Raw genomic sequence first — 66,009 nt, forward strand, 5'->3', positions numbered from 1 at the left:
CCCACCTCCTCACAGTTACCGGCTGAACCGCTGCCTTCCAGAGTACTGGCGAGCGAGCCGCAGACGGGATCCCCGCGGGCGCGTACGGGCAGTTCCTTGTTGCCAAATTCTATTTGTGGACATTATCGTCAGCACCGGCTCGTACCGCCGTCATTTCCTCCCCCAAGGCCCTAAAAGAAGTTCACTGGCAATGCAGCCGGTCACCCCTGGCACCTCACATGGTGCCTCATAGGAGAAAGCAGAACTCCGGGGCTCCCGCCCCCGCGCCCCAGACTGCCACTGGCCGGCAGCCCCACCCCGCCGCCCCAGCCTCCGTGTAAGTCACTGGAGGAAGGAACCACTTCCAGGTATTTTTTAAACCTGTAAAAGTATAACTCTTCAAGCATGGATTCTCTTGGCACATAATTCACACAGGCCCAGCCACACCAAAAATAAAAATCAAGTGATATCATCCTTAATAAAACGCTTCCTTCCACCAGCCAGGCTGGCAAACAAGAGACCACTGGAACACGGAGCTTTTTCTGCCACCTGGCCAGGTTGTTAGCCCAGCCACACCTGGGTGGCCCCCAGGCGCTTCCGCCCCCTCACTCCCTTGCCAAGTGGCGACCTGCTAGCCCATTCACCGCCTATTGGCCCACGCTGGGGACCCTTCTAGAATGTAGGAGTCCACTTGCTCAACGGCGACGAGTTATCAGGTTCTGAGAAAGGGCATCAGGTTTCACTTTCAATGGCAGAGAGAAGCAGCCACTGCGCCTTCTCCCCCCCCATCTGGCTCTCTGCAAGGGGCAGTCCGTGAGTGGCGACCCCCGGCGGCTACAGGTCAACCTCCCCCCGCCCGTCCTTCCTGGCCTTGGTTGCCTTGCGTGCCCCTCGCGCCCCTGACTAGCCGTTGGATCGGCGACTGTGCCCTCACAGACCCGCGAACAGCACTGCCCTCGAACAGCTTAGGCCCCTGAGATGGGCGGCTGAGACAGAGAACCCGTCCTGTCAGTGTTTCCAGGTTTCTTAGGAAACTGGACTGGGTGGTCTGGACGAACAGGTAGTTGTGGTCCAAGTTTTTTCCATGTAAACTCAATAAGAAACAGGGTCCCAGCCTATCCCAGGAACGGCGAAAGCCTTTAACGAGCTATGTGGGGGCTTCATCAGGGATGCCGCCCTGCTGGTCCGGGCTCCCTGTGGACCGCTGGACCCGGTTCGTGGAACACAGAGTGTGTGGGGGGCGCCAGCCCCCCCGTCCACCTTTCCCGTCTCTCTCCCAACGCAGGCCCTCAGTCGACAGACACCCTGAGCCGCTCGGCCCCCGGGTCCGTCCCTGGAGTTGGGGGCAGGCCAGGGCTCTGTCTCCCCAGCACAGGTGAGATACCAGGTCCGAGTCACCTGAGCGGGTGAGGCAAGGGTTGGTGCACACAACGGAACGAGGCGAGCTGCGGGCCCAAACGCCAGACAGGGGACTGATCGGGAGCAAGGGCGTGGTGTGGATGGTGCCAGGAGGCTTGGGCCCGTCGCCCACGGCGCAGGTGGCCTTGGCAGTGGTGTGTCAGAAGCTCAGTAGAAGAAACAGTCTGTTTTGCTCATCCACTCGGTGTTCCTCACCCAACCACTGCTCTCACCCGGTCCACGCGTCTACCCCCCCACCCCCACCATCCATCCGCGCTCCCCACCAGCCACCCATCCATCTGGCTCGTCGTAATACCCACGGACCGCATTGCGCCCCTAGGCGGTGTCCCACTCAGATAGCGTACACCCCGGCCGCCTGAGCTGCAGAGTGGCCCGAGCTGGGGGACACAGAGTATAAGGCTGCAGGCTAACCTTCCCTCTGTCACATGAGATCTTGCTCCATAGAGAGAGGAAACGTGGATGATGGAGAGTTGGGAGCAGCCCCACACCACAGGGACAGCCCCGTCTCTTGCCAGCGGGCCTCCACGCACACGGGTGAGGGGTCTGAGCAGAAGTGGAACCGGCCCATGAGCCGGCCGAGGGTGGGGAAAGATGCCGGCCCCAGCACGCTTCATCTCCCCCTGTGGCCCAGGCGGGGATTCTCAGCCCTACCACCCGTTACGTGGGGGGGTGCACAATCCTCCCCCACCCCATGGAGCGGTGAGGGGTTTCAGGGGGAGATGCAGAGCACCATGGAGAGAGATCCCAGAGCTCAGCATGGCTCCCTGTCCTTGGACACTCTCCACGGAGCTTCAGTTTTCCGTCACCTTCCACAGGGCCCCGTGAGAGGACGCTGCCGGACCACCCCGGGGTACAACAGAGCCCTCCTAACACACGGGCCGGTGTGTGCCATCTTCCTCCCCTACTAACTTCCACCCTTACCCAAGACCCCTGCAGCCCTGGGTCCCAGAGAGCAGGGCTGGCACCCACAGGGACGCAGGCATGAGCCTCTAACCCTGAAGGTGCGCGCTGGCCAGGCGGGTGTGCTCGGGCCGTGGGACGACACGGCCTGGGGTGGCGAGCTCTTCCATCCGATCCCCGAAGCGGTCCGCGCTGCAAATGATGGTACCAGGCACAGGGTTCCTTACCGGCGGCAATGGTAAAGATCTAGAAATAACGGAATTCTGGCCCATTTCGTGGTTTTCGGGGTGAGACAGGTCGTATTTTCCTTAGTGGGCCATTTCTATTTTTTCTGAGATAAAGCTCATTGATCTGCCATACCCAGACCTCACGATCTGTCATCTTGCCTAACCTTCTGTGCCAGCGAATTTCACAGCCAGGACCACAAGCCAAACACACAAGAAACCAACCCCAGATGGACACCTGGCAGATCCCAATCCGTCGTCTCTGACCCCAACACCCACATCTGCACCCTGCTGTCCACAGGCTTCGTATGGCCGACCCCCGATCCTTCCCCCTAGCCGCAGTAACGCGGGCAGCTCCTGGGCCCTCCTGGTTTGCAGAGGACTTTGTGATGTGAGAAAGTGCTTTCCTCCTCCTCCGTCACAACCCATGCTGGCGGCTCAGAAACTGGCCTTCCCTCCATGGCCCTCCTGCTGAAGTCTAGGCAACTCAGAGAGGCACTTCGGGCCGCAGGAGTAAGACTGGTCGCCTTCCCTTCCCCGACCGGCTTCTCCGGAAAACCCTCTCCCATGGGCAGACCGGGAGTCCATTGCTGACCTGCCTGCTGATCCGATCAGGAGGGTGGGCTTTGCGGAGCCGCCCCGGGGCCCGAGATGAGTGTGTCTTCCCCCCGAGAACACGGCCTAACAAGACGTACCTCTCTGCCGTCCGCCGCTCCACCCTATTCCACTGGGGAACCCCACCGCACGCACCTGGCAACTGGCGCTGGTGTCATTGGGCCCAGGGAGGATGGTCCCGACCCCGAGGCTCAAGACCCAGGGCGGTGCCCCCCTGGGAGAAGGACGCCCCAGCAGTCCGCGGAGGATTCCCCGACCTTCACCTCAACCATTGGAAGAAAAAACCTCTCGGGCCACACATAACACGCAACATGGGGTAAGGGAGCTCTCCAGGCTCCGCCCAGCCACCAGGTATGCACCCCCCCGACCCCCGACCCGTTAGGCCGCCACAAGCGTTTTCCTCTCCAGGATCCAAACTGCAACAGCAAGTCTCTGTGGGGGAGCCTGGCGCGCATACGCGCACAGTGCTGGATAACCTCCCTTCCCCGGGTCCTCACTCCAGCCGGGTGACGGGGAAATGCACAAGAAAACGGAAAGAGGGCTCATGAGCTCAGAGTCAAGCAGCCCGCTCAACTGCAAACGAATGCTCCAACCTCACTTATGTGCCTCTTTAGCAGATCCAAGCTCCTGCCTGCCATCACGAGCCGGAGCGCGCTCCCCATCTCCTGTTCCCCCTCCCCCCCGAGTCATTCCTCCCGGGGAACATCTGTACTGTTCGAATATTTCATTGTGAAGCCAGCCGCTGCACACTCAGGGGCTCCTCCCCATGAAGAATAATCGCCTGCTTTTCGGGGCCGAGGAAAGCACTCTGCAGGTCACTGAATGGAATTTCCCACCCACGCGTGCGGCGGGCTGTCGCAGATGAGGGAGCTAAGGTCACTGGGGTCACGCCGGCGTGCAGCGTCCGCACGGCAGATGGAACACGGGACAACACGCGGAAGGACCATCCGGAGGGGACCTGGGGAGACGACGACGTGAGTGCTGGAGAAAGTGACGACCGGGACAAGGGGTTTATCTTAGAGAGACAGGTCAGGACAAACGAACGCACCTGCTTCCACGACAGAGTCAAAGGAAGGGTCAACCCCAACAATCTCAAGGCGGTGAGTCAGCAGAGGAGTGGACAGCCCCGCGGGAAAACCGACTCCCTTTGCAGAGTACAGGCACACCGTGACAGCAACCACGTAAATAATTATAGGCGAATTGCAAAAATAAGATTACTTTTAAAATGAACTGTTCAGCGACGCCTGGGGGCTCAGTGGGTTAAGCCTCTGCCTTCGGCTCAGGGTCCTAGGATTGAGCCCCCGCAATCGGGCTCCCTGCGAGCCTGCTTTCTCCCTCCCTCTCTCTCTGCCCCTCCTGCTCGTGCTCCTCTCTCGCTCGCTTGCTCTCTCTCTCAAATAACTATGTAATCTTTAAAAACCAAAAATGAAAAAGATGAGAACTCTTTACGACAGGTGTTAATAGAACAAAATGACGCTGTGTGCCTGCTGACGCGGCCAACCACACCTGGGACACTCCCGACCTGACCTCCCCATGGGGATTATGGAACACACCCAGACCAAGGTACCTGTACTACTCTTCGAGAATGCTGACATCTGGAACACAAAGCAAGGCTGAGCCACGGCTCAGTGACAGGATCCTATGGACACAGGACACGTCGTGGGTCAAGTGTGACATGTGACCAGGCACCTTCTGCTAAAAATTCCAGGACAAATCCCTACAAACCCAGGGAAGCTGGAGCGGGTCCTCAGGCTGGATGAGAGTCTGGTGTCCACATTCATCTCCACGCAGTGACATCCGGACTGACAGGTGAGAGCAGATGTTCGTGCCCAGGAAATCCACAGAAGCCATCATAGAGCCCGAGGGACAGTGTGGTCCGCAGATGGCCACCAAACATGGTCAGGGAATCAAACACCACAGGTTGACAGAAGGAAGGATCCGAGACAGGCCGGCAGACAAACCAGGGTCAAAATGCTCTCCTTGGGGACAAATCTGGTCTGGAAAAGGCCACAGGGGGTCACGGGTGCTTGGTACTCTTCTGTGTGACCTTCCTATGAATCTAAATTGGGTCAAACAGAAAAAGTGAGCAGGAAACCAGAGCGATTCTCTCAAGACCTAGAGCAACAAGAAAACAACAGGCACGCGGGTCTGTACCGAGTCGATGACGTCGCCACAGAGGGGAAAAGTCACAGTCCCGTCCCCGTACAAGCCTCGTGGGATCGGTCCCCCCGCCAAGCGCAGAGGAACCAGCGAACACAGCGGGGCCACCATGTGTGGGGACCCAGGCATGAAAAAAGCGAGGCCCTCGCCCGTGTCGCCCGTGGGAACCAGGACCGGCAGCAGGAGAGGCTCCCGAGAATGGTCTGATGAGGTCGAGTGAAGCCCTCGGGGTTTGGGAGCAGAAAACACACACCGGCGCCACAGCTTGGCCCCCACGGGGGAGGTGACGCAAGGGGCCTGCGGCGTACGGGCGGACAGAGAGACCCAGCGTCGTCCACCCACACGGCGGACGGAGAGGAAGGAAGTGCTCACACCTGCTATGACCCTGACGAGACCCGGAAGGCGCTGTGCTCCCTGAAGTCGGGCCCCCACAAACACACAGACACCCTGAGGCTCCATTCACACGAGCCCCCAGGAGTCAGAGGGACCGCTGGGACGGTGTGCGCCACGGGCGCGGGGGGGGCGGGGGGACCTGCGGTTTCACAGGGGCAAGATTTTCAGTTTCAAGAGACGGCCAACAAGGTGATGACGGTGGCACAACACGGGGAAAGGGTCAGGGTCAACGCCCTTGAAGGGCGCACGTCCCAGTGGTCAAGAGACGGCAAATCCTTCGATCATCTGTCCACTTTTTCACTTGGTTACAAATTCGAGTTCTCAGAATGAACTTGGGATGCCTACGTCTGCCCCCCGGAAAGGTCGGAAGCGCCGAGAGCAGTGAGTACCCCCGGAACCCTTGTTCACCTTCTTGAAACTACTTTCGACCAACAGGAGCCGAGGAAATGACTAATTCCAGGACAGGGGAAGGGAATGTTTAAGAGGAGCCTGGGAGCGGGGGGCACCTGGGTGGCTCAGACTCCTGATTTCGGCTCAGGTCAAGATCTCGGGGTCCTGAGAGGGAGCCCCGCATTGGGCTCCACGCTCAGTGGGGAGTCGGCTTGGGAGTCTCTCCGTTGGCCCCTCCCCCACCTCCACATGCACGCATGCTCTCTCTCCAATAAGTAAATCTTAAAAAAAAAAAAAAAAGCCCAGCGTGTCTCGTCACAGCACAAAGCAAGGGATCGCTCAGATCTCATGATGCCCCCAACAAGCCCCAACACTCTCACCGGTCACCCCTGGAGGATGGTCCGAGCAGGGAATCGGCTCCTGATTTTGGAAACTGGACACTAAGGGAGATAACCCAAGCCTGTATCCTGCCCTTGCCTAGGGGCCAACCTTCGGAGCAATCGAATAGTCAGATTTTCAGAAATAGGTCAGCGAGCAAAGAGAGAAAGGTTGGAGGGGTAGAAAGTCACCGTTCTGTAACCGACAGATCGAAAGCCCCGTGACCAAGGACAGAAAACCACAGGGAAGCCGCCACCGAGGGAGTCCTCCCAGAGAGCACCCAGGGGACGCGGCCACGCTGGCTCCATGGGGAGCCCACAGGGTCACCCAGGCCAAGGTACAGGGTGCAGGCGCCCCCTGCAGCAGGCCTGGGTTCCACCACAAAGAACAACTCAGAGAACCGGCACCACTAGAGCCTGAAGAGGGGCACCAGTCACTCAGCGAGGGGCCTCGGGTGCTGCTCCGGGGGTTGCCTAAAAATGAGGAAACTGTTGGGGAACTCTGCGCTTAGGCAGGGGGTCTGACGATCTGAAAGGTAATGGATGTTTTCAGCTGTGGTATCAGACGCGTGGCTTTCATTTTTAAAACACCAGGAGCTGCCGACTGACAAGTACAGATGAAGGACAAGGGGCTGGCCGGCCCTGGCTTCCAAAGCCAGCCTGGTGGGGGCCACCTGCCCGCCGCTGGCCACCTCCTGCCAAAGCTACGAGCAGTGAGACATTCTGCTTCTGTATCTGCTCGAAGCGTCCCGTGGTTTAAAGGAATGTCCGTAAGGGCCGCTTGCCACAACCGCACCACACACGTCTACGACATGGGCTGCCCAAGAGGAAACGAGACGCTCCTCCGGCAAAACGCTGAGGACAGACCACAAGGACGGGCTGAGATGCCAGCCATGCCGGGGGCAGTGGAGGTGGAGGTCCAGAAAGGCATCCCTGTGGGTCCCCGTCATCCTGCCTGGCTGTCCGCCCAACGGGGACTTTGCACAGCAAAGCCCCACCCCACCTCCCCTGCCCCTGCCAGGGAACCCCTGCTCCCTCCCCAGCTGGGGCTCCCTGGTCAGACGCTCTCTCATGGACGGTGCTCGGCTCTGCCTCACCAAGGCCCCGTGGCTGCCTGGTCAGACGCTCTCGCATGGACGGCGCTCGGCTCCGCCTCACCAAGGCCCCGTGAAACCACCCCTATTCGGTCGCTTCATTCACCAAGGCAACTGCACCAAGTCCCACCGATGCCTTGGGCAGCATCTGTCCAGCTCTGCCAGGACCGGCCAGGGCACCCGTGGGACAACCGGCCCCTCCATTCACACAGAGCCCCCCTGTGGGACCTCAGCGTGGGCCAAGGTCACGGGTACCAGGTCACCAGGACCTGATCAGGCTGGCCCACCACTGCTGGGAGGCACCTGCCTGAGCAGGCTCGGCAATGACCTTGGACTCGTGGGGAGACCACGGTGCTCCACGGCACTGTCCTTGGAACCACAGTGCCCAGGCCCGGCTAGCAGAGGGACGACACCACCCCTGCACACGCCCACAGCCAATGACCCTGTACACGCATGCACACACACGTCCACACATGCGCACGCTCCAACACATACACACGTGCTCGCACCCAGGGGAGCGTGGACAGGCTAGAGGCGTTCTCCTGGGGGGCTGGACACTGTGCAGAAATGCAGCGAGGCCCAAGTTACCTGCTTTCCAGGAGAGCAAGGCAGGGCCGGCCCTCAAGGTTCCTCACCACACCCAGACACCCACTGTCCCGGGCAGGCAAGGGGCCCCACGTGGCTGCGGAGCTGGGGGGCCCATGGCTGGAGCCCAGATGCCCCCCAGCGTGTGGACAATGAGGAGGGCGGCGCTGGCAGGGACCCCGAGGGCTGGTGTCTGGGCCCCCGGGAGCAAGGGAAGGCAGGCAGAGGGAGGGGACCTGCCGCGGGCCCTTCCTCCTGGCCCGGCAGGTCTGGGCCGGCTCTGGGCCTGCGCGGCAGGAGGCTGCTTCGCTCTCCCCAGGTCGTCCCAGCATCTCTGCCCTCTCCTGGGCTTCAGTCACGGGAGCTCCGCACGACACAGGAGGGCACGCGCAGGGGTGCCACAGCAACCTGCCCGCGGTTAACCCCTTCCCAGCCAGAGGGTTCTCCCACGCAGACCCTTGTCCTGGCCCCACAGCTCCTGTCCGTGATGCAGGACAGAGGGTGAGCAGGGAGCAAAGGCCGAAGTCAAATGAGTTCATCTCTGTGAGCAGCGCCAGTTGCTCCCACAGTGGTTTCTACCATTTCCACCCAAGAAGCCAAAACCCCAGCGCAGGGCACACAAGGGGAGGCTGTGCCAGCGGCCCACACGCCAACATGGATGGCCACACGACGACGAACCCCTCGGACTTGCCCTGCCTCCTCGAGGCGGAACTAAACAGCACGCAGCACAACGGCTCTGCTCCGTCCTGTGTGCGGGACACGCAGCTCACCAGAGCCGCTCAGCAGGGAGCGCCCCTGCCTCCCTCCCGCACAGTAAAGACCCTGTCACTGCGCGGACGGCGTGCTGGTCTCGGGGGAACGGCAGACGGAGCCTCCCCTGGGGATGTCACACAGGAGCCACATATCCCCAGCTCGAGCGAGCCCGGTGACTGCTGACACAGGGCTTCCCCAGCCCCGACGCCCTTCTGCACGTCTGTGGGATGCCTCCCCCGTGACCCAAGCCAGGGGTACTCACGTAAGAAGTGTTTTTCCAGTAAGGCGATTTCCAGGTGGCCTTTGATCTCATTTAATCGATCAAACTCTGTCCGGTTAAAGTCCTGGACTCCTGAAGCCATGATGAGGGTCCCCGGACCAGCCTAGGAGAGAAACAGCGAGAGCTCAGAGGAGCCACCTCCAAGCGCCCCGCTTCTCGGAGAGGAGCCCCGAGGACTCTCCCCCGCAAGGCCCCTGGGGAGCAAGGAAGGAACGGTTCTACCAGGAAGCCCGCATCAGTCCACCTCGGACAACTTGGAGAGTCCGGGAGGCCGGGGAGGTCAGCTTTTAGAAATGGTTTAAAAAATTAAAGCTGGCGGCGCGACATCAGGCCTCCTGAGAGCCACATGAGTCTCAGGCTGCGGAGGGCAGGCCAATATCCAAACCTGTGCTAGCCTCCCGGGGGAGGGTGAGCCCCGCCGCAGGCCCCGTGCCTCGCCACTGTGAGCCAGAGGGACAGGACGCCAGGCAGGTGGGGAGGGCACGTCTGCAGGCTGGGCTGCATGAACCCCAAGGAGCAGTGGCTCCCCAAGGTGAGCAAACACGGACAGGGCCGGGCCTGCTGCACAGAGGGCAAATCACAACCACCTCGGGTTTCTGAGGCCGCTCGCCCAGGGGCTGGCACAGGCCGCCACCTGCGTCTGACGGGAGGAGAAGGGGTGCGGCGCAGGCACATACCGCCAGGCCTGCCCCCGCGCACACAATGGACACTTCCACGCTCACCCCACGGCTGCACCCACATGCTGAGCTGGTGAGAAGCAGCACCATGTGCCTTCACACGCGACAAGGGGGATCTGACTCCCAGTCTGGGTTTCCATGACCCCCTCCTGGCCAGATGAGGGTCGAAGGGGACACACAGCCTGGACAGGGTGTGGCACAGAACCCTCCACATACAAGTGTCTCCTGCTCTGAGGCCACATCTCAGGAAGGAGGTGCTGACGTTGGGAAGCCAGTGGGTTCTGGGAAGACCCTCTGGCCTGTGGCTGCCCAGAGTCTTGACCTATTGGACTTTGAGCTTCCCTGGCCGCTGGGGCAAATTCCTCTGTTTCCCTGCAGCCCCCGGGGCCAGGCAGCAGGGGGCACAGGGACTAAGGTGGTGAGGCGGAAGGCAGACTAATCCCACCGCCTGCCCCAGGGGCACTGCCTGCGACATCGACTCGCCCCTGCACATGAAGACATCCCTCCCCTGCCCACCCCTGCCTGACGGCCAAGGAGGAGGCCGCAGAGCGGAGGGCAGAGGCTGGCCGGGAAAGGCGGCTCTGCACGGACATGGAGGCAGAACGCTTGACTCCATTACGTCCACCAATGCCTCCCCAAAAGCGAGCAGATGCTGTGCGGTTCACGGGGCCACGTGTGAACGCACGAATCCAAGTCCTCGGAGGCTGCGATGCTGTCCGTCTCCAGGAAGCTGGAACCACGTCCATCTGCAACTTGCCCTCGAGCGTCTAGAATCCCCGTGGGGACCCCTCGCGTCTAAGAGAGCCGGGTCCTCAGGGTTCCGGGTGGACTTGGTGCCGTCAGCAGCTCCGAGCCGGAGCCCACTGGACGGAGGGAGGGAGGGGGTCGCTTTGGGAGCCGACCAGCCGGGAGGCAGTGCCCACGGGGATAGGAGCCCCAGGGGTGGCACTCCGAGGCTCGAGCCCCTCCGTGAGCCCCCCGGGTCCCTGCTGCTGACCACCTGTCAGACTTCCCAAGAGCAACAACGAGCTGGGGGTCCGGGGCCTGCACCCGGGACCCGGCTGAGCTAATGAGCTAACCCCCAAGGCTGCGGTGTTCCCACCACAAAGCCAGGGACATGGGCGGGCCACTTCTTCCTGCTCCCTTACCCTGGTGGCCTCCCTCTCCCCACCTCTTTGGCTCTCCCTGGACCCTCTCAGGGCAGCACTTCCTGCTACCCTGTCCCTTGGCCTCCTGCATGGATGGGGTCACAGGTCTGCCCCAGCTCTAGGGCTCTGCTCCCTCCCCATCATACCTCTCCTCACTGGTGTGTCACTGACCCACCTGGTCAGCCCTGACCTCTGTCCCCTGTCCTCATCTGCAATGGCCTGTCCCCGCCCCGGTCACACCCCGAAGCTGGACATCACCCCCACTGCTGCACACTCTCCACACACCCCGCCATCTCGGGCCCCCTCAAGCCTGTCCGCCGGCCCAGGCCCCTCCCCCGCCCACGGCCCTGCCCTCCACCGCTGCGTCCACTCTGCCTGGGACCCAGGGGGCAGCCAGGCACGAACCGACGATCACTACGGGACTCTCTCATGGGACCTATTGGTCCAGAGACGGAAAGTAGATGTGGGCACCAGGGGCTGGAGGGCGGGGTGGGGTCAGTGTTTTACGGGGATGGGGTTTGCATCTGAGGTGAGGACAACATTCTGGGGACAGATAGGGCGATGGTCACACGACACCGTGAGAGCACATAACACGCCAAACAGTGGCCAGGACAGGAGCTCTGGGAGTATTTTATCACAATCAAAGATAAGTAAAGTAAAAAAAAACCCAAAGCCTAAGCCCAAAGATAACCAGTCTCCCTCACAGCAACAGCCACAAACCAGAGCCTCGCTCTTCCCCCCGCACAGAGTGGAAAGCCATGGGGATGCCACCCCGGGCTGCATCCGTGTGGCCTGGTAACCGCCACCAGGACAACAGACAGCTTGGGCCCTGCACGCCCCGCACGCCCCGCACACCCAGCAGGGATGCAGCCCACGGGGGAGAGGGTCCCACAGTGAGGAGCGGTCAACACATCACCGGCACATCCCAGTGCAGCGGCCACTGCTCAGACCAACGTCAGGGGCGCAGGCAGAGCCCCGCAGGCCCTGCACACCAAGGCAAGTCCAGGTCTCTCCTGAAAGGGCACCCACAGCAGGGCGGCTGCCACAGACTTCTGGCAGGATGGACAGACGGACGGAGCCTGGCGCCCGGTGAGTCTGCCGCAAGATCCCTGTCGCACCCCATGGTGTGTTCAGACCCCTGTGTGGGGATTCACACACCTAAGAGGCCACGGCCCACTTAGCCCAAGGACCACCATAGAGAACCATGGCTCGCAGCGCCCCAGGCTGCCACCGGCCACACACGGTGCCCCGGGAGATCCAGCAGCAGGGCCACGGTCCCCTCAGGGGCCCCGAGGCTGGAGGACTGGCCTATCTATGCCAGCAGACAGCGGCCAACACTCAGGTGGGCTCCGCTCCCGGCTCTGCAGCACCGGTCCACCTGATCGGGCAGCCCGGCTTCTAGAGGCAGTGCTGGTAAATTATTCATTCCTGCCAGGAGCGAACTCGCAGTCCCTGTTCAAAGGCATTAATAATATAAGAAGCCAGAGAAGGCGAGTGCTCCCAGGCCACACCTGGGAAGGAGAGCTGGCTCAGGGGCTCAGAGAGGAAACCAGTGGGCCACCGACTCCGGCCGTCCACACCGGGCAGGACGGCTCTGGGCTTCTTCACCAGCAAAGGGGAACATCGGGCAGCTGCACCCAGGACAGTGAGCCCCGCGATCACCTCTGGCCAGAGCCCACCTTGCCCCTGCCCCGCCCCCGGCTGAAGAGGCACAAGATCCGGAAGGCAGAGCCCACCCAAGCCCAGGTCCCGCCACAACCACGCCGCCCAGCTGAGCTGCTCAATGGACACTTGCTGCCCCGCTGAAGAGCGCCCACGGACCGGCCCACAGGGGCCAGCTTTCTGCGCGTGACTTCCCCACGAGAAGTCGGCCAACCAGCGAGGAAGCCGGCAAGGAAGGAAAAGAAATCCGGCGGCCGGATGGACCCATGGTAAAGGCTGTGCAATCCTTGATCGGGAAGCCGGGCACCTGCCAATGGCCAGTGAGGTCCAGTGGGGAGCAAGACGAGGGCAGAGGGGAGCCACACCGGTCGGGACGCGGATGCCAAGGGCACACTCAGCTGGACCATGTAAGGGGGGCAGCCCCCCGCCCCCCGCGGCGGCCCCCGGGGCCAAAGCCGGATGGTGGAGGGCGCGCCCGGCCCGCCTGGCGTACTCACAGTGTCCCTCAGCTCCTCGCTGTCCCGGGCCGAGGCCCGAGGCATCTTCAGGGGCACCTCATCTCCGCACTCGGTGTCCGAGGCATTTGGAGACTCTGCTAGATCGAGGAAGTCGTCTCTCCTGTGACCTCTGAACCGGATTTTGTCCAGCCTCCTTAGCATGTTCAGCACCGAGCCCCTCTGCTTTACCTTAACATGACGGTCGGGGTCCCTGCACGAGAAGGAAGGAAGAGGCTCGGTCACTCGGTCACCCCTGCCGGCCACCCGCCCCATGGCACACGCACCTGCCTGAGTGCATGGTTCTCCTCCGTAGGCCTTGGTCCCGCGGCTGAGCCCTGCCCTCGGGGAGGGGCTGCTCGGGGTTTTCAAGGAAAACTCGGGGCCCAGTGGCTCCCACCTGGCACGCACCGCCTGGGCCCCTCCACCACTCCCACTCCGCTGGCCAAGCCCCTGCCCCTGGCCCCAACAATGTCACCTCCCCCATGGGGCCCCACAAGGTAGAAGAAAGCCAGGCCCCTCAGCAGGACCTTCCCGGCCACAAAGACGGCCAGCCTGGTGCACAAGGAGGCCAGAACCGGGCGAAGCCAGGGCAGAAACGCTTCAAAGAGAAGGGGAAGAGGGCTGGCCACTCCTAGAGCAAGCCAGCCATCGGGGATGCGCTCAGCGCTGTAGCTATGCACACCGCCCAGACAGCAGCAAACGCCCAGAATCCACTGGAATGCTCGGCAGGAGGACGTCTCAGTAGATCCCTTCCGAACCCAGCAGAGCCCTGGCTTCATGTGCCCTGACTCGGCCTGGTCCCCACTTCCAGGGACACGACCCAGGCTGCTCCGTCTGCCGCAAGCACCTTCCTGCCCGCCGGTCGGCCCTCGCCGGCTTGCTGAGGTCGTGCGCAGAGAGATCCTCCCACACACGGGCTGGTCAGGAGCCCAGCGCTGGCCCACCTGCTTCCCCAGCACAGCCCCAGGCCACAGGCGCAGAAAGAAGTCTGCCTGCCTGTGCCCTCCGGCCCAGTGCGGGGTCACACGGAGATGGACATGTAGCAGGTTGCCCCATATCTCTGCGCCAAGTGGGCCAGGAGAGGCCAGCCGGCCCCGCAAAGCCCCACGGGCAGAGTGGGAGTGGCTCCCCGGCGTGCGCAGCCAGCCTCCCTCTGAAGCCCACAGCAGAAGCCACAAACTCCAACCCAAGTCCCAGTCACACAGCTCCGGGGCGCAGGGCCGCGCGTCAGGGGTATCCCACCAGACCAGCCCCCCCCCACCTTCTGCGAGAGGCCCTGGGTCCCAGCAGGAGGGTGGGGGCTCGGGACACAGCGGGGCTCAAAGCCTCCTCCTCTGCTCACCCCCTGCTGGGCCTTGGCTTCGGCCTCGGAAGGAATGAGACCAGGGAGGCCAGCGCTCTGGGAGCCCCAGAGGACGCACACCGGGCGGGAGCTGGACGCCGGCCCCAGGGAACACTCGAGCGTCTCCACGAGAGGCGGGCGGGAGTGGGCCGAAGAGGACGGATCCAGCTCGGCCCCAACTATCCCACTGGGGATGCGTCAGGGAACCACAAAGTTGGGGAAGTACGTCCTGTTGGGACCGTGCAGGCACAAACACTCTCGAAGGACTCTCCAATCACGGCCCCGGGTATCTGCCCCCCACCCTGCAAGGGCCCTCCGCCCCCCTCGGCAAGCTTGCCTGCCCCGAGCAGTGGTGCCGACAGTGGGGCTCCTAGGACTCCAGCCGGATGGACCAGAGCTCACTCTGGTCTATGAGAACAGCAGGGGTGCGCTGCACGGGGAGGGAGGGGCTGCAGGGGTCCTGGGCCAGGCGCTTCTCCAAGCTCGCCCGGAGTACTACCAGGGGGCCTGGTGTGGCCCTGATGGCAAAAACGACAGGACACCTGATGCCCAAGGCCCCCAGGACCCAGGAGAGCCCAGAAGCGCATGACGCCAAGGGAGGCCCGGCGTGGCCTCGGGGGGCTGGTGTGGGCCACGGGCAGCCGTGGGCAGCCGTGGGGCACAGCACAGGGCCCCAGGGCAGCAGGCTGCTTGCATGTGGGCAAGGGCGCGGGCTGGCTTCCCGGAAGAACAGCTGCCGCGAGCTCCACAGAGAGGCACGGACGAGTATACTTCAAAAATAACAGAAACCTAAAGAAAAGAGAACTTTGTGCTGACCAGGTCCCCAGAGAGGGGCTAACGGTCTCTTTAAGAGAAACGACAAGAACAATCACAGCACGAAAGAGTCTAAGAGTCAAGTGGACAGAAGCAAACTTCGGACTGTTTTTACTAGACCGGCTGATTTCCTTATCCGAGAAGAGGGACAACGCGCCAGCATGCACGGGGGGGGGAGGGAGTCAGGGCTTGGTCCCAGGACCCCAGGACCAAAGGCAGCCGCTTCCCCGACAGAGCCCCTGGGGACCCCCAGCCTTCCACTGTCAAAGAAGAAAAGAACACAGCCGAACCAGGCATAGGCCCGTGGGCCGTGAGGGATGACCACGGGCGCGCTGCGGCCGCTCCAGGACCCGGGCAGGAGCTCCAGGACCCCGGCGCACAGATGGGCGAGTTTTCCTGAGCAGAAGAATTCGCAGCCAGAGGAGATCTACCCACCACTCGAGCAAAAACCTCCAAGTTCCCTAAAGAGGAAACACCAGCCACGCCGCGAGGCAGAAGGCGGCGGCACCGCGAGTGCGGATACCCTCGGAGCCGGTGAGGCTGCTCCTGAGCGTGAACCCAACCCGTGGGGAGCGTGTCGCCCCCGTGGGGAGATGTGACCCCGCAGCACGGCCCATGATCCAGCCGCCCCGCCCCCCACACAGCAGGCACGGCATCACAGGGGACTCACGCAGGATCTCAGCCCCGAGGGACAAAGGCTGCCGCCCCCCCGCACGGTGACGGCAAATAGTCCAAAGGTAACACAGGACTCTGCACGGGGGGTGGTATGTGAGACTCTCTCCAGATGTCCTATAAAGTGTTCCTACTGCTTTTTAAACTACAAAAATAAAAAACTGGGTATGGGAAGTACAGCCATATAAAACCTACTTCCTCTCGTCTCCAAGAAGGCCCGAGGGATTCCCTGGCAGCTTGCATCAGAGGAACTCGGGGCACAGGGGGCAGGCCAGGCTGCGGCTCGGGAGCAGGGACCCCTGGCTGACTTGTGCCCAGAGCAGAGGGCCCAGAGCTGGCCTCACGCCAACCAAGCTCTGTACCCCCTGCAAGGCTCTGGCTTGGCGGGTTCTCGCTGTCTGGGATTCTCTGCCGTCCCTGGAGCTGGGACGGAGCTGGACTCTCCCAGTTCGGCTCCAGCAAGCCGACAAAACGGCAGCAGTAAGACAGGGGACAAAGCACCCAGTGTCCAGCCCCCCGCACCACCAGAACGCAATGCATGCCTCGGGGAGCCACGGGCGCGTCCTGCCCACCGCCAGCTCACCCCAACCCTGGGCTCTTCCTGCCGGCTCCTCATGTCAGCCCGCACCAGGGCGTCTCGACACACAGTCCCCCCAAGAGAGGGGTTCCCAGAAGCTCAGCCCCATCCCCCTGTTTCCCCAGGCTCCCTGGGCCCCTCGAAGGATGAAGCATCCACACTACTGTCTGCTCAGAACCAGACCCAGGACTCCCCACCCTCCCCACCCACCCCACCGGGGGCCAGGTCCAGGCTGCGAGGGGAGCCACGCCACACCCCTGCGCTGGGCTGGCGTGTGGCACAGCCTAGCCCAGGACTATGTCGTCTCGATTATGTCCGTTCAGTCTCTGTTCCAAGCGAAGCCAGATCCACAAAATCCGGGTGGATGGGAATTTGGGGAGGACACACTGCTCAACCTGGTTCACCCCCCACTGTCCACTAAAGATGGGGGACCAGTGTGGACCACCGTGTCGGACACGGAGGAGGCCGGATCTCAGATACCAAGTGGGACCCAGAGCGAAGCTTTCCACACAGACCCCGTGCGGGGTGGGTGCCCTTTCGACAAATCCTACTTGCACCTGCGTTCTGGATGCTGCTGCCATGTGTCCCCCAGCCCCCCAGCTAGCCCTCCCTGTATCCCACCGGCCCCCCAAGCCCTGACCCTACCTCCTCAGATGCCCTCCCTGGGACCGCACCCCCCCCCACAAGCACCCACAGGCCCAGCCCGGGCAACTCAGGGCAGCTCCCGTAAGCCCCCCACCCCAAGGGGGCCCAGCTGCTCAGCGGGATCCGTGGCCACAGGCCCTGCCTCCGGCGGAGGGAATCCCCTCCCGTACCTCCGCGTGGACGCAGACGCTCTGGGAGAGGCCCCCTGGCCATAGCTACTCCAGAACCCTGATCAGAGCCAGGGCGCTCTGCAAGGACGCTGGAACCCGGGCCGTGGCAGCGAGGAAGCCGGGAACACGCACAGCGGGGGCACCTGGGGCTGCGGCACAGGGTGGTGGGGCTCGGCCGGCTCCGGGCAGCACCCGCCGGGCTCCGCGTCCCCTGCATGCAGGACCGAGTCCAGCAGAGCTGGCCCCAAGACACAAAGCGTGCTGCTCTGGAAACCCACTGAATGGCTTCTGGACACACAAAGACGGCAGTGTCTAGGGAAACTGGACTTGGAAACCACAAAGGACTTCATTTCCCTTCCCAGCCAAGATTCTTAAAAGAGTAGTTCCTGGTCTCTGGCGCTTGCCGTGTCCCAGCCAATCTCCCTCGACCCGCCGCGCACGTCACTCCCCGGCCTGGCCTCGTCTCCCTATTATCTAGGGGCTCTCCTGCTGATCCAAGGATAAACAGTGTCCACTTTCCCACAGGAGCCAGCCCCGTCCTAAGCCTTCTTCCTGGGAGTCACAGATGCTGAGAACCCACGCCTCCCCGCTCCCCAAGCCAGGCCCAGAGCCGGCCCATCCTCCCCGTCCTCTGGGAAGACAGCTCCAGACCCCGCAGAGCGGCCTGGGAGGGCAGCCGCAGATTCGGAGGCTCTGCAGGGGGACCAGGAGGGCTGGGGAGGTGCTGACTTGGGTGTCCTAATCAGCACCCCAAGGGCCTCGCCCCCAGAACCCCAGCACACACACAACTCCCATTCAGTCCTGCAGGACCCTGTGCTAGGAACTCCCCTGGGAGTGGTCTGATGCCAGAGCCACTGACCCTGTCCCCAACCCCATGGCCAGGCTCAAGATGCTGGCTCACAGCGGATGACCCCCAGGTCTCCCCAAACACAAGGCTTGTGTGTGAGCCCCTTTCCTCACCCAGATTCACAGCTGGGTCCTGCCAGGTGGGCACAGGCAGCAGGACCCCAAATACTCCTGGTGTCCACACCCAGATGTCCTCCCCCCGAACTAGCACCTGCAGGCTTCCCCAGGAGCTCTGCTCTGGCTTATCCGCGGGCGGCCTGCTGGACGTCTCAGTTCTATTGGGCTTAGTGCAGAGCCAGAGTCTCCACTCACCCTCCTGCTGGACGGCGTGTGTATCCACACTGCTCAAGCCATAGCCCCTGAAGGAACCCGCCATTACTCCAGGGCCACCTGCAGCACACACGGCCCTCCTCTCCAAGCTAGGTCCCACAACATCTGCCTCTGCACCCTGACCACACCCTCCTGCCCTGCTGGACTTGGGGTGGGGATCCCACGGCACCTCACAGAGCCCTTCTCCATGTGGCAGGAAACCGGACTTCCAGCCCCTGGGGGTCCTCTGGCCACTACCTTTGCTCCTACTGCGGGGCCCAGCACCTCTAGTTCTGGGGGATTCCCCATCCCAGAGCCTTTTTCTCCAAGTACCCCACCTTGAAAACCATCATCCCATTTGGTTTGGGGTCCGGGAACTTCCAGCTTACGTCCCTGTTTAGGATTTGGGCCTCCAGCCCTGCCCTGTAAGAACACAGGCCCTAAGGGCAGAGGCCAGCCGTGACCTGTGCTAGGCTCACAAACCCTCGTCCCACAAACGAAGCAATGATGCACAAAGGAGGGGCCGTGCTGACCAGTCTCTGAGCACCAGGAAACACGGGACCCTACGCCGGCTCTGGGCCCCCCGGCCACAGCCACGAAGAGCTGTCCTTCCACAGAGCCCTCAGAGCAAAGGGCTCTCCACGGACTTCATCCAGGAGACCCGCTGGGGTTTGCAGCCCTTAAATCCATAAACACTTGCAGAAAACTTAACGCCAAGTTTCCAATAACCTGGATGTTTCTCTGGAGGCGGGGTAGAGGCCTGAATTTCTTCCCAGGGGCAAGCATCTTCAGGGCCGGTCTGCCCCCACGAAGGTCAGCCCAAAACCTCCTGTGTAATCTGCCAGTGAAGATATGCAGACAGGTCCCACCAGCTCGGTGACCCTGACAATGGCCTGGGTGGCCCTGGAGAGTCAGAGAGAGTGGGAGAGCTGAGAGGGCCTGGTGTGAGCTGTCACCCCCCTCTTCTGTGACCTGGGATCACGCACAAGGCCTGGAGAGCTTGTGACGGCGCAGGGAGTGGCTCCGGGGACCCGAGAGCAGAGATGTCGGCCGGACGGCTCTTACAAACCACACGGACACACAGCTGCACACACACTCAGCTCCTGGTAAAACGTGCGGCCGGCACAGCTCACGGGCGTTCCAGCTTCTCCTAACACCCCTCCCTTGTCCACCACGGTTGCAGGGGCAGACGAGTCCAGCGCGGGCAGGACTGCCGGCTGGCAATTCTGTTCACGTGAACCAGACAGACAAGGTGCACGTGGGAGGCACGCGTCAGGGCCCCATGCGTGGCTCATGGACAGGGACTTCCCTGCCCAAGGGCAGGGCAGCTTTCTGAGAGCAGCGTACAGTCACCTCGGCTCTTCTGTGCCACTCACAGCGAGTGGCTACACATGTCACACATGCGGATTTTCCGTCCCTCAACGAAGCCCAATCAACGAAACGAGAAGTGAAGCCCTGATGCGCGGCATCGGCCCGTTCTGGGGGTGTGGCTGCTCCCCCCGGGGCCATTTGCGAGCAGGCATGGGTGCGTGGTGGGGCCCGATGCCGTGGCCACTGTGAGCCAGGATGTCCACCTTTCAGACAAGACCGATGCAAACCACCTCGGGACCACGCCAGTGAATAAAAGCAGTGACGGCAGTTCAGCAAGGAGGGGTTCGGTCGGGTCCGTGTGCTTCCAGTTTACCCAACTTTGAGTTTACAGGCTCCCGTGCTTCCTACTGGCCAACTCCCAGATCCCCGCAATGCTAACAGTGCCTGTGGGCTGGTACGAGCTGGTACGGGCTGGTACGAGCTGGTACGGGCTGGTACGAGCTGGTATAAGCTGGTACGAGCTGGTACGGGCTGGTACGAGCTGGTATAAGCTGGTACGAGCTGGTACGGGCTGGTGCCAGGACATGTGTCCGCCTCCCTCCATCTCACACTGTCACAGGCACATAAGAACAGGAAACACCAAGGGACTCAGCGCTACCACTCACCCTTCTTCCCCTGTAGGGCTCGGGGACATATGCACAAAACAGAAGCCAAGGTCAAAATGCAAAGTTTGAGTCCCTGAGAGGGCCAAAGGGACCAAAGACAGTCCTGGAGGTGGGACCCAGACCGTGAGCTCACTGGGCCTGGACAGCAGAACTGAGCCAGACTCCACCCACCATCCTCCCCATCCCAGCCCCCTTGGGTCCCCAAGGAGGTGCCAAGACCCGCCCCTGAACCCCTGGGACCCGACCAGGGACATTCCTGCTCTCCAAGGCATTCCCAGCCACCAGGTGACCCCTCATTCTTCCCACATGTGCTGGGACACCACTCGCCTGCCCAGACAAGCAGCTCCCACTCTCCATGAAGTCACCCCCACTTGGGCGTCCTGCAGCATAATCGTCCACATACCAACCACAGCTGAGGGGACAGTGGGGGCACGCGTGCCTGCCTGGGGCCATTCCCACTGGGGAGCCCACTGAGCGCGGTCTGCATGCGGATCCTCCTCACCATCCAGCTGCGAGTGGCAGCCCCAGCTGCCACACCCCGTGACCCCATGTGGGTCACAGCACCTTCCCCCATGCCAGTCTCTGGGTTTGAAAGCATGTTGAAAGCATCCCTCCTCCAAGAGCTGCCAGGGATCCCATTCAACTGCACGGGGAAGGACCCTGTCGTCATCAGCCAGTGCGCAGCAGCAATGAGGACGAAACCCCAGATCCGACCTTCCAAGTCCACATTCAACAAAGGTCACTCTCCCTGCACACTGTCACTTTCCCCGTGGGGCGCCATGGTGACATCCCTGTCTGACAGAGGGGGGAGGCCAGGGTAAGAGGGTCCAGGACACTCCAGACCTACCTCGCCTCCACCCCTCCGGCCATCAGAAACTTCCAAAGCATCTGCAGGCAGGAAAGGAAGGGCTGGCGGGTGACCGGAGCCTGCAGGCAGTGGGAAGCATGGGCCATGGTGCCCAGAACCCCAAGGGAGGATTCAGACCAGACCCTGGGGCAGGGGGCAGGCGTCCAATTCAGAGAGGGCGCAGCACCCCCCAGCTGGTGCACCAGGACCAAGCCTCAGCCTTGCCACCTGCCCTGCGCAAACCAGGCATATGCCCCCTGACCCCAGCTGGGGGCAGCCCCAAGGTCGACAGTGAGGTCTGCAGAGGCAGGCCAGCCAGGTCCAGCCCAGCCCTCCCAGTCTCTGAAGTAGAAATAAGAAAGGGCAGCGCCCGTCACAGGTGTGAGCTGGGGCCACCTGACGACCTGTCTCCAGGCATTTAGGCCTCAGCCCAGATGCACACCTGGAGAGGAAGCCCCAGACAGGGGCTGGGGGCACCTGCTACGGAGTGTTCACAGGGCCCCGACACAAGGGAGGACAAACCCCCAGCACCATGCTTTCACGGTCCCCAGGCCTCCTGTACACCCCAAAACCTGTGCAGGGCCCCAACTCGCAGGCAGCAGCACCATCACAGGTGTCGTCTGTCCTGGTCACAATGTTGAGAGGAAAGAACTCCTGCTAAATTGACAAAAGGGGTAACGGAGGCTCAGGGAAGCAGAGTAAAAGAGAAGTGGCATGTCAGAAACAGGAAGCAGCCTCACTGGACTCCGGAGTCTGTGCTTGCCCTAGCCCCAGACAGACCCAGCCATCCTACCCTCCCCAGCACATGCCTCTAGTAATGCGTCCCTCACTGTAGGACAGCTCCCAGGCCGCTCTGCCTAGCATATTGAGTAAGGAGCCTGGCAGAGTGGCCACGCTGATGTCTATTTAAACAACACAGAGCTAACAAGAAAACCTAATGTTTAGGAGCAGCCAGACAAAAACCTCCGTGTCACCTCAGAAAATAGAACAAGCTACCAGAAGTGCACACAAATTCACTTCAATTTCTCTCCATTTCTCTTTGCAACCAGGACCTGAGGAGATCCAGCCAATGACAGCTGGTAGGAAACACCTTCCAAATTCCGGGCACCAGGCATGACTTCCTGCCATGGCCCCGGCCCAAGTTCCTGAAAGCAGAAAGGGGCGGGGCTCGCAGCTGTCTGAAAGCAGGCTGCTTTCCAAAGGCAGCGCACCATGAAGACACGGCAGGAGACGGCCTGCGGCTGGGCGAGCCTGTTCTGCAAGGGGCCAGGTAGGAAGTGTTGGGCTTGGCAGGCCGCACAGCCGTCCCAACTTCTCAGCTCACTCTGCTGGACCACAAAATGGGTGTGGCTCTGGGCCAAAAACATTATTTACAAAAGCAGGTGGCAGTGCGCAGGGTTTGGCCTATGGACCATGCTCTACTGCCCCTGGTCCTTCGGGGACAGACGCCCAGCGGAACAAGAACTCTCAGAAAGGTCACAGCACTTAGTGGCCCACTAACAGGGAACCTGGGCCCTGGCTAAGCCCGGGGATCCCACCGACAGCAGCCCGAGCATCGCACGCTTGTGCGCGGACCTCGCCCCCACCCAGTTTTCTTAAGGAAAGGGGTGAGGGGCAAGGTGCCCTCCATGGGGAAGCTGGGGCAGCCTGGACGGTCTCTAGGCTCCCTGGGGCCAGAAGGATCTCAGTGAGGGACACCGAACCATCTCCGTCCACCCGAGTCGTGGGCCAGGGACTTCTCCCCACGTCCCCCGACTCCGGTCTGAGGCAGAGCTGGAAGGAGAGCCAGCTGGGAACAGCACGGGGGAGGGCACTGCCCACCCCGAAGGGCCATCCCCGGGTCTCGGGGCAGTGACCCTGGCTCTGCAGTGACAACGAATAAGCCCCTGTGACACCAGGAGGCAGCCCCGGTCCCACCCCCTGCCTGAAACCCATCAATCCATGCTCCACAGCTGTGCACTGCCCCCTTCCCAGCGCACTCAACTACACCACCCCCGGCCCAACACCACCGTCACCTGGCCGTCACCTGGCCATCACCTGGCCGTCACCTGTTTCCGGCAACCAATCAGGGCATGGGTGGGTGAGGTGCATTTTAAAGACCTTCCGGGTCCCCAGGCGAATTGAGCACCAGGGTAAACCCGCAGCTTTAAACAGCCCCTTAGACGGAAAGTGCTTTCGTGCTCAGCCAAACCACCTGCCCGGAAGCCACTCTGTTGCTGCTATTTTATCTCCGCCCAGCCCAGGCCTGGGGCTCCCCCGCCAGCCGCTCCCCACCTCCCAGCCAGCCCTCGGGATATTTCCAGGCCTCCCCGGGGTGTCAAGCACCACATGCCACAAAAAGGTTTTCCGCGTTTAAAACCACACACGGTGAGAAGGTGGAACCCACACTTCCTGCTCAGCAGGCCAAGACCGGAACACGACGCAGGCCCGGACGAGGCAGGACGGCAGCGGGGCCGGCAGGCGCTCGGCAGCCTTGCCTGCACGGGCCTCTGCTACAAACTCACATCCAACGCAAAAGAAAAAAATAAAAACCAAAACCAATACCACAGCTGCGCCCTCAAAGCTGTCCTGTACCTGCATCTGCAGGCCCCGCGAGGCCGCTGTGTATAGGCGGCAGCACCAGCCCTGGGGCCTCGGGCTCACAGCCTCAAGCCGTGCAGCGGGGGCAGGGGCAGAGGCTAGGGAGGCAGGCGTGCCGGTGCCACGCTGCACACGCGGAGTCACTGCGACAAGTGAGGTGGTCAGCGGGCGTTTAATGAGCAGCTACGACGCACCAGATGCAGCCCAGTGCGGGAATGCAGAGGAGGCTCGCCAAAGGCCCAGGCACCTCCTGACCATGGAGAGGAGGAGTCCGGTGAGTGGGGGATGGGGGCCACGGGCCGACGGGGGGCCACAGGCCGGGGCAGGCCACTCTGAGCCGCAGCAGGCAGCCACGGGCTGCAGAGGGAGACACCCCACGGCAGGAACAGCACGGAGCCTCCCAGCAGGGTGGTCAGAGGAAACCGTGGGGCCGTGGGAAGCAGAGAAGGCTGGCCGAGGGGCTTGGTCCGTTCTGGGGGAGCGGACTTGCGGCACAGGGAGTGCGCGGGGAGCTGCCACCTACGGCAGCTGCACAGAGAGCCACAGCGACACGGCCCGTGGGCTTCATGCCTTCCCGCCCTCCCATCCCGCCCCCACCTGCCTGCCTCTGGGAGGCTGGAGGCCTGGCTCCCGCATGCCTGTCTCTGGGCCAGGCTGGCACGAAGGACTCCGTGAGCACAGCTGCTGCGACTCTGGGGTCCCCCCCTCAGGGGGACTCACAGCCATGACTGGGTGCGAGATGGAGGCGAGGGCACAGGACGGTCTCCATCACTCCCGCCCTGTCCCCCCGACCCCAACAGCTCACAGACCTGCTCAGGGACCAGAGCCACCTGGCTCAGGGCTGTCCATTCGCCAGAATCCCAGGACAACACTAGGTCTGATTTCCAAGACCCACGGCCAGAAAATAAACACAGGACCAGAGGACCAATCAGCCCCACGTCCAGGGCCACACCCCAATACCGACAAGTGGGCCTTGAAGAGATACGGATGGATGGACAAACATGTCCATGGCTGGACAAACCATGGATGGAAGGTCTATGCACAGAAGGGCGTATCGCGGGGCCTCGAGCACAGCGGGAATTGTGATGGGGGCTAGAGCATGGACGAGCCTGGAGGGCGCTGTGCCCAGCGAAATGAGCCAGCCACACAGGGACAAATTCTGCAGGGTGCTACTCAGACGTCCCCTGGGAGAGTCTCATCAACAGAGAGAGACAGAGGGGTGATGGTGGGCACCAGGGGTGGGAAGAGGGGGATGGACAGTCCGTGTTCCATGGGGACAGAGTTTCAGTATGGGATGGGGACAGAGATCCGGAGACGGACATGGACGGTATGCTGGTCTCATACAACGGAATGTCCAGCCCTACCACGTAACAGAACGTGGCGCAGCTACAGCCCTTCCGCAGGCGTGGGGACGGCGCATCGACAGAGAGCAGGGCCGCGGAACAAAGCAGAATGGACAGAAGCTGACCCAGCCGCCGTCAGGATCAAAGTGGTGTTTCCCAGCACAGGGGAAGAGACACACACTGTCCTGCAAACGACCTGGGACGTCCCTGTAGTTGCGGGAAAAGCAAGGTTGTAGCCACGCTCAGATGACACTCCGAGTGGCCCAGCGCCACAGGGGAGGGTCCGGGACCTCGGACCAGCCTAGGCCTTTCCAAGCAAGATGTGACGCACAGTTGAGAACACAGATTTCTTCCAAAACCAATTTCTGCAAGGCAGAAACCTCCGTCAGCAGTGAAACAGATGAGAATCCAGAAGGAAAGGCTGGCCGCACACACCACAGAGGATTCATGTGTCCGCCGTTCATGAACAGCCCCGTGGAGAAATGCGCAGAAGGTGCGGACGGCTCCCGGCAAAGGCAAACACGGCTCCAACAGGCGGAAGGACAGCTGTCACTTACGTAGACAGAAGCACGCACGGACAGGACAGTCAGAAGCCTTGTCCCCAACAGCCCAGCGGACACAGGGCACGCGGGCGTGAGGGCCAGGAAGCGGGGTCCCCGGCTCGGAAGGAGGCGCACGGGGCCATTTTGCAACGCCCAGGAACGGCGGTATTTCATTTTCAGGAACCTCTCACACTTGCAAAATGATGTGCAGGCGAGGTCACCTCACTGCCGTGTTGTTTCTGGAACAGCAGAAAGAGCAGGACGCGCCCTCATGTCCATCCGTGGGGGACAGCCACACGTGGGATCCCCCATCGTCTGAAGAAGTGAGGCCCCTGCGTGCCCTGCTGGAGACCGTGCAGCCTGGGCTGACGGCTGCCTGCCAGTGTGGGCAAGCCAGGAGCCCCGGAGCTGGGGGGGGGAGGAGTGGGGGAGGAGAGAGGGCACTAGAGACCCAACTTGAGCTTCGACCCCTCCTGAATCCTGAACGTGCTGACTATTCCACAGCGAAGTTTTAAAATCAAATGTTTCAAATAAAAGACAAGAAGGACCTTATTTACATATTTTTATAAGAAAAACTCTAAAAAAGCAGAAAAAACGGAAACAAGGACCTTCATTCACCACGTCAGGGAAATCTCTCCGGAGGCCAAGCCAGCAGTTCTCCGACTATGGCCCAGGAACCCCTTTTGGGGACGCGCAAGGTTAAACCCCAGGCTCATCGGCCCTCCCACGGCGGCTCGCACGCACGGCGCACGGCGCACGGCGCACGGGACCGGACCCGACCCGGCACGCCGGCTGTGTTCAGTCCCGCCCAGCCCCAGGCCTGCAGAGCCGCCTCTGCTGCCTGCACTCGTTTCTGTGCCGTCTAGGGAGGTGTGTGGGGGAACAATGATTTTAATGAAAATAAAATATGCTACTTGTGTGAATATGTAATGGGTTTATAGTTGGCAGTTTCTGATCAATTAAAGACTATTTTTGAAGTTCTTAGTTTTACTTTCTCACCCGGTGAGGAGCAACAGAGACAACCGTGTAACCAAGGGCCTCTGGCAACCTCTCGAACTGAAGATTATATAAAGCGCTCAGAGATCAACTCGGAGAGCCAGCACCCGGCCCCGATTCCGGAGAAGGCGTGCGGGGACAGGCCCGCGACCCCCTCTGACCCCCGTCTAGGCCTCCAGGGGAGGCAGCAGGGAACCGTCCACAGGCACAACCAGGGCCTCAGCAGCAGGCGGCGGGTCAGACCGTGGACGGGGGGCGGGGGGCGGGGGGTGGCGGGCTACAGAGCGCGTGGCAGGTCTGTGTCACCACATGTGCAAGAGGAACGTCAGATGGGCAGGGCAGGGCAGGGCGCCCTCACCGTACAGGTGCGGACCCTTGGCACAGAGTCAGACAGCAGGGGCGAGGCCATGCCCCGTGCCCAGCCAGGCCAGTGGCTACACCTCTCTCTTCTCCGCCTCCGCCTCACTCCTTGGGGGCTCAGGTGACAGGAGGTCCCCAGGCACACTTCCCTACCCCTCCGCTTACAAACACCCTCCCTGTCCCGGGGTCCCATGCACCTTCCAGGGGCCCCAGGAAGCCCTCCCTGATGTCCTCATCCACAGGTGTCTCTCAGTTGGCGCACACCCCTGCCCAGGACACGTGGGCTCTCACACCTGAGTGTGCACGCCCACCCTGCCGCAGCAGCCCAGGGCACACAGTGTCGGTGGTTCTCAGCACCCAGCAGCCTGTCTCCCGACGCCCCACAACGTAGACTGAGCCCTGCAGGCCAATCAAAGCCTTCTCGGTAACAGGACTGCGGGAGTCTGGAGCACACAGGTGCGGCCCTCCTGGGGCCCGGCCTGCCTGAGAAGGAGTAGAACACACATGAGGCAGAGGGAGTGGTGACAGGGAAGGAAACAGAAGAAAGGGAAGCACAGACAAGGGCCTAAGGGCCCCAGGCCGGCAGCCGCACAGCCTCCACCCCAGGTGGCAAGCACCAAAGGGCGTCAGCAAGCCTGCGGCGGACCCCTCGCCGCTGGGCCGACAAGGTGACTCTGAAACATGGGGGTCGCCCTGGAGAGGGAGACGAGGAGTGGTGACAGCTGAGGGACGCGTGCAGGCGTCGGCGGGATGCTCTCCGGAGACCACGGGCATTGCCAGCCACAAACAGTCGTGCATGCAACGGTCCGTCTCCCGGTCGCCTGAGAAGAGGCGGACGAGGACGGCAGGACCGTCTCTGCAGGACCCTGACAAACCGTCCCGGAAACAAGCGACCTTTCCCGGGGCCTTGCGGGTTCAGGTGGGCTCGTCGGCCTCCTCGCTCCCCGGGCGGTTCCCCGGGAGAAACAGCGCCCGCAGCGCGAGGCACCGGGGTCTCCCTCAATCACGCGCACGATGGGGCCCACATGGGAAAAGGTCACTCCTCCGCGAAGGCAACTAAACCCACACTGTGAACCTGCTCCGGCCAGGACAATCGGACAGAACCGCGGGGCCGCGGGGCTGCGATGCGGAGCAGGGCTGATCTGCGCACAGGCTCTCACCTCCCTCCACGGAGAACCAAGAGGACACGGTCAGTGAGGGAAAATCAACTCCCAGAAGCGCAAGGATGAAAGTCACGGCTCGTAGTCTGAAAAGCCAACGGCCGTCCCCACGCTACGTAAGAAACAGCGTGACCACTGACACACACAGCCCCGTCTGTTGAACGGGTTCCCCAAACCGACTTGCCCTGTGTTAGGGAGTCTCCCTAAATCTTAATGTCCTGACCTGACCCCACATCGCAGTCTGCTTTGTCCCTGTTCCCCGAGACCCTCTCCTGCAGGGCTGCCAAGCTCGCAGCCCAGCCCTCCCCACTGGGCCGGGAGTGAAGCTGCTGTTCCTGCCTGGGGCACTCACTTTCCCCCACACACGCCTGGGCTCCCGGCCCCAGCCCCCCGATCGTTCTTCAATCCGGCCACTCAGCATGGCTGGAAAAGGGCCCGGGACACCTGCCCCTCAGAGGGGCTCACTGCTGCCCCACCCCCCCACATCCCTGGCTGACGGCGGTGCCCCGACCCCAGGCAGGCCCCTACAGCTCAGCCAACCAGACCCCAAAGACCTAGACGCCCGAACAGCTGGCCAGAGACCATCCTTTGAGAGTTGGGGAGGGAGCTGCTCGGAGAGGGTCCCACGAGGAAGCACCAGCGGCTTTCCTGCACCTTCCGCGAGTGGAATCCTCGGGCGGCCACAACCACGGGGCAGGAGGACCACGCCGCTGCCCTCGAACGGCCACGCTCCTGCCTCCACTCGCTCACCAGAGCAGAAGAGGCCCAAGCATCTCATGCGAATTCTCATCAGCGTCGGACCCAAGAAAGGTCCAGTGCCACATCCTGAAATGACTAAAAACCCACAACGGGTAAGAACACGCCGCCTTCCGCACCTGGAGGGGAACATGTGCAAACAGAGCACCGGTAACGACCCACGATCCACACCAGCCTGCCCTCCACGATGCCGCCGCTCCTGTCCTCATGGGAACACTGCGGGCATGTCACCTAAACCGTGAGACAGACGTCCCTCAGCAAGTCCCCGGATCCACGGACGGCCCGGCTCACCGCATCCTCGCCTTCCCACGGGCCGCGGGGCTCCGGGGAACCTGCACGCTGTGTCCACGGTGGCCTCCTGCCAGCGTCCACACCCGGCCCGGCCGCCGCAGTCCAGCTCCGCGATCCCCGCCGGAGCCACCTCCCCACGCTCGTCCCAGCCAAGGGGGCCGAAGGGCTGGCCGTGGATTCCCAGGGAGGGCAGGACGCACCGAAAGCAGGCGTGGAGACCTGGCTTAACCAGACAGACAGGTTGGCGCAGCCGAGAACGGTGGTTTCCCATCCAGCCTGGGGACGGCAGCCGAGTCCGTCCCACAACCTCGAGATGCCGCGACGTGGGGCCCTCGGGGAGGGTAGGAAAGACCCAGGAAGACAACAGAGCGGCACCTGTTGGGGCCTGATCCCCAAACTCCATCAATCGGTCCCCGGAGAAGACAGACCCTCAGCAGCCCCCATGCCGGCACAGCACACTGGCCCAGGCCCGGGGAGCCTGGCTCCACACACACAGAGGTCACGGGGGACCCTGCCGCTGGCTCCGGCCTCCCTGGCGCCACCTCCCCAGTAAGACTCCCAGCCTGGGTCTCGGTGCGGGGAGCTCAGTCGCTCCCCCGAGTGCTCCCAGCCAGGTCAGGAGGATGAGGGGGAGGGAACCTGCAGATTCATCCCCCTGACCCCCCTCAGAGCACCGCACCTGTGCTCAACGACCCCACCAGCACCCACAAACTGCCTCTGGATAGAGCCGACCCTCCCGATACAGGGGTCAGCTCTCGGAGAGAGGAGGGTACGGGGGTGACCGGCCCCTCTCTCTGGGACAGCAGGCTCACGCTGACCTGCTTTGACCTACTTGGCTCCCGCCCCTTCCCAGCTCCCTGGAGAGCCCATGAAGGGGGCAGAGGAAGAAAAAGAGACCATGTGTAAGGACAGGAGAGCCAGAGGACCCAGCTGGCCGGCTGGCTACGCACATCACCAACGGTCCCCACCTGCATGGGACAGGGAGGCACCGGCCTGCGCAGCGCGGCTCGAAGGTTCTCCGTGCACCTGCCTCTCCGCCTCGCTCATCCTTGATGACTGAGAGGACGGTCATCGGGGCAGCTGGGGCTGCGGCGTGGGCATAGGGAGGGGCAGGGGTGTCGAGGCAGGTAGGGGCCCCGACCCTGGCCAAGGGCTGAGCTGCCTGACGGGAGCCTGTGTGCCTCCCAAGGTTCTCCACTCCGGGACCCCAGCACGCGTGCCACACCCGGACGCCACGGGCACTGCCTCACTTTCCCAGAGCACAGCCAGCTCCTACCCTGGGCTATAAGACGAGGGTCCCCCAGAGGGGCACCCCTTAATAAAGGCAGACTCAGAGCCCAGGACACTGAGGTCAGAAGGGGCATCCCCCTCCAAGGCACCAAGGCCAGCTTCCCCCACATCACCTCCATGGTTGTTCTGGAAACCCGAGGTACTGGGTTCCCCTCCGCACCTCCCTCCCCAGGACGCACCACATAGCCTGTGGGAGCCCCTGGGCTGCAGGGCATGTCCTTCCGGGCCTGGTCCGCCGACAGCAGCCACAGGTGGGACAGAGCCCCCTTCCCTCCACGTTCCGCCTCAAGACAGCGCCCTCCCAGCCCCACGGCTGCTGTGCTGCCCCTCACTCCTCCAGGGTCATGGCGAGGTGGTGGGGGGGGGGTCCAGCCTTTCCCTCCACTCCAGGGAGGCCCCCGCCTCCACCTCCAGCTGACCTGCTCCCAGACTTAGCTGCCCCCTCCCATCCTGGGCCATTTCCACATCGGAGACTCCCGGAAACACCTGTCCCCCCGGGGCTCACCCCTCAGATGTTTCCTCACGCCCCGCCCCTGCCCCCCAGCACACCTGGCCCCTCACAGCCGTGGGCTTTCATACCTGTCCCGGCTTCCCGGCTTAGAGGCCTGGTGTCACCTCCCCGCCTCCCCCCTCTGGGCCGGCCCAGACCACTTCTACCAGTCCTTCCAGACTGTCACACAAAGCGGGGCAGGGAGGAGGAGCGCTCCCGGGGGCCGCTGTCAGGCCCTGTGGACAGGAGGTAAGCCAGGGGGTGGCGGCAGCCCGCGTCAGGTGCCCGAGCGCACGGCTGGCAGAGCGCCATCACACGGGGTCCTCATCAAGGTCCCGGCTTCCGTCTGGGCGGAAAGCTCAAGGGCGTCAGGACACTGGAAAGAAACCGAGGGAACAGAGGAGAGGGGCCCGTGTGCGTGAAGGCGGCTCCCGCAACCCGAGGGCTGGGCTTCTCCGGTCCCGCGCACCTGAAGCCCAGGAGAAGAGAAAGACCCGGCCCCACACACGCTGCCACGGACACTCGGCCCCACACCTGCCTTCGCACCCAAGGGCACGCACCAAGAGGACGCCGTTGGCACAAATCGCCCTCCTCGTCCCGACACCACGCCGGCAGCAGCCGGGAGCACCTGCTCGTAGCCTCCGGCTCCCCCCGCCGTTCGGGGGGAAAGCGGGGCGGTGGGAAGCCAGCCGCGGCTCCACAGCCAGAACTCACAAGGACTCTGGAAACATTTCCGCACGGTTTCCCTTCCTGCTGCCGGGGAGTGAAAGGTTCTGCAAGTGAGACAACCGTCAGCAAGGTCTCCTGGTCATCACGCAGACGCGCGATTCTCAAGGATTTGAGAGAACAGCGTAGGGGAAATCCATTCTTTTTATGTTTTTGTTAAAATGGCTTCTTTTTTTTTAACAAAACCTACACGGAGAGAGTTCTCATTTAGGTTACGCGAGTGCACAAAAATAATCACACAGTACGGTTTATATCTCCTAATTACACGGAATTTAGGACAAAATACTCGTGTAAGTGATTCTGAAATACTTTATAAATAGGTCACAGTGGGCTCTCCTGGTGGCTGGGGTGTCTGAGGCTCACACCGCCGCAGAGCCTCTGTGCGTGGAGGGACCGGCGGCCGCAGGCGGGTCCCCAAGCACGGGACACTCAGAATCCAGGGGCTCTCAGGATGGGAGCCCTGCGTTGGATCTGGGAGCCCTGCAGGTGTGGTTTTGTCCCAGCCCCCGCCTGTCACACCCAAATGGGAAAAAGATACAGAGAGACCAGGAAGCAAGGGAGCTTCCCTGCTGTAGGACTCCGTGCGGACACCTCACCAAGCTGTTTCCGCCCTCGGCAGGGCAGTCAGTTATTTAAAAGGACACACACCTGCCCGACTTGAAGGAAGCTGATCTGTGTACTGAGTCAGCTGGTGGGGGGCTGCCGGCCCAGGGCCTCGCGGGACCCACGGGCCGGGGGACGATGGACTCATGACCCGCATCACCTGCTCCAACACGCCCGAAAGCCCTCGGGCAAGAGAGGGGCCTGCAGCAGTGGGCCGCACCCGACAGACACTTCGTGCCTCGTCCGCCGTCCCTCGTCCTGCCGCAGCCGTGGCTACCTGCAAAGTGCAGGGGGTGTGGAACCTGGGACAAAGGTACAACTCCGGCAGCACGGGCCTCCTCCAGATTTGGTAAATGCTGGAAAACCGACAGTCCATTTTCTGATGCAGCAGCAAGGGTTTTTTAAGTCTGGCATCAGAGAACGGGAAGATAAAGCGGGATTTTGCAGGGGCGCGCTGGAAAGAGTGAGGACACAGTTCCCTGCCTTGTGGCCTGCGGGCTGGGCACCTGGCTCCCTTTCTGGGACCCCCCGCCTTCTCCACCTGCGTCCCTAAACTAGAAACCTCGGGTCCTCAGCTGTCCCCAGACAGATGCTGCGGGCTCGCCCTCCCAAATGCTCAGACCTAGCCCTACTGGGCCCTGGCCTCCCTCCTGGTCGGTTCTAGCCCCGGCTTTCCCTCCTCCCAGCACCCAGCCAAGCCGCCCCAGCCAGACCCAGCAAGAGCAACCAGCAGACACCCACCAGCTACAGCCCCAGGCCTGGGACACACACACGGACACACACGGACGGCAACTCAGGCCCAGGAGCACCACCTCCTCAGACAGGCACACTCCCCACCCCCAACCCCGCCTCAGCTCTCTGCCGGAAGACAAGGTATCCCGCAGCAACCTGGGCGACACACAGACAGCAAAAAGAAGGGCCCAGACTCAGGGCTGCACCAGCCACACTCCAGGCTCAGTCCCTCCTGCCTAGGGGAGGAACCCAGGGCTCCCCACCCCCGAGGCCTGCTCAGGCCCCCATGGCTGATGGAGACATGCCAAGGCCCTGGGTGCCAGTGGCCTCTAGAGTCACCCAGCCTCATATCTCTCTGGTCGTGTGACCTTCTCTGAGACACCTCACCTCTGCGCCAGGCTCACCAGCTGTCACGGGGGCCGTTACGGATAGAGGCCGTGGGTATGAAGCCTGGGCCACCCGCAGAGCCTCCAGGATCACTGTTCGCATCATCGGGCGGCATTTCAGTGTGAGCCTTCCTGAGCCTCCCCGCTGTTCTTTCCTTTGTGGTCCTGTGGTCCTGCCCTACCCTCAGCAAGGCTCCCGGCCCTCTCCGTAGGCGGTGACACAGGCTCCAGGGGGAGGGACAGCCCAGATTACGGAGGCCTCCCTGGCCCTGCCCAGTCCACGCCTCTGTTCCAAGGACCGCCCACTGGGCTGGCTTAGCTTGTAGAGGGCAGAGCAAGAGGGAGCTAGACCCTGGGCAGCTGCAGGTCCCTGTCCCCACGCCCCCCCGGCTCTGAGCGACAGACAGAGAGGCCAGGGGTCCCGCAGACAGCATCGGCACTGGGGCCCTTCCCCATCCAGCGCTCACCGGCCACGGGCGGCAGGCGCCTGCACAGCACGGCCGGGCCAAGCCTGCCCTAAGCCTGCCCTCAAGGAGCCCACAGTCCCGCAAGAGAGACCCACACCCTCCCATCGTGGTCGGTGGTGGTGGGAGGGCCTGCTGGGGGCTGGCTCGGTGGGTCAGAGAGGAATCTGACACCCCAGCCTTCCCGTGAGGGTTGGGGAGGTGTGGGGAGGCCTGAGGCCCCTGCAGAGTGAGGGGGCCTCATGTATACACGCATGAAAGGGGCAAGTCCCCCCAAAAGCAGAGTTTAGCATCCACATAAAGCCCGTACGTGGGTAACTAAGAAGATGACTTCAACCATCTAAAACCCCTAAATGGACCCAAAAGGTGTGGCAGGCAGACACAGACAAGGACACAGGCCCTAAGGCAGTGGAGCACCTCAGTTAGCCACTTACCAGGACCTCTCCAGCCCCACTGAACCCGTCTGCAAGGTGGGGACGGGGAAGCCCCTCCCAGCTTTGCTGTGGGGGGTGGCAGCCACCCAGTCACCCTCCCCTGGGGGACCCTCGGGCAGCTCTCCACGCCCCCAACTCAGACCAGCCCCCCAGCATGCCATCCCTGCTTGGGCCACATAAGGTGGGGTCCCCAGAATCCAAGGCTCCCCACACCCAAGAGGCTTCAGGGCTTTCTCAAAGATGGCAGTGACCCTGCTGGGGGGCTAGCACGCTAGGACGGGGCTATAGCTCCAGAAGGATTCCTCCCTGGAGCACCAGCTAAGCTGGCCACTGGTCACTGCTCGGGCCCCTGCCCCACATGCAGCCCCGCTCTGGTCCCTGCCCCGGGTCAGCAGGAGCTCTGCTTTAGCAGACAGGCTCGGTCACCAGCCCCACACACCCTAGCGAAGCCACGACCCAGGCAAAGGCTTTAGCAGCCACCAGAAGAGCATTCGGGCCACATCTAGGCTCTGCCCAGTCGCCCCTACATCTTGGGATGAGAAAGGCCCAGCCCATGTGACAGTGGTGTGGGGCTCCGGGGCCTGACGGAGGACCCCAGGGAGAGGAAAGGGCCACTTCAAGAACTCCAGCTCCCGCTTCCCCACCGTGCGGGCATCTGGACTCTCACACCCCCAGTGCAGCAGGAGCTACGGAGCTGGGGAAGACCCGGGCTGGGGCTTTTCGAAGAGGAGAAACCCGCTGGGGAGAGGCCGTGGCCCCCTTCCTGGGCCCCACGCAGCCTGGCCCACCCCACAGAGTCCGGGTTCTCCCCAGAACCAGTCGGGCTGCCTCACACAAACGCGAGCAGACCTCAACATGCAGGACGCCCGTCACCCCCCTTCTGGAGGCCGTGCCTCCCGCGCACACGGGGGAGATGCCCAGCGGCCACTGGCGCTCTCCCGTCGGTGGGGGGTGGTGATGCCAGGCAGTCCTGAGGATTCCACCCTCCCCCTGCCCTTGCCCCGGTCAGGTTGCTGGGGCCCATCTCCCAGGGCCCCCCAAGACGGTGCTCAGCGGAGGCTGCGAAGAGCCGCCCGCGCCCCTCCTGACCCGCACCGACCCTCTGCCTCTAGGCTCTCCCACCAGGGGCTCGCCCTTGGGACACCGGCGGGCCGGGCGGCCGGGGCGGGGGCAGGATGGCCCCTCTGGCCTTGCCCCAACCGTGCCAGCGGCTCCACCCAGCCGGGCCGCCCAGGGCTCTCTGGTGGCTGACTCAGCTCACTTCCTCTCCACCGAACGCTCCGCGGCCCCGGCCGCCGCCGGGCAGGCTGGCCTCAGGGACTGGGGAATGGCGCTCGTTCGTGCTCCCTTCTGATCCGGCCCTGGGTCCGCCGCTATCCCTCCTCCGGCTCCTCCTCGAGGAAGGCCAACCCGCTCGCCGCCCCTCGCACCGCGCGTGCACACGTGCACACACACACGCGCACACCTTCCCTTCACTTCCTCGCGGAGTACGCGTGCTGTGACTCACATCTGCCCGCATTCCCCAGCACCGGCTCCGAACAAAGTATTCCTTTTCCTCCCGCTGCAGGATGTGCCCAGCAGGCCTGCTGGACGCTCAACCCGTGTGGCAGGACAGGGCCGGGCCTGGCACGCATGGCTGCCCAGGATATGCTCAGAGGGGCCTTGAGGGGGCGCATGGCCTCAACCCCCGGAACCAGGGGGCAGTGTCGGTCGGGACAGCTCGGCCCCCGCCACCCCACCCCACACGGACCCTCACCATCCTGCTTCTGGGATGCGCGGCCTCAGGCGCATGACGCCCTTCACCACCACAAGGCACGCCCACCGCCGCGCGGATTTAGCGGGAACCCGGTGGGTGGCTCGACAGCCTGGTTCTTCTGAGAGAGAGAGTCTGAGTTCGGGGATATTACAGGTTTGTGTGTGTTTCTCACTATTTAAGCTGCTTCAGAGGTTTAAATACCAAACTCCCGGGGTGCCTGGGGGGCTCAGTGGTTAAGCATCTGCCCTCAGCGCGGGTCCGATCCCAGGATCCTGGGGTCGAGCCCCACATCGGGCTCCCTGCTCGGTGGGAAGCCTGCTTCTCCCTCTCCTACTCCCCCTGCTTGTGTTCCTGCTCTTGCTGTGTCACATAAATAAATAAAATATTTTTAGAAAAATAAAAATAAGAAAATAAATGCCAAGCTCTCCAGCCAGGGGCCAACACCAACACGTGTCCTCCGGTCTCTGCCACGGAGCGTCCTCGGAGCAGGGGGAGCCCTCCACTCCAACCCCCACCCCAGCTCTGGGCAGGAGGACCGAGACCAGGCCGGCCTTCGCTGGTCCCGCCAGCTCACCCCGGTGGTGCAGCTCGGGCTCCCCTCCAGGCAGACATACGTGCCCTAGACTACAGCTGCCAGGCAGCCACACTGGATAGCCATGACCCCCAAGCGATTCCAGTCGTCCCAGAGCTCTGCTGCCTCTGAAGCTGCCTGTTGCATAGGACCTAGCAGACCCCAAAATGTCAACCCAGATAGAAGGGGCAATGCGGGTGTGGCACAGCAAGGACCTGGGATGAAGGCACTCTGTGGGGGCGCCAGGTGAGCAGGGTGACAGGGAGATGGTGGCATGACGGACCACCAGGTCCCCAAGGCTCCACTCCCAGGAAGGGCCACTCGGAGACAACAGCACCCCCAGCCCCACAGAGCCCCCGGCCAGTTCCACCAGCTTCCTCAGCTCCCCTGCGGACGCAGGCTGGGTGGGAGGGCCAGAGCCCCCCGGGTCCATGGCAGGAGCTCACCCACGAGCGAGAAAACAAGGCCAGCTCCTCCTGGAGCCAGAACCCCTGCGTGGGAAAGAGCACGTGAGGGTGCAGACAGGATGGTGGGCGCGGCACGGCCGCCCACCGTGTGCCCACTCCAAGCGACGGTCCTCATCAGTGCCTCCCTCGCCCACTGTCCCGTCCCGCTCTCTCTCAACACGGGCAGCTGCCCTGCCAGCCTTCTTCCCAGCCTGCCCAGCCGGCTGCTCCCCTCTTCAGAAACCTACCCCGCCCCCAACCCCGTGGCTGCGCTCGGGCCTCCCCAGCCCAGGGACCCCAGCGCCAGCCCCTGCCCACCGCTCAGGGTGCAGACCGCTACAGCCCCCCAGCTTCAGGGAGCCGGAGCCTTCTCTACCTCCCCGCCCCCTGCCTGGCTCTGAAGCCTCCAGCGGAAGCCCTTCTCCCCGCCAACAGGCCCCACACGTGCCGCAGACAGACCCCACACGGGAATGGAAGCCGACTCGAGCCTCGCTTCTCTCCTTCCCAGAAAGGAAACTGGTCTCTGGGCACAGCGGCTGCTCTGCAGGCGTCGCCCCCCGCCCGCGCAGGTGTGAGTTCGGAGGTGGGAAGCCGCCAGGCCCCGCCAGGATCCTGGTCCGAGATGCAGCGGAGCGCGGGTCTGCTCATGGGCCTTCTCTTCATGCTGCCGAGGCCAGACCTCTGGGCCGTGTTCAAAGTCGGCCCCGCTTTCACATTTCAAAAGCATGCCAAGTCTGTGTCCACCCCGTGGGGCCGGCTGACCGGGCACAGCTGGGGGCCCGTTCTCCCCTTTCTCCCCCCACAGGCCACAGGCCTTCTTGCAGACGGGACGCCCCGTGACCCCCTGGGGCCTGAGCTCTGACAGGGCACCGGGCCCCACCCAGTGAGCGGGAACCGGACACGCACGCTGCGTCCAGGCCCATAAAGCTACTCCCCAAGGCCAGGATGACAACGGTGACCCTGCTCCACGCGCATACCAGAAAGGAATGATTTTGGAAACACATGGCCAGCGGGGAGCCCGTCTCCCACCGCGGGATAGGGGTTTATTGATCAGGGAGAAGAGGAGGCCGGCGTACCCACGTGGTAAGGGGCAGACTGTATCGTCAGGATGAACTCGCGTGTCACTGAGCACGGTCACAGATGGAGACTCACAGACGTCGTCAGAGGCGCGCAGAGACCCACAGTTAGAGTACTCGAGTGTGGCTCCCGCTCCAGCTGCCGAGGCGGAGAGAACCACGCCCCCAGCAGCAAATGCGCCTGGCGCCCAGACCCCGGGTCCTGACACTGTGCTCCGGCACGGGGAGCAGCCCAGCACGGGGGTGGGGGGGCAGGACGTGACTCCGGGTCTTGACACTGAGCTCCAGCATGGGGAGGGCCCAGTGCAAGGCTCGGGCAGGATGTGGCCCCGGGTCCTGACCCTGAGCTCTGGCAGGGGGTGGGCCCAGCGCAGTGCTGGGGCAGGCCGTGACCCCGGGGCTGGACCCCGTGCTCTGGCAGGAGCAGCCGACTGCAGGGCTGGGGCAAGACGTGGGCAAGGTGAGCCTAGAGCCGCCTGCAGAGCCAGGGAGTGGGACGCGCTCCCCCCGCCGCCGGATGGGCCCAGAGCCGGAACAAGTCCTCCAACAAGATAAGTAACTCAAAACACAGAACGAGACAGGATTCTGCCCTGATACAAGAAGGATGAATACATTAGTAAATGCAGAGAAGACACAAGGCTCCCACACAGAAAAGTTCCCAATAACAAAGAAACGTGGCCCCGGAGGGGCTGGGGCAGGACCCCCCTGTGTGCACATGACCCCCCTGGGTCCGTGCACACAGACCCCCTTCAGAGGGCAGCACGGACGGGGGAGAGAGGAGCTTCACGGAGAAGCCTGACCGACGTGCCCACGACAGCCCTGCGACTGTGGCCGACAAGGGACACCTCCGTGGTCAGTGAGGCGGACAGCAGGTGCCCCAATGCAGTGGGAGGAGAGGGCACTGCCCCTGTGGGCTTCCTCCTAACCCTGAGACCCCAGTTCAGCCCCAAGAAAAACATCTAAATTCCAACAGAGGAATTCCAGGTGTCTGAACAAATTCCAACCCAGAGGGACCCTATCATTTCCCTAATGCTTCTCCGGCCTGTCAGGGTCATCAGAAAGCAGAAAAGTCTGAGAAACCGTCCCAGCCCAAAGGAACCTCCAGAGCCAGAGCCCAGATGCGGTCCTGAGACAGGAAAAAGATTTTACGTTAAAACTAAGGATATCTAAAGCCCGACTTGAGTTAACAACGTGTCAACGCTGGTTCACCAATTTTAACACTGTTTCGCACTAACAAGATATTCACACCAGAAGAGCCTGCAGGACCCCTGAGTGTGTAGACCTCGGCTGTAGCTGTGTAATTTTCTGTGTATCTAACACCGATCTATAAAATACCGTCTATTAAAAAGCCAACAAACGACGAGCCACGGATGGGACACGGCGCAGACGGGCCTCCAGGCATCCCGTCACCCACAGCCAGACCAGCCCTGCCCTTGAGCCGCTCCAAAGGACACAGTGAAGTTTCAAAACCAACCAATCATAGGATAATGATTGAGGGACAGAAACGGTGCGGATGTGGGGGAGAGAGCCTCATGGACCCACCCCCACCCAACCCCCGGCCTGCAACCAGTCACCCCACACACACACTGTCCCCAAGGAGCCCAGCAGAAAATGAAAAGGAAGGCCCCTGCCCTCCAGCAGCACAGATGGCAGGTGAGTCAACAGGCAAGCCTGCGCAGGGTGACCAGCACGAGGGCACCGTGGCCCATGAGGTCCTAACCCTGTGGGAAGGGGAAAGCCAGGAAGGCTTCCTGGAGATGATGGGTATGCAAACGGCTTGAGGTCCCTGCACACAGTGGGTAAGCCACAGCGACAGAAGGGGCAGCTGCGGGCTCAGACCCCGGTACCTGGAGAGGCAAGGTGAGCCCACAGAGCCTGGAAGAAAGGCGGCCCAGGGTCCCGTGGTGCCAGGGAAGAAGGCCACGCTTCAGGAAAGGCCCCCACGGCTACACACGGCCACACAGACAGATGAAAGGCCTCCTCTCGGCCAGCGGACCCCACCTCGGAGGCAGGGATGAGGGGTGACCGACTGCGGAGGGACACGGGGTTTCTTTCTGGGGTGACGGAAATGCTCTAAAATCTGATTGTGGTGACGGCTGCACAGTTTCGTGAATATGCTAAAACCCGGTGAATCGCACTCTCAACGGGCGGTTGGCATGACATGTAAACGACGCCTCGATGAAGATATTTTAAAAACCGCCGCCTCTCCGCCTGCAGCGCCCTGCCCCCTCCCTGTGGAAGCCCGCCGCCCCCGGATCCCGCAGCTCCCCCAGCCAGGCTCCCGGGACCCGGAGCACCCCCACCCCAGGGCACAGCCCGGCACCCCAGCCTGTGCCGAGGCCACATTTCACTTCCCCAAGGCTTACCGACTGGGGAGCCGGAGCAGAGAGGGGCAGAAGCGACACAGGAGTAGCGGGGAGGGGTGGCGTGAGGGGGCACTTCCCTAACCGGGCTCAGAGCTCAGAGGCCGCCCTGGCTGGGGAAGGGAGCAAAGTTGCGCCCGACAGAGGGCTCGGCCAGCCCCGCAGGCACCTGGGGCAGAAGGGGGCGGAGGGGAGGGAGAGGGGGAGGGGGAGGCTCAGAATGGAGGCCGCTGCGGCACAGGAAGGACTCAGATGTGCCCCCACCTGTCCTCCACGCTGGCAGGACTCGGGAGGGACTCCTGCCTCCTCACGCCACGTGCTCACCGCAGACACGCCCAGGCCCTGCTGCCCACAGGGGACGGGCTAGAAGCAGAGCGCTTTCCACTGATGGCGGGAACCTGCCCGAGAGAGGGGAGCTGCCCCCCCACCTCTGGGGCCCTTGACGGTGCCCAGCACACTGGGCTTCTCTTCCCCACAGATTAACCTGGCTCTGGTGGCACAGAGGAGTTCGGGTAGCGCCCCCTCCCCATCTCTCATTCCAGAGGCACAGGTAACAACTCACTGACCACCCTCACTTCAGAGGGGAGAACTAGGGCCCCTGGTGTCCCGTATCTTTCTTCCCAAATCTGGGGCTGAGCCCTGAGACAGCCAGAAGCCCTGACTCCAACCACAGCCAGCCAACACCAGCCCGTGCTGGGGACGAAGAGCACCTGCCCACTGGCCACCATCTCCCCCCGCCCCTCCTCCTTGGAGAAGCCGGCGGCCCATTCTATGAATGGCAGAATGCTCTCAAACCTCTGGTTTCTGTATACGACACCAAGACCCTTGTTTACAGGTGACCAAACCCAGGCCCAGAGAGGTGAAACGTCTTGCCCAAGAACACACAGCAGCAAGATCAAGTTTTCTGCACCTCACCTCCCCGCTACAGGTTAGGAACAGAGACCGGTCCAAAGCTGACTGCCGCTCACCAGCCTGTGGCCTCAGGGAGATTCCTCTTCTGAGAGGAGCTTCCTCATCTGTGCGACGGAGCTAGTAACAGCACCCCCCTCCGGTTACAAAGACCAATCCTACAAAGCGCTCAGAGGGCCGGCAGGCCTGGGGTCCGGGAGGCCCTCGTTACTGCCGCGTGCTAGATGGCAGAAAGCCTTCCCACCACGACTCTCGGCCGATCGCTCACACCGCTCTCACGGACCCCCAGAAACGTAACTGGACTTGCCACAGGGGCTATCGGGGAGGCGGTGAGGTCGGGAGCCTTGCAGCCAAACAAACCAGGTTCCAATCCCAGCCCTGCGACTTATCTAAATGGGGGCACAGGCCAGCCCACCTCTCTGTGCCTCAGTTTCTCCCACTGGGGCGGAAGGGGGACAGTGCGGGGAGAACACCTGTCCCACACCTGATGTCCCACGCTGGTCTCAGTGCTTTCTGTCACTGTTCGCAGAGTTTCTGTGAATGGCCAGTACTCCCTGTCTTCCAGGGTGACCAGAGGGGACTTCAGGCACAGGCCTCAAACACGATCGCAACCCGGTCAGAACTCAGACGCCAGACAATGTCAACGACAGCCCTCAGGAGGGGCCAGTCAGCGGTGCAGAAGGAGGGGCCCAAAGTCTCCCCCCGGCCCCTCCGTGCGGGCCGCACAGACACCGGAGGAAGGAACACGGTTTTCTCGAATCAGGGAACCCTCCCCTGGCCCCACCTCTGTAAGGAAAGTCTGAGCGACGTCCCCTGAAGTTCTCAAGTTACCCGATTACATTTCTTGACCTCGCCAGCCGGCCGACTCCCAACCTGGGGCAGGGCTGTGCCTCCCACCGCTGGGCCCTCAACCACCATCATCTTCAGCGACCCGGGTCTCCTCCTGCGCCCGCCAGCCACACCAGACTCTCAGGGACTTGAACTCTTACCCCTATGCGTGGGGTATTTTCGAGATTCTGCCCAGGATGAAGACCCAGCGAAAGTCCCCACTGCCATGCTGCCGAAGGGCCAAGAAAGAAACCAGCCCGAAACCACCGCAGGGCCAAAGAGCCCCCAAGTCCACTTCCAGCCCCCCCAACCCAGAGGCCTTCCTCCAGGCACCTGGGGAATGGACACATTCTCCTGGAGCGGCTTCCCACCGGCGCCCTGTCTGGGCTGAGCACACAGACGCCACCTCCCCAGCAAGTGCAGCTGTATCCCTCCCACTACTCACCTCCACAGCCCACGTCTCATCTCCCCAAGTCCGCCAGGACGCCCCAAACCCCAGCGCAGTCAGAGCTCCCACGGGGCAGCAAGCGCGCTCGGAAATGGTCTTCCGTGCTCGGGGCGACAGGTGCCGCAGCCGCGGGAAGCGAGGCAGGCAGAAGCTCAGAGAAGGGGTCGCCGGGCCACACCGCCGGCCACCGTGTCTTCCTTCCCAGCTAGTACACGCTTTGTGCTGAGAGGGGCTCCAGAAATGCTCAGCACGTCCCCAGCACGGCCGCCAGGCGGGACCCCATCCCGACACACAATAGAGGCCGGACATCAGAGGTGAGGGGCGCCAGAAGGGCCGCCCCCGCAGAGGAGCCGCTGTCTGGAGCCCAGACCGCGCCAGGACGGGAACTCCATTCCCTACAGGCTCAGCCCCCGGAGGGAAACAGCCCAACCACAACACGGGGGGAGCTGAAAGGGGTCCGTCCACTGGGGCCCATGAGGTGACGGGGTGCCGAGGGCATGGCCACCAACACAGGCCACACCACGGACGCGTCAAGGGAGCCCCTCCGTTCGCCGATGACACGGATTCCACCAAGAGTGGCCCGGGGCTGGGGCTGGCGTCTGTCACATCTGGAACGTCACTGTGACACACAGAGGACGGGCTGCAGGCTCACAGCCTCTCCTGGCAACAGGGTTCACTGGGCTCTAACAGCACTGTTTCATTGTGCCTGAACCGCGATTCTATTCTGTTCTGTCGTAGAGCAGAAATGGTGATTCAGGAAAAACAGGCCTGATTCTCCCCCTCGTTTCCAGCTGGTGAAGGTGAGGCCCAGGGAGCACAGGGACTGCCGGTCACCGGGCGCTGCCAACCACTGGTCTCCTGACACCCACTCCTGGCTGGACTGACAGATAAAAGGGCACTGAGGGGAGCCTTGCGGGCTGGCAGTCTGGAGAGAGACCACCTGGTTCCTCCTCCATGAGGGGTCCCTCGGCCACCTCCAGAGAAACCCAGAATAAACAGGTTGCCAGGGCCAGAGCCCAGCCAACCACAAGTTTAAGACTTTCCCAGTTTCCAGGAAATGCCTTTCCCGAGTGCAAACACACAGACATCACAAGGACAGGCCCTGCCCATCCACAGGCCGCACCACTGGGACAGCCACACCCCACACCTCATCAGCCAGGGCAGCGGAGGGGGAAGAAGGGCAGAGGCCCCACGGACCCCCACCTCCCAGCCCCCGGGACCAAGGTGGCACCCCCACCCCCCGCCATGAGTCCAGCACCGTCCAGACTGCGGAGGTTCAAGGCCCCTGCCCTGCAGTCACAAAGTGCTCCAGAAGGACCAGCACCATGCCCAGGACAGGGAGAAGGCCAGCCAAGCCAAGCCCCCTACCTGGGCCACGCAGAGGGTTTTTGAGGGTCTGCAAGCAGGAAGGTGGGACAGGGTTCTTTAGGTCCCCAACCCAAGGAATCCCAGCTAACAACGGTGGGATGTGCTTCCCTCCCAGCACAGGGCAGGGGCGAGAGCCGGAACACACTCACCCAGGGGGATGATGTGTGCTCAAATGCGCCCGGGACACAAGTGGGGCAGTCAGGGAAACTGGCTGCCCGGGGGCGGAGGGCACTGCCAGCCTCGCCAGGGTGTTCTGATCTCTGCCCTGGGTGTGCCTGGCCAGCAGGTGGCCTGCAACACCTCCTCTAATACTTGTATCAGCCCCCTCTCCCTTTACTGCTGGGGAAAATGAGGACCTGGAGGTGCAATGCCTTCCTGCCCAAGGTCACAGGGCATGTGCACCAGAGGCAAGTCTCCCAAGTTGTCTCTTAACTAGTGCATAGCTCCGCCCATCCTGCCAGGCCCAGACTTAACCCCCAGCGCTGGGCCACTATGGGGCCTGGGACCCAACGGCCACGACTTTTGTGTGCGGGAAATTTCCTCTGCAGCCTGCATAGGGAAGGCAAGAAAAGATTCCCGTCCTGCAAAAGATCTCCCCCAAAATGAATTTTCCCTGCGTCTGGAAATTCAGGACTGGCAACAACCCCTAGAGCAACCAGGCTTCGGGGGCAGCCACGGAGGTCTCCAGCCCTGGGGCCTGCCGCCCCTCCCGCCACAGAGCCACTGTCAGGGGCAGGTGAGCCCGCCCCCCTGTCCCTGGCTCCTCTTCCCCCGCAGCTGTAGGCCTGGACAGGGGTGCGGTTCTGCTCCGAGCAGGCGGGGACCCCAGGCTGGGGGCCGCCACACTCCGCCGCCAGGCCTGCAGGCGGCCCGGGTCCCCGCAGAGCCCCACTAAGCTAGAAGTCACAAACAAAGGGAGAGCAGCCAAGGCAGAAAGAGGGGTACGGGGAGGGGGCGAGTGGCCACAACTTTTTGGCGGGGTCGCTTCTGGGGTCGCGGGCTCCCTCCTCCTCTCCTGTGTCCCCAGGGAGTGGGTTCCACGACGACGTTCGCCCGCCGAGCCCCGTCTCCGCCGCGCTTCGGCCACCAGCAGCACCCCAGCCCGGGCCCCGCGCCCCCGGGACGTCCTCCTCTCCCAGGTCGGTCGGGCGCCGGGGGCCGCGGGGCGCGCGCTCGAGGGGGGCGGCCGTGACGCGCTCCGGCCCCGCGCGGGACTGGGGGCGTGTGTGCGGGGCGCGCCCGCGCGGGGCCCTTCTGGGAGGGCCGCTGGCTCCGGGCCCCGGAGGCGCGTGGCCGAGCGCGCGGGGTCGCGGCCGGGCCGGCCCGGGCCGGAGCGGGTCCGTGTGTCCGCGAGGTCCGTGTGGGCGTCCGCGCGCGCCGCTTACCCTGCGCGGAGATCGGAGCCAACTCTCATTCACCCGCTGCCGCGGCGCCCCCCTCGCCGGCCGCCGGCCGCGCTGCACCTGCCGCCCGCCCGGGAGCCCACGGCGCCGGGGAGCCCGGAGGAGGCGGCCCCGCGGGTCCGGGCCACGAGCGCGGAGGCGGCGGCGGCGGCGGCGGCGCCAGGTCGCGCGCTCGCGTCCCGCTGCGCGGAGTCTGCGCGCTCCGGGCCCGGCCTGCGCAGCCGCCGCCCCGCCCCGCGCCTCGCCCCGCCCCGCGCCTCGCCCCGCCCCGCGCGCCGCCCCGCCCCGCGCACCGCCCCGCGCCTCGCCCCGCCCCGCGCCTCGCCCCGCCCCGCCCTCCCGGGGCGGCGGGCTCCGGATCCCGCGGGAGCGCGCCTGTCCCGGCGGGGCGGCGCGCGCGCTCACGCTCGTTCCCGCGGCGCCACCTTTGTCTGGGCGGCCCACGTGCGTCCCCGCCACCTGCTCCCGCGCGCACGCGCAGCGGCTCCTCCGCGCGGAGGCCGCGGCCACGTCCCCGCGCTCCGCCGCGGCGAGCGCCTCCGGTGCAGGCACGCACGGCCACGCACGGCCACGCACGGCCACGCACGCCGCTGTCACCTCGCCGGGGCCCGCGCGCCGCACCGCCCGGGGACGCGCCGGGGCCGCCGCGGGTCCGAGACGGAGCTGCGCTGCCCGTGGCGACCCGCACCCCGTGGGGAACGCCCTTCCCGTGGCGGCCGCTGCTGGCCCACGGCCGGGGGACTGGGGCGCACTCCCCTGGACCCCGGCGCCCGGCGGAGCTCCCGCATGCCCGGGGGTGCTGCCTGGCCTCAGGGCTGGCTCTGGGTCGTCCCCGCTCTCTCCAACTCTCACCGTCGTAGAAGGGAGCCGCGCCCGCGCCCTCCGCACTCCCGCGTCTGTCCAGGCACCACCCAGTGGGGTCCCGCTCTGCGCGCTCCTGCCCCCGGCTCTGGGACACCCTCTCCCCCGGAAAATCCTGCCCCACCTTGGCTGCACGACCAGAGGCCGTCCCAGCTCGCAGGACGATGCGGAGTGGACAGAGGGAAGCAGCCCCAGAGAAACCCGGCCCTTAGGCGGGGCTGGGGTGCCGGCTACGAGCCCCTCGCCCAGGTCTGACCGGGACAAGGCTACTGACGATTGGGCTGGGAGGGTAGGGGAACCCGGGGAATACAGAAGGCCTGAAGGCTGTCACCCAGGCTCCTCGGCCTCCCCTGGCCAGCTGGGTCCTCTGGGCTCTGCCCTGCCCTTCCCATCTGCCCGCGAGTGTCCCGCCCGCGCTTCCTGCGCTGCAGAAACTGACAAGCACCCAGTCCTACAGGCACCTCCGCTCAACAAACCCAGAACTGAACTCTCCGCTACCCTCCCGCCCCAACCCGCCTCCAGCCTCCCCTCCCTCTGGGAAAGTCCTATCCATCCCTCCAGAGGCCCTAAGTCCCTGAAACACTTCCTGGGCAAGATTTGGGTCCCCCCCTTTTTTCTCCTGACCCAGCATCTCTGCCTGGGGAGGCAGCCTGATGGGCCAGGGTCAGAGGCTAGCATTCAGGTGAGCTCCTAGCAGGAGACTGTCCTCTGTGACAGTTTCCTTCTGCAGAATAGAGAACCTGATGACTTCCGAGTAAGGGAGCTAACCTATCGCCTGTGGCCCGGCTCCACGCCCCCAGTTCCTCAATGCACCGCTTGACCAGCCTGGCCGGAAACAGTCCTGGCCTCCCAAGTTCCCAGAGCGCCTAGGAGTCCCCACCTAGTACCTGCCACCTCCTGTCTCCAACACTAGGATTGTTTGCATGGTTACTGATTATGTTCTTGCCTCCCCGAACCCTCCCCACCGCACCCCTGGGGCAAGACCCAGATTATTTATGTGTGCATCACTGCACCACCACCCCGCATCCCCCCCTCACCTCTGGACCTTGGCCAGACTAAGTATGGTTGTCAGGACGTTTTTGTTCACAAATGACAGAAATCCACCTCCAACTAGCCCCAAACAGCCCCTATCTGCCCATGAAAGCAGCAAACAGAGCTCCCCACCATAGCATGGCGCAGACCAGGGGCCCAAAAAATGTTTTTTGAAGGCGTGCCCAGGGTCGGGGGAGCAGGCAGGAGCTGGAGGGAACTTGGGGAGAAGGGAAGGGGTTGAACCAGACTGCCGGGTCCACCTCAGGAGCCCTCACGTCCAGTCCCCCCAACAGACATCTGCGGTGGGTGGGGGACAGGACATCTGCACCTGCTGCCGCCAGCGAGGCCACAATGGTGGGCAAAGCCAGGTTTGGTCCCCCCAGTGGGTGGGTTCAGACCGGATCCCCCTCAAAGCAGGCGCTTGGCGTGATGGGATACTGCCCTGCTCGGGGCTCCTGCGAGTTATCCTGTCACCTCATTTACAAATGGGGACTGTTCCAGGCTCACCTGTGTCTGTGCCCCAAATGAACAGGCTGAAGCCCTAACCCCCAGTACCTCAGAATATGACGGTGTCTGGAGATGGGGCCCTTACTGCAGCCTTTATCGAGGTGATTACATTAAAATGAGGTGCTTAGGATGGGCCCTAACCCAGTCCGGCTGGGGTCCCTAATAAGAAGAGGAGGTCAGGACACACACAGACACACAGACGGATGACCGTGTGAGCAGGGAGAGGACAGCCATCTGCAAGCCCAGGAGAGGGGTTGGGACCTTCTGCCTCTGGAACCCTGAGGAAATAAATCTCCGTTGTCCCAGCGTCCCCTCCTTCCCAGTCTGTGGTATTTATGCTGAGCAAACTCCCACAAGGACCCGGCTCAGAGCAGCCACCTGACCGCTCGGGTCCCCATGCCCCCCACCCCTCTGCTCAACCATGTGCTGGTGGGCATTGCCAAATTCTGAGCTGTGTTGGCAGCTGTGAGAAGGTCTCCTGGAGTCCCCCCTCAACCTGGAACCAGCTGAGCCCCCAGAATGGGCCTCTTGGCCTCAGAGCCCCAAAGAGCATCCAGGGGGGCAAGATGGCTAGACTCACACGAACCCCTGGGTGACTAGCAGAAGCAGGGGATGTTGGTGGCTAAGAAAGTCATGCAGAAAGAAGTCAGCGGGAGGTCTGGGCAACTTGCTGCAGACCCCGTCCTGCTCGTCCCCTCCCCCGCTCCCCAGGGCCCTCAGCACCCCGGAGCGTCCTCCCCAAATCCTGCCATCCTCGGGCCTTCTCCCGCCTTTCCCTCCAGGCTGCGCTCTGGGCCTGGCAGCTCCCTCCAGCTGGGCTGGCTGGACAGCCCCCGCCCCGGCCCCTCGCCCCCTGGGCCTGCACGTGGGGGCCCGGGTCCTCCGTTCAGAGCCACCTCGCCTCACCCCGACCTCCACACCAAGGCAGGCGGGACCCCTACAGTCCCTGAAGCGGCTACCTCCGCGTCTCTGACCCAAAGTCCCAGGGCTCCCCTCCTTGCTGGGCCACCTGTGGGCACACAGCCCCCCCTGCTGCCCAAGGACTCCCCTGCTGTTCCTCTGCCTGCCCACCCCACCTGGGGGCACGGCTCCTCCCTCGGCCTCTTCTTCCGGCCACGCTGAAGGGCCACCTCCCCTCTGGGGTCCACCCTGACCGCCTCTCCTGCTTTTCTTTTCCTCCTGGCACCAAGGACTTCATCATACATGCCAAGGGAGGCTCCTGACCAGCCAGCCAGTGCCTCCCCTCGTCCCAGCACCAACACCAGCAGGGGTGGCCTGTGCCTCTGAGACCGTCTCTGTGCTCTGCCTGAGGACAGGGACCACGGCTGACCCCCTCCAACCTCAGGGCCATAGCAGCGGTCTCTGCAAGCCTGGAGACAGTGGTTCTTCTCTGGGCATCTTACCTCTCACACGCCGTAGCTGTGCTCTTTTCGGGCACACATTCAAGTGCCCTCTCTTTCAGCAAGCCTTCCGCGCCTGCTTCTTTTCTCGGAGCTCCTAGAGGGCCACTCTCTCCATCCTGGACTCTTCTAGAAGAGCCAGCCTGCCAAGAGGTCCCTCCCAGACAGAGCCGTCTGCCATCGGAGTCTCCCCATTCATCAAGTCCCGGGCCAGCGCCCCTCTTTGTGCCCTTCCTCCTGGCCACCGTCCCCCCCAAGATACCCGATCCTCTGCCCTAGGACACCAGCCTCAGAGCTGCTGACCCACCTTGGACTCTGGGCACCGACTCCGGCCCTCAAACCTCTCTCTTGGGGACCTGCTCTCTCCCCGCCAGCTGCTCCTGCTGGCCTGTGGCCCCAGCGCCATGAGACTGTGAGGGCCCTGGCCAGAGAAGTTCAGGACCGCCATCCACATGCTCTTGGCTCCGCATCCTTGGACACACAACCTAGACCTCTGAGCCTCAGTTTCCTCTTCTGTGAAGGGAAGAAGTAAGGTGCACACCACCAGGCTGTGATCTCCACCTCTGGAGAGGCAAGAGGCAGGCTGTAGGGGAGGCCAAGGGTGGACAAAGTCTCCGAGGAAGGGTCTGGAACAGGATTCATGGTGCCCGCTGGTCCAGGGGGCTGAAGGTCTGATGGATCCCTGAGTCCTACAGGAATCAACACGTTTGTATTTCAGTACATGGGAAAGCCTTGCACATAGTAGTCGCTCAGAGATGTGGTCTGGGTCACCGGCTAGTCGACACCCAGAAACTCTCTTTACATGTTTCCTTGACTTTAAAATGCTGGGGGCAGAGTGGGGTGGCACCGGGGCGGCTCAATCAGTGAAGCGTCTGCCTTTGGCTCAGGTCATAAACCCGGGGTCCTGGGATCGAGCCCCGCATCGGGCTTCCTGCTCTGCTTCTCCCCCTCCCGCTGCTGCTCCCCCTGCTGTGCTCTCTCTCTCTCTCTCTCTGTCTCAAATGAATAAGTAAAATCTTTAAAAAAAAAAAAAATGCTGTTGGGTAAGATGCACCATCAACTTAATAACAGGTTTTCAGGAAAAAATGGCCCACCCCTGCTGTGTCAGACACGCTCCTCTGTTCCGAGCTGCATCAGCGTCTCAGAAAGGTGAGGATGGGAACCAGTGAGAGTCTCAGAGGAATTAGCCGCGGCCGAACGCAGGTGTGAAGGGCTTTCTCAGCTTCGTGGCCCTGGAGAGACTGTGTTCTCTGAAGGGAGGGGGGCCCTAAAGACACGGCCCCTTAGCAGGGCTTCACCAGGCCCTGGGGAGGCAACAGAGCACAGACCCCAGCCACTGGCCTGGGACCCAGGGGCTCGCTGCCTAAACTTGGGGTTCTGGCTTCTGAGACTGACGGAGTGTGCCCCCTGGTGGCAGCAGGCGGCAGTGCAGGGGCTGGGCGCCTTGCCCCCTCGGCCAGCCCTGGAGGTCTGCCCAGCCCCCGCCTGGAGACCCGCTTATAAGCCCCGCTTTCTGCCTCCTTGTGGGAGAAGGCTGGGTCAGCTACCTGGATCTGGACTCTGTCTTACATGCCATGTGACCCTGCCAAGCCCCTCCCACTCTGGGTGCCTCAGTTTCCCTACCTTGTAGGGCAGTGGTCTCCTTTCTTCTCACCCCACGCCTACTCCGCACCCACGTGGACGCCGGCATCTGTCAGGCCTGGCTCAGACAGACTTTCCTTGGAGGGGGGAAGACCTATACCTGAAGGGTGAGCCCAGGTGGTCAGTGGGGCTAGGACCTGCCACAGTCTGGGGGCTGGGGGCTTCTTGGAGGGGGAGCTTTCAGGCCTCTCTGAGGGAAGGCAGGCCTGGCAGAGGCCGGAGGGAGGAGATGGTGGAGGAGTGACAGCCCTCTCTGTCCCTGAGCCCATGGAGCTGAACAGGCATGGTGGGTGGGAACCTGGGGGCCAGTGAGCCGAGGAGCCAGTGCAGAGGAGCCCCAAGGGCTAGTAAAGGGAAGACTGGAGGAGGGTGACTGACGGTCGGTCCCTCCCCAAGGGACTCTCTTGTATAAGAACAAGAGAGTAAGATAGAGAGTTATGATCCTATGGACCAGCTCTGTCTGATGGAATTTTCTAGAATGATGGAAATACTGTATATTTGCACAGTCCAGTAGTTATGGAGCACTTGAAATGTGGCTAGTGGCCCTAGGCCGTGGGACAGCACTGCATGGAAAAGGATAGTACGTCCAAAGGATGTGCCCACAAAGCAGATGGAAACTGGAGATAGGAAAAAAAAGATGGAAATCATAAAAGAACACCATTCAGGAAACTTGTGGGACTCCTGGGTGCTTCAGCCGTAAAGCGTCTGCCTTCAGCTCAGGTCATGATCCCGGGGTCCTGGGGTCCTGGGATCCAGGCCCGCATCGGACTCCCTGCTCAGCGGGAAGCCTGCCTCTCCCTCCGTCTGCTGCTCCCACTGCTTGTGCCCCCCCATGACAAGTAAATGAATAAAATCTTAAAATAAAAGAAAGAATTAGGAAAACTCAGAAAACCCATGATGAGAGAGGAAAAGGACAGTTGGGTGTAAAGTGTGTGGAGAATAATTAGAAGAAAAGAGAACGTAATTCCAGGAATGAAGACAAAACTGACTGGGACCCACGACGGAATAAACACAACCAGCGGGAGACAGAAAGTATTTCTTTTTTTAAATCCCAAAGAAATGAGATCGGGAGAAATTAGGGACTAGACAAAAGCGAGCGAGTGTGGAAGGCAGGCAGGAGCGATCTAGCGCGGCAGTGATGAGAGCGTTCCCGACCAGAAAGCCAGATCCGTGGGCCAGAGCGGACACCGAAACTGTAATTGAAGTAGACATTCCTGAAATTTAGAACAGATGAACGACTGTAAAATTACATATTGGAAGGGCATACGCCACACTAGGAACACGGGCCTGGAATGACTAACTCTAAGATGTAGGAGAGAAACGCCACCGAATTTTAAAGAAAAAGAAAATAAAATCCTTTCGACATCCAGGTGAGAAAGTTCCCATCACTTGCAAGGAAAAAATAGCAGATCGCCGCGGACTGCCGCCGGCCAAGCTTTGTGCCGGAAGGTGTAATTCCCGGATCCAAGGAAAGAAAAATGCGCGCCCAGAATAGTATGTCCAGTCCAAACAGGCTTTCATGTTAAGGCTGTGGAGAAACGGTCCTTGTTGGGGATTATTGCTTCAAGAAGACTTCACTGAATCAATCTACTGGAGAACGGGCATAGGAAAGTGGAAATGAAGAGACAGCAAGATACGGGTTGATGATGAGAATGAATATGCTTTATCTTCAGAATTAAACATAACTGGGATGTTCCTGGGGAGGAACAGGGTGAGGGCATGAAAGGTGGGGCCCCCTCCTGCTTACCCTACAGGTGTTCACTGGCTGTAAAAATTCTGATTTTTACAAAAAATGGGAAAAATCAACAAAATGATTTTGAATTAGATTATGGAGAAAAGGAATAAAAGAGAAGGAATCAAAGGTCACCAGCTAAATTCATTATTGTCTTGCTTGGGGATCAATAGACAATTAAAGAATAAGGAAGGGGAGAGGGAGAGAAGGAAGGGGGAGAGAGATGGGGGGGGAGAAGGGGGGAGGGAGAGAAGGAAGGGGGAGAGAGAAGGAAAAAGGAGGGAGGTGGGAAGGGAAGAGAAAAGAAAAGAAAGAAGAAAAGCAGGCAGACAGTGGACCAAGAATATTACATAAAAGTATAAGCATAAAGTAATTACAACATATATAAAGTATCATAAAAAGAGGAAGTAAAACAGTCTACCTAGGGAAAAACAGTCATTTATCTAAAAAAGTGAGCGGCACAAACATTTTTCATATTTTTAAAGAATGAAAAGATAATTAAAAATCGTCAAACAGCTACCTCAAAGAAGAGAGAAACAACAGGGTACTTCTTTGAAAATACTTTGTTTGGTAGATCCATTGGAGAAATAATGTTAAATTTTTAAAAATCCTAAAACTAAGGGGCGCCTGGGTGGCTCAGTGGGTTAAGCCGCTGCCTTCGGCTCAGGTCATGATCTTAGAGTCCTGGGATCGAGTCCCGCATCGGGCTCTCTGCTCAGCGGAGAGCCTGCTTCCCTCTCTCTCTCTCTCTGGCTGCCTCTCCGTCTACTTGTGATTTCTCTCTGTCAAATTAATAAATAAAATCTTTAAAAAAAAAATCCTAAAACTAAAAATGAAATTAATGAACATTGGCTGTGTGTTCAGATGGCAACATGACCATACAGGGAAGAGATATTCCAGGTGACCTCAAATACAATCATTTGTCGGCACCTGTCTGTTGGGTCATAACTAAAGGACAAAAAGTACAAAATATTTCACTCCTTTCAGTGAGCATGTTGGTATTATTGTTGGTATTGGGTATTGCTTTTCTGAGATCATTGTGTATGCAGGGTGGAATGAAGCACCCAAGAGATTATTTTCTCAATGTGCTGTTTGTAGTTCAGGTGAGAGGAGGCAGCAGTCAATGAGTTTAAGTAAAAATGCTATAGTCCAGACTCTAAGTAGTAAATGTCAGTGTAGGCTTGAGGTGTATTTCTTCAGAAACAAATGTCTGTCTGCTCTGTCCCGTGGAAATGCCTTAGAAATAAGGATCAACCCCTGGAATTGAGCACCCTAAGTGGGAGATCTGTGGTCTCTAACTTCCCCTAAAAGGAAACAGAACTTGGAGAAAGGCTGGTTCCAGCTCTGGGATGGGAAATGTACAAGGTGAGCCTGGAACGCCTTGTCACACCTAAAAAAGCAAGAAGCTCTCAAAGACTGCTGGGGTCAGGTCAGAACCACCCTGATGCCACAGAACAGTCTCGCACTGACTGGGGACGGGACAATTAGAACACCAGTAAGGACTGTAACTGCAGTGGATTGAAGTACATTCTGTATGCTCGAATCCATCAATTCATAATGATGCAAAAAAAAAAAAAAAAAAAAGCTCACAATCACAGGATACTAAGGAATCAACCCATTATTTTGAAACTTGTAAGTAAAGGAATCAACCATTTATCCTATCTTTCCTACATGATCTATAACTTAGGATGACCAAATAGTGGATAAGGGGAAGTTTCTGTTGCCAGGATTTCAGCCAGTGACTGAAGGCAGCAGTGGTAGAATTAGGACAGCACCATTTTTTACCTGCTCGTGGATGAAGGGGTCCAGGGCAGTGATGGGCAATGACTAGGAGTGAATCTTAAACCATAAAAAGAGAGAAATCTGACATTATGGTTATTCCTAACAGAAAACTCACCCCCCCCATGAAGTCTTCTTGCCAAAAAAATACTGAACCTGAATCTGATTTAGCCTCTGAATCTGCCCATTATGGTGGCCAATACCCCTCTCCCCAGGTATTTACATTAAGATTAAAATTAATTAAAATGAAATAAATGAAGAATTCAGTTCTTCAGTTGAACTAGCCATATCCTAAAGGTGGTGGGAGGTAGGGGGTCCTACCTGAAAAGATTCCCTGTAGCTCCCAGAGGCGGCTGACCCCATCCTGCTCACACAGGTTCACGCACAGCCTGAGAAGGGGCATGCTGCCTCCTCCACCTTCCAGGTACTCAGCCTCCACCTTCCGGATGTCTTAGAACAGGGCTTTTGGGGTGTGGGAAATGCTGGGTGCTGGAGACGCACGTGGTGCCAGCCCCGCTCAGCTCCCTTCTAGTGGGTAGGGGGTGTGGGAGAGGATGGACTCCTGCTGTCCCAGGTTTCTGTGTGTGCCAGCGAGGAGTGAGCTGGTGTTGAGCCCCAGAATGGGGGCAGGACCTTCTCCTGGTGCCCAGGAAAGTCTGTCTTTAATAAAGTTTTCCAAAAAAGTGAGATTTATAGAAAAATTGCCACAATTCTTCAGAGATGCTTTATCACCCCATCCAGCTCCCCCAGGTGTCATCCTACCTCGGTCTGGTGCATTTCTTACAACACATGAATCAGTATCAATCCATCATAATTAACTAAAATCCAGGCTTCTCCTTCAGACCAACTTTATTTTCTGAGACCCACATCTGGGACACTATATGGCATTCAGTCGTCGTGTTTCCTTGGCCTTCTCTGGGCTGTCACTGCTCCTTCGTTCCTTGCTTCTGCAGATCTTGATGGTTTTGAGGAGAACTGGGCATTTTTGTAGAGGTCTCTTGGCTGGGATTTTTCTGATGATTTTCTCGGACTTGGACTGGGGTCACCCGTTTGGGGAGGAGACCACAGAGGCCAAGTGACCCTCCTCATCCCATACCTTCAGGCATGTGCTGTGAGCCTGATGCGTCCCCGTGACATTGACCTCGATCACTTGACTGAGGGGGCCTTTTCAGGCTTCTCCCAAGTAATTTTCCTACTTCCATTCTGTACCCTGCGGGAGGAAGTCGCAACAGTGACATTGGTCTATTTAAATTTTTCTCTATGTAACACAGCACGAGAACTTGGTTTTCTTACTTGACGCAGTTAATATTTGCTTAGACTTGCCCACCCACTTACATAATTTTATAGCGGGGACACCCGTACAGCAAAATTTACCATCGTAACCATGTCTGGGTGGACAATTCGGCAACCCTAAGCACATGAACGCTGTTTTCATCTTGCAGAACTGAAACTCTGTCCCCATCGGATACTCGCTCCCATGCGCCTCCCCCAGCCCCGACAGCCACCACCTACTTACTGTCCGTCTTTAGGATCCAGACAACCGTACGCCCCTGCCATAAGTGGGATCCTGGAGTATTTGTCCTTTTGTGTCTGGCTTACTCCACGAGCCGAATGTCCTCAGGACTCCTCCGTGTTGTAGCAGGACTCCAAAGTTCCTCCCTTGAAAAGGCTGAGTCCCATTTCGTTGTAGGATAGACCTCACTGGGTTTATCTGTTGATGGACACTCGGATGGTTTCCACCTTTCAGCTCTTGCAAACAACGCTGCGATCAGTACAAATTATCTCTTCACGTCTCTGCTGTCAGTTCCCTTGGGTGCATACCTCGAAGTGGGCTTGGTGGGTCATATGGAATCCTCTATTTAACCCTTTGAGGAACTGCCAAACTGTTTCCCACATCAGGGGCACCATTTTATGTTCCCACCAGCAATGCACAAGGGTTCCAGTTTCCCTGTGTCCTTGCCGATGAAATGCTATTTCCTGTTGCTGTTTTTAAAAATAATAGCCATCCATGGGCACCCAAGAGGTGGGTTGGGCATCCGACCCTTGACTTCGGGTCAGGTCATGATCTCAGGGTCATGAGCCTGAGCCCCACATGGGGCTCTGTGCTGGACCTGGAATCTGCTTAAGATTCTCTCTCTCCCTCTCCCTTCGCTCCCACCCTGCCCCGCTCATGTGTCCCCTCTCTCAAAAATAAATTAAAATAATAGCCATCATAAAGGGTGTGAAGTTGTACGCCTTTGTAAATTTTTTTAAATTTATCATTCTTCAAGTAGGTGGTATAGACCGAATTTTGTGTGCCCCTCAAATTCATATGTTGAAACTCTCACCTCCAATGGGATGGTGTTTGGAGGTGGGGCCCGTGATGGGATTAGTGCCCTATGAGATGTGAGAGAGATCTTTCTGTCCCTAGTTTGTTAGTACCAAGGAAAGGCCACATGAGGACACAGCCTGAAAACGGCCGTCTACACCCAACGAGAGGGCCCTCACCAGGAACTCAGTCGGCAGCATCCTGGTCCCAGACTTCCAGTCTCCAGGACTGTGTGAAAGCAATGTCTGCTATCTAAGCCCCTCAGAGTACATCTCACAGAGGCCAAGCTGAGATGGTCGGTAATATGTTCACATGGTTCAATATTCAAAAGGCACGAAAGGCATCCAGGGAAGCCACCTTACTCTCAGCCCCAGCCATTCACACCCCTGCAGGGAGGGAGCATTTGAACCAAGACCCCATAATGAGACAATCAGTAAGAAAAGGGTTCTAGGCAGAAAGAAGAGCCCGTGCAAAGGCCCTGAGGTGCCAAATACATTCAAGGAGCTGAAAGGTGGTACAGTGAGCCCAAGTGGCTTTATGGGGACAGGGCCCTGCAGGGGCTTTGGAGGCTGACTGGGGTCTGATTCCTGCCCTGTCAGGTAAGAGGGCACCAGAGCTTTCTCTCTCTCTCTCTCTGTGCCTCTTTCCTCATGTGTAAGAGTATAAGATTGGGGTAGTGATTGTGCCCACCCCACGGGATGTGAGTGCGTCGGTGAGGGTAAAGCCCTAAGAGAAGGGCCTGGTGTGGTCAGCATCTACTTTCAAGGGCCCTGGTCCTCCCCAAGCACATGCATCCGCCAGGACGTAGGGATGACGGGAGGCCTGTCTTGCTGCCTCCCCCACTCCCCTTCCGCGAGCTGCGTCGCACACCCATCTGGGCCCATCGCAGCCCAGAGGACGCATGAAGCAGGCAGACACCCGGGTGGCACGTGTGGTCGGCTCTAGCCCACCCTGGGATGAGCATCTGGGTCGGGGCACAGAGCACCCCCACCCCCGCCAATGCTGCCGGGCTCCACTAACCCATTTTCCAGCAGACTTTTCCAATGAAGGAAGCAGGGGGTCGTCCACACAAGTTCCCGCACGGGCTCCTGCAGCCGCTGGGGCCCGGCGCTCTGGGCAGCTCTGCGAGGCTGAAGCACAACCGCCTCCCACCCCCCCGCTTATCCCCAGGACGGGGCTTCTGCATGGTAGGAGGAAGGCAGCCGCTGCAGGTCTGGGGCAGGGTGAGTCGGGAAGGGCTGCGATTTAAAGAGATCACTCTGGCTGCTGGAGAAGAAGAGATCAGAGGGACCAGCGCAGGGTGGAGGACTGGAGGCCGGCTGGGAAATTCTGGCACTGTCCGTGGGCAAGGTGGTGGCCTGGACCAAGGCAGCAACTCTGGGAATGGAGAAAACTGGAAAGACCCATGGAGCAGGCCTGGAGGGTCCATGGGTCCGTGGTGCACGGGAGGTGGCTGGGCGTGTGGGAGACCACACCATCCATGGGGCCAGCAAGGGGGTCAGGCCTCAAGGCCTTTTAGAGGGGTCCATGGCCGGGAAGCTGGGGCTCCCATTCAGCTCTGCCAACCCCCCATACCCCACCGTCCAGCTGTCACAAGGACCCGGTCAGGCCATGTCAGCTCCTCCAGCAGCCAGCACGGAGCTCCTGAAGGACTGAGCCCATCCTGGTCACATCAGTCCCGGCCAGAAAGCCTCCCTGGCATTGTGGAGCCCATCTAAGCTAATTCTGGGCCTCTCCCAGCTCACCTGGTGTCCAGTGTGAGGGGAACTCTAGGGACGAGAGGCCTCCCACTGCGGGGACAGGAGTTGGTTCCCTACCCCCAACAAAACCATGTAACCCACAGCCTCAGTGGGTGTGGGAAGTAGGTTTGGGTAGAGGGAGAGTGTGGGGGGTGCTGAGGCCCGGACTCAGAGGATCCAGACGTGACAGCAAGGAAAGGCACGGGAAGGACAGGCTGTCACCTTTGTTCATCTCAGCCTCACGGGACCCAGGCTGGTCTGTGATCACCCATCATGCAGAAGGGAGCCAGGGCTCACAGAGGTGAAGCTATGTGCCCAGGCCACAGCCGCCCGCATGACCTGGGCCCTTGGGGGTGTGCTCCATTCCCCAAGCCTGCCAAAAACCTCCAGGCTGCTCGAGGTTCCCTAAAACTCCTGACAGCTACCTAAATTCACAAAGATTTCCCGTGGTCTCACAAGACTTCCCAGGGATCTCAAGACCCCTGAGGTCTCCCAAGACCCCCCAAAGACCCTCCAGACTCCCCCATGCCCCAATATGCCCATGACTGCCCAAGGCCCCTAAAGGCCCATCAGGACCCTCCATGGCTCCTCAATGCCCCCAGGCCATTCAGACCCATCAACCCTCTGCCCCCAGCCCCCTGAGGACCCAAAGTTTCCCAAAGTCTTCCAAGGCCCCCAGGCGCCCCCAAATCTCCAGGCCCCAAATCCCTAAGGTCTCCCAAAGTCCCCTAGGCCCTCCCATTTCCCCAAGACCTCCCCCAGGCCTCAGGCCTCCCTCTCCATCAGCAGCCCTCCAGGAGACTCCCTCTGCATTGCCTTCTCCTGGCATGTCCAACTGGGGTGCCCAGGGGGTGAATCCAATTGGCCAGTGGCTCACTCTACTGTCAGTGGTCAGTCCTGGGCTGGCCTGTGGGGTGCCCCCTCTGGGTCAGGTGACCACCAGGCACAGTCACGTGGTTTCAGACGTGGCTGTCTGCACTCTGCTGCCAACGGGGCCGGGAGGAGGCTGGGAGGAGGTCTGTCACAGGGTCCGGAGCCGCCTGCCGCCCTGGGCACCCCACTCAGGCACCAAGGGCTGCACCCAAGGAGGACCACAGAGCTAGGGGACGTGCAGAGAGCTGAGGAAGTCCCTGAACGGGACCCCAGGCCCTCCTGGAGCCCCGGCCCACAGCCTGCCCTGCCCCTCAGTGGAGGAGCCAGCACCCCTACACACAACTCCCTGGTCTGGGGGCCCGGCGCCCTGCCCAGCCAGCCTCTCTCCAGCTCCCGTTCCTGCGCCCGGAGGCTGAACCCATCAGCCAGCACTCACTGAAACACACCCACAGATGGCACCCTCGGCTCCCCACACCTGCCCTTGGGGAGTCACCCAGAGAAGGGAGGAGGCGCCCAGAAGGGCTCTGCCTCTGTGGGGAGGGAGCTTGTCTTTCGCCTCCCAAGCAGCCTGGTGCACAGACGGTGACCTCTGAGATCCGAGGTCCCGAGGTCCCGGGGTTCCGTTGTAAGGAGGGAAGAGCCAGCCAGACGAGGAGGCGGGAGTGTTTGGCCTTGGGCAAATCCCTTCACTTTCCTGGTCCTCAGAGGCCTCACTGCTCCCCTGGGGTGATGAGCTGACGGGTGGGGACCATCGGGCTCAGAGCAAGGACTCTAAGAGGGGTCGCCTGGGCTTGAGTGAGTCCTGGATCTGCTGCCTGCGGGCTGTGATTCTGGGCAAGTTACTAGCCTGCTCATGCCCGAGTTCCCTCCCGGGTGAAGTAGGGATCAAACAGAACACGCCCCTGAGCACGGTTCCGAGGAGTCAGTGAGTTAGTAGTTGTAAAGTGCCTGGCACATGGTTAGTGCGACGGGAATGGAAACTCGCGATTTCATCCAATGATCCATAGTTCATTTAGCAAACACGTACCACCAGGGGTGCATGCTAGGTCCTGGCTGGGCCCTGGGTTGGCAGAGATGAACCGAAGGAAAATACAAGGAAGGTCCAAGTAACCACATCCCACGACAGCCTGGAGCTGGCGATCTGTGAGGGGTCCCGGGTTCAAGGGACATGAGAGTCAGAATGCGACACTTTTGGGGTGGTCAGGGAGGGCTTCTTGGAAGGGGGGGCATTTAAGCGGGGCACGGAGGGAGGCACGGGCTGGCAGGGACTGACACAGAGCATGTGCAGCCCGCTGATTGCTGGCTGGTCTGTGGAGGTGTGGACTGTGCTGGCTGCTGAGTCTGCTGGGACCATGGCTCTGAAATGACTTCATTGCACAGCTCAGCAGATCCCTAAACCCACTCGGCTGGGTGACCTGCACACTGCACCCACCTGGCACTTCTCCCAAGGGGCATCCATGGCCCTGGCCAAGCTGGGGCTGAGGAGGGTCAGGTGTGGGCTAACGACTTCCCCATTCGGCTCCTCTCACATACCTTGGCTGAATCCTGAGGCTGGGGTTTTGCACACCAGCACCACCCATGAGACAAGACCCCTGGAGGCCTGCCCTGCCCCACCCCCACTCAGTGTTTCTGAGGCGTCATTCCCTCAAGAGACCTCCAGCCCTTGCCAAGGCCCAAGGCCATAATAACATGCTGTTAAGAGCCAACTTGGGAGCCCCGGGCCTGCCTGGGCAGAGATTTGGCCCAGGAGGCAGTGAGCCGCACTGACTCCCGGGAAGACCGCCAACACCCACGCCAGCCTGCCTGGGCGCACCACTCACCTGACAGCTTACTATGACACAGACGTCAAGGCCTGGCCCAGACATCACCTCCTCTGGGCTGGGCTGGGGGTCTCCATGGGGTCTCCAGTCTTGGGGCTTCCTGATGAAGCAAGGAGTTGCGTGTGACAGAAAAACTGACGCAGACCAGCTTAAGCAGAAAAGGAAACGTATTAATGTATGTATCTGCCAAGCCCAGGGTATCCTTCAGGCATGGCTCGATCCAGGACTCCAAGGGCTCTGCTTCTTTTTGTGGTGTCTCCATCTGCCTGCTCTTCCAGGCCGGCATTCTCCCCCACCAGCAACCTGAGATTTCCCCTGCCGAACTATTCTAACAAAAGTTTTGAATCTGGGCCTCAGTGGCTGTGGGTCACCTGGCGAAGGTCTTACAAACACGCCTGAAGCAGGAAGGGCTGGGTCGGCTCCATCTGGACCACGTGACCTGAGCATGGGGGAGGAGATGGGGTACAGTTAGCAGTCAAAGCGGGGGGAGGAGCTTGACCGAGCATCAGCACAGCTGTCCCCCTTGTTGTGGCTGCCTCACCAGCAGAATTCCTGCTGCTCGGGCAGGAAGGGTGTCCCAGCATCGCCCTGCACGAGGCCAGCAACAGGGCAAGGGCTCCAGCAGGGCGGCTTTGGGTGAGCGTCTCAGGGCTGGGGGCCATGCTGTTCCCTCCGCCTGGAACAGCCTACCTACCTACTTCCCACTCCAGCCGGCTCCTCCTCCTCGTCCGGCAGACCTGGAATTCTGATCGCGGCGCGTTTGTGCGCACACTAGACTCTCTCTGTCTCCTCCTTCCCCCACCTCCCCATTTTCTCTCTCCGTATCTCTCTGGGCCGCCTCTGGGGAAATCCCTCCAGGCCTATACTCCTGTCCTCTGACTCTCTTCAGCCTGGAGGGTAAAGCTTCAGCTCGTAGAGTTTCATTTGTAAGAGTGATTTTTGTTTTGTTCTCCAAATGTGTACGGTCTTTTACATTTTAAAATATATATTGTTCTGGGACGCCTGGGTGGCTCAGTTGGTTAAGCAGCTGCCTTGGGCTCAGGTCAAGATCCCAGCGTCCTGGGATCGAGTCCCACATGGGGCTCCTTGCTCGGCAGGGAGCCTGCTTCTCCCTCTGCCTCTGTCTGCCTGTGTTCGCGCTCTCTCTCTCTCTCTCTCTGATAAATAAATAAAATCTTTTAAAAAATTAAAAAAATAAAATATATATTGTTCTTTTTTTAATCACCTTCTTCTCTATGCCGTCTTGTGCTGCTTTATCTCCTGCAGACATTCAAGTGTCTGAAGTTCTGAGCGTCTAAATCTTTGTCATTTGGTTGATTCTTATCTCACGGTGGCTTGTTTCCTTGGGTTTTGTCATCTTTTTACAGCGAGTTTGGATTTCATTGTGCCTTGTCTGTAGGAATCCTGAAGACCTAAATGGGGATGCTTTCCTCCAGAGAAGTTTTGTCTGTTTGTTTCTGGCACTCACAAGGGGGTACTCCTAATTGGGGCTTTTTTTTTTTTTTTGAAGATTTATTTATTAATTTTGTGAGAGGGTGGGGAGGGGCAGAGGGAGAGGGAGAGAGAGAATCTCAAGCAGACTCCCCACTGGGTGCAAAGACCGGTGCGGGGCTCGATCCCACGACTCCAAGATCATGACCTGAGCTGAAAACCGGAGCTGGACGCTTAATCAAGGGGGGGCCTCCCAGGCACACCGGGTCTGTTTCAATTTGATTTCTTACTTGGGGTTGTTTTTGATGCTAGTCATTCAGACAGGTGTGAGGTGGTCCCTCGTGGTTTGGATTTGCACGTCCCCGATGGTCAGGGATGCGGAGCACCCTTTCATGTGTCTGTTGGCCTCTGTGTGTCTTCTCTGAAAAACGTTCCTTCAGATGCTCTGCTGTGGTTTGCAGATTCTCAGGGGAAATTCTCTTTGGCATTAAATATCTTATATCTGGGGCCAGGAATCAGACACCTGAATTTCCCAGCAGTGTCCCTTTACCGGCAGGCAGATTCAGATGGTGCCACTCTGTCCTGCAGACGGTCGCCCTCTTTGAGGACTGCGGCCTGATGGGAGTCTCTGGGTCACCCCCGACCACCCACCGCATTGCAACAGTTCGGTCTATTTCCTATGGGCAGCCAGGGAAGTTGCTGATTGTTCGCCTGTGGGTTCCTTCCAGCTGTTTCTCTCAGGTTTTTCCCTCTCTTTTCTTTTCTTTTCTTCCTTTCTTTCTCTCCCCTCCCTCGATCTATCTATCTATCTATCTATCTCTCTTTCTTTCTTCCTTCCTTCTCTGGAAGAGGGCCTCTCTTAAAAGCTCAGCAACGCGATAAAGTCACGTCTGCAGACATTTATCTGGAATCTGGCCACACCGCGGTATCTAGGATGTCCCATTGCCATGCTGCCAGAAGGCAAGTCAACTCCCCACTCCTTCTGGGCGTAACACCCTTGGCCGCTGGCATGATTCTTATCTCGCTTCTGAGGGAGTCATTTTGTGACCAATCCATGGAACGGGGCCTGACTTAGGCCTGCTTCCTCCTCAGCTCCCGTGCCGAGGAAAGCCTGTTTCCGGGCACCCGAGGCGCACTGCTGTACCGCCTTCCCGGTGACCCCGTGGACGCTCCAGGAGACAGCCAGCAGGAGGGCGTGGGCATCTGTTGGAGGAGTCTTGAGGGGGCGCTGGGGCGTTGCTGGTGGGAAGGTTCCCAGGATGGTTAAAGTCGGCCGTGCTGATTGGACACCATCTAGAAAATGACCAGATTTCCCCTCTGTTTCAGGCAGCATGGGTACAGCCTAACTGAGCTCCTTTGAAGATGGCCCATAAGGAAAGAACCTCTATGATAGGACGTGTGTCCCCCCACCATCCCTGAGGACAGGCCTGGGTTGTCCCCGGGGCTCTCCAGCCCCGCTCACATCCTCCTCCGGTCGTCCAGGCACACTCTGGCCCACACTGACCACATCCCCTTGTGTCCAGCCCAGCCTTGCCTGGACCTGTGTACCTGGGGTCCCTGGGGATGCCCCTTCCCTGGAGACAAGCCTGGTCTCCTTCATACCACGCGTGTGGATCGACCCTCTCCTCTGTACGGGCCCCCTGCTGAGGGCCGCATGATGGAAAGAGCTGGCCACGGTCTTCAAGGGTCATCTGTGGGGGCAGACAGCAGTAGAGGAGCCGACAGATGTAATGACAAATGCAGGGGTGGCAGAAACACCCGAGAGGGAGTTCCCTGGTCTTCTCCGAGGCTGGAGACGGTGTTGGGGACCCCTGGGGGAGGCAACATTCAAGGTGCAAGCAGAGCGCGAGCTTATCTTGCTGGATGCACAGACGGGGGAGGGCACGGTGGGAAGCTGGCCCGGCGGGCAAGTCAGGCCCTGAAAGGCCGGGAGATGAGCAGCCGGTGAGGACCCCCGAATAGGGAGTGACCTCAGGGTGCATTCTGGGAAGTCGCGTTACAGGGTTCTCGGAGCCCAGCCCCGAGTCTCTGAAACCTCTGCGGCTGGAGGGGCTAAAGAGGCTGCCCTCCTGGGCCGGGGACCTGGGGATCCCAGTCTGTGAGGGGCTGGAGAACTCGGGCAAACGACGGGGCTGGTAGGGGGTGTGTCTGCTACCTACCGCTGCGTAACAAACCAGCCTGACCTCGGGGACTTCGAACAGCGCTTTGCTCCCAACTCCTGGGATTCTGTGGGCCAGCGGGGTGCGGCCGGCCAGTTAGTGCCCCTCGAGGGTCTCTCGACTGCTTGTGGTCAGATGCAGGCCAGGAATAGAACATCCCAGCAGCTTTCCGCTCCCTGACCTGGAGCCTGATGATCCAGAGCTGGCCCCTCCCTCTCTTCGTGGGGGCTCGGGTGCCAGGCCTCCCCACCTGGCCTCTCTCCATCAGGGTGGTCAGCGGGCTTCCAGGAGCGTGAGGCCGCATGCTGCAGGTCTCCCTCGGGCTTCAGCACGGCAGCCCCTCGGCTGTGAGATTTGTGCCAGCCTAGATCTGCTGCGGGAGGGGACTGACGGTGGGGGCACCGGGAGATGTGGCTCGCCACGGGCCATCTTTGGGGACTGGCCACCGTGGGGGTAGACCTTGCATTCGACTCAGGTCCATGTCCTGGGCACCCACGCTGTGTTCTTGACCATGACCGTGCTTCTCTTGAGGGGCTGTGGCCGTCTTTGGGGTCCCTCCCGGAGTCTCCATGAAGCCCCTCGCCTCCGAGCATGGCTCCTCACGGTCCAGGTGGTGCCTGTAGCAGTTACCTACAGCTGTGTGACAAAGCTCCCCCAAACTTAGTGGCCTAACCATTTGTTAATTCTCAGGAGTCTGGAGGCGGGGTGGGCGCCTGTGCGTCTGTCTTCACTGTGGGTCAGTCTCGTGGTTTTGCTGTCGTGGCTGAGCTCCCAGGCTCCTGCTGGGCTTCTCTCTGCTGCCCGTGCTCTGTCATCTGCCGGCAGCCTGGGCGGGCTCCGCGGTGTGCAGGACTTGGCCTGAGAGCGGACGGCATGGGGCACTTACGGCCCTTCCACTGGATGCTACTGGCCAGAACTAGACATAAGGTCTCTGCCAGATTCACTGTGGGGAGAGAGCGTCCACCTTCCGATGAGCCGTAAAGCCACATTGCGATCCTGCAATGTTAATGTAAATAATGCAAATAAATCCTCCAGTGTAAAACACCTGTGTAAGGG

At 61.0% G+C, this 66,009-nt stretch overlaps 1 protein-coding gene across 3 annotated transcripts; it reads right to left on the bottom strand.

Annotated features, from left to right (window-relative positions):
- Positions 1–8,888: 8,888 nt before the first annotated feature.
- LOC123393069 (GRAM domain-containing protein 4-like) lies at positions 8,889–45,875 on the bottom strand. Of its 3 annotated transcripts, none has more exons than XM_045083683.1 (3): positions 13,438–14,390; positions 13,154–13,364; positions 8,889–9,272 (listed from the first exon to the last, which is right to left on the bottom strand). In XM_045083683.1, the coding sequence occupies exons 1-3, from the start codon at positions 13,635–13,637 to the stop codon at positions 8,916–8,918; spliced, it is 768 nt and encodes a 255-aa protein (XP_044939618.1). In that variant the 5' UTR covers positions 13,638–14,390; the 3' UTR covers positions 8,889–8,915. The 3 variants fall into 3 exon arrangements, 2 of the variants coding, with proteins under 2 accessions (XP_044939618.1, XP_044939619.1); XM_045083684.1 differs by lacking the exon at positions 13,438–14,390 and adding an exon at positions 45,654–45,875 and having other exon boundaries at positions 8,893–9,272; XR_006607760.1 differs by lacking the exon at positions 13,438–14,390 and adding an exon at positions 33,607–34,467 and having other exon boundaries at positions 9,126–9,272.
- Between the last annotated feature and the right edge of the window lie 20,134 nt (positions 45,876–66,009).

The sequence above is a fragment of the Mustela putorius genome, unplaced genomic scaffold (genome assembly GCF_011764305.1).
Source record: "Mustela putorius furo isolate JIRA1106 unplaced genomic scaffold, ASM1176430v1.1 tig00000738_pilon_pilon_pilon, whole genome shotgun sequence".
Taxonomy (NCBI): Eukaryota; Metazoa; Chordata; class Mammalia; order Carnivora; family Mustelidae; genus Mustela; species Mustela putorius.

Coding starts and splice junctions, on each gene's coding strand:
- LOC123393069 (XM_045083683.1), bottom strand. CDS start 13,637: ATGGGGGAGGTGACATTGTTGGGGCCAGGGGCAGGGGCTTGGCCAGCG. Junction 13,365..13,437: donor AGAACCATGCACTCAGGCAG/GTGCGTGTGCCA, acceptor CTTCTCGTGCAG/GGACCCCGACCGTCATGTTA. Junction 9,273..13,153: donor GCGAGGAGCTGAGGGACACT/GTGAGTACGCCA, acceptor TTTCTCTCCTAG/GCTGGTCCGGGGACCCTCAT.